We start from the raw sequence: 72089 nt of genomic DNA, 5'->3' as shown, positions 1-72089 counted from the left end.
GTCTATTTTGATGACATTCTCATATATAGCAAGACAAAAGATGAACACTTGAATCACCTTAGACAAGTTTGTCAATCACTTAGACAAGATAGCCTCTATGCTAATCGAAAGAAATGTGAATTCATGACACCTAGGATTATCTTTTTAGGATTTGTCGTGACCACTGAAGGAGTATCTGCCGATCCCGAAAAGGTCAAATCCATAGTTGAGTGGCCGGTACCTAAAAACATTCATGACGTTCGCAGCTTTCATGGTCTAGCCACATTCTACAGGAGATTCATTAGAGGATTCAGCACAATTGTCGCCCCCATTACTGATTGCCTTAAGAGAGGAAATTTTGAGTGGACCAAGGCAGCTGAGAAAGTCTTTAGAGAGATTAAAGACAAGATGACACAAGCACCTATATTGAGATTACCCGACTTTTCCAAAGTTTTTGAGGTTGCCTGTGACGCATCAGGAGTCGGGATTGGAGGCGTTCTAAGTCAGGAAAACCACCCAGTAGCATTCTTTAGTGAGAAATTAAACGACGCCAAGCTAAGATATTCTACCTACGATAGAGAGTTGTATGCAGTGGTCCAAGCCCTAAGGTACTGGAGACACTACCTTCTGCCACTAGAGTTTGTCCTATACTCCGATCATGAAGCCCTACGTTTCCTCAACTCTCAGAAAAAGTTGAACCCTAGACATGCGAAATGGGTAGAGTACATCCAGGCCTATACCTTCGTCCTGAAACATAAGGCTGGAAAAGAAAATCGTGTTGCCGACGCCCTTAGTAGACGATCTATGCTCCTCACTTCTGTTAGTACCGAAGTCATAGGTTTTGAAAGGCTCAAGGAGGAGTATGAACATTGCCCCGACTTTAAGGAAACCTACCAATCAATCCGTCAAGGACCCTCGAGCCAATTTTCCGATTTTACCATTCACGACGGATTCCTCTTCAAAGAAAATAAGTTGTGCATTCCCCGCACCTCCACCCGAGACTTTCTAGTTTGGGAAATCCACGCAGGAGGCCTAGCTGGTCATTTTGGTAGGAACAAAACCATCTTAGAAGTCGAAGACCAGTTCTTTTGGCCAGGTCTAAAGAAAAACGTTGCCCAAATAGTAGCCCGATGTCGAACCTGCACCACAGCAAACCAACAACGACAAAACACCGGTCTATACACTCCCCTACCAGTCCCCGAATGCCCTTGGCAAGATATTAGCATGGACTTTGTGTTAGGATTACCCAAAATCCTGAGAAAACATGATTCAGTATATGTCGTGGTAGACCGATTCTCCAACATGGCACACTTCATACCTTGTTCCCAAACTTATGATGCCTCAAAAATAGCTAAACTTTTTCTAAATGAAGTGGTTAGGCTACATGGTTTACCCAAGACCATCGTATCAGATAGAGACGTTAAGTTCACTAGCTATTTCTGGAAGACCCTTTGGCATATGCTAGGAACCAAACTCAAATTCTCCACTGCCTACCACCCTCAAACTGATGGTCAGACCGAAGTCGTTAATCGGAGTCTAGGGAACTTATTGAGATGCCTTGTCGGTGACAACCTAGGAAACTGGGATCTCCTATTATCACGCGCTGAATTCGCTTATAACAGCTCAGTCAATAGATCCACAGGAAAGAGTCCTTTTGAGATTGTCCATGGATATAAACCTAGAAAACCTGTAGATCTTATTCTATTACCATCACATGCACGAGTCTCAGAGACAGCAGAATCATATGCACCACATGTCAGGGATTTACATAAGGAAATCAGTAAAAAAATTGACATGAGTAACAAAGCTTATGCGCAAGCAGCTAATCGTCACAAACGGGCTAAGAAATTCATTGAAGGAGACTATGTAATGATTAGACTAAAACCTGAAAGGTTTTTCCTGGGAACTATGAAAAAATTGCATGCCCGCAGTGTAGGTCCATTTAGGATATTAAAGAAAATTGAACCTAATGCTTATGTGGTTAACTTACCCCTCGATTTTGGTATTAGCTCGACCTTCAACATCTCAGACCTTATAGAGTATAAGGGACCAACATTGATACCTAGTGAGCCTTTTGATCATGTTCCCATTGAGAGTGAACCCACACCTGAGTGCCCTCCAGCCACATTTCCAGAACCGAGAGATAGGGTTGAACATGTCTTGGATGATCAAGCTATCACCACCCGGAACAAAGGGTACCAACGCTATTTGGTTCACTGGGAGGGTCGACCAGAATCTGATGATTCATGGATTACTCGAGAGGACCTACAGAGACTCAACCCAGATCTACTAGAAAAGTACCACAGCCAAACCAACCCCTGTTCGACAGAGTCGAATTCTTCCCACCCCGGGAGAATTGGTGCGGGCACCAGAATCCGGAAAAGACTCCAATCAATTAACTCAAGGTCACTGTGGCTAATTTAAATTTGATCGAGTCCTATAAATAAAATCATTGAGTCAGAAAGCAAGCCAAGTCAGGTTTCTACCACCACCTTTGCACACCCTTGGAGCTCCACCTCGGCATCCACATCAACATCAGCTAGCCACCTCACCACTACTCCAACCAATGGAAGCACGCCAACCAGGATGAAGTCAAGCATAAGGAGCCGACCACATCATGCCATCTTATCAAAGGAACCAATGCAACGTCACGCCACCTCATCAGAAGAACCAATCCCTATGCAACATGCTATGTGCCACCTATTGGGACGCCACCTCATACAAGTTGACACGTCACCCAAATTTAAAGTCCAAGAGGTCGGCCACAATTCAAATGCAAGAAAATTTCAAATGGGAGTCAACAACTCTTCAAACCTTCCCTTTAAAGCTGGCCAACTTTTCTTCCTTTTCTCTAGCAATCAAGCCTTCAAATGTGAGGCGCCATTCATTATGTATTTAAATTTCAAATCATGAGGAAAGTCTATAAATACCTCCTCATGACATTTTGTAATGTCAATTGATGAATGAATAAAAAGTGCTTCTTTCTTCCTTAGCAATCTTGCTTCGTCACCTTGAGAGAAGGTTGGGCATGAGGCCCTTGTTCCAAGTTGGGCGTGAGGCCCTAAAGCCACTACCACATCCACCACTGCCCTACCTCCTCTCGCCTCCTTTTTCTTTTGTGATTTCCATTCCCCTCTTACGCCAAAATTCTAATCTCTGTTTCTTTGCAGGTCTTTAAAGTACTCCATGTCATTGAGTCAATTATCCTTCCAAACCAATAACAAAAGGGCTCTGTTGCAACGGAAGATGAAGCTTGGTCATCCAATCAGCAACCTTCGAGAGTGAGATCAAGGATCCTCCTCCAAAAAAAATTCCAGAAGTTCAATGTTTGGTAAACCTCAACTCTAGGTCTGATTTATTGAAGGAAGTGTCCTAATCAAGTGGTTTCTCAACTACAACGGTCCATTCTTCTAAGTCCTAAATGAATTAGTACATGCGGGTAACTAGTCTTGAAATTACTATGCTCATGTTAATGTTTGCTTATCCCATATGTGACTGAATTTTCTACTGCTATTAGGCTAGTTAATCAACATAACTTACTGATAATCCTTATGTTTAAATCCTCCGCATTCATCCCGCATCAAATTTGTCTTTATACTGCTTGATCTCTATCTTTTTTTTGGTATTTTTATGTATTTATACTTTTTGGAGATGGTTAGAATGCTTTCCAAGATGTTATATAGGTAATAGAGCTGTTATGAGATGAAAACAATTATTTTGATTTATAGAAAAATTAATTGTTACTGTTGTCAGACACATAAAGGGGTCCATTCACTATTTTCTAGGGTCGACTCGTCGTTATTGTGCTCTATCTTTTTATTGTGGCCATTGTGGAGTTAGCTCTCTCAGTTCAAAAGTTGACTCGTTGCTTTTGGGGGTCGACCCTTCAACGGGCTAGGTTTTACTATTTTTTGTCTTCTTATATGGCCATTCAGGGGTTGACTCATCTATTTTTGGGGTCGACTCTTATTTGTCTAGAGTCGGTACGTGATTTTCATCGGTTGACTCGCCAATGCAATGAATCTTCCAGCTTTTTGTCTTTCCTCTATGGCCATCTAGGAGTTGACTCACTTTTGTTTGGGGTTGACTGTTATACAATTAGAGTTGGCTCGTGTGCTTCATGAATCGACTCGCCACTTCATTAAATTTCATAACTTTCTATCTGTCTTTTGAGATTGATTTGGGGTCGACTCGTGATCTATTGGTGTCGGCTCGTGAAGGCATATTAGTGAGTGACAGTGTGCCAGGGTCGACTCATTACAAGCTTGGGGTCAACTCTTAAAGGAACTCAGGATGAATTTTTTATGCTTGTACGTGAGCTTCCAAAAAATATTTTTATGGCCTTTTGCAATTTAGCTTCTTGATGTGGAGCTTCAGATAGATCACCTTTATTTAAGAGTAACTAAAAGCTTTCTTTTGCTTTGTAAAATTTATCAAATAGACTCAAAGCAATAGATTAGACATCTTTTTACTCAGTTATTTTGTATCATTAAAATCAACTCTTTAAGGTCAACAAAGCCAAAATGTGTGTTAAATTTTTGAAGATCATAACTTATTTATATAACAGGAAATTAAGATTGTTTTTTTTTAAAAAAAAATGAGTAACTTTTGAGCTCTATTATATGGTGCTATCCCGTATAAGATGCATAGCATTATGCGATTAGGTCTAAATTTTATCTTTTGAGTTCCAAAATGGGCTAGCTAAATAAAAATTTTTCTTTTGGAAAAATTTTAAACAGAGATTTAGGCAGATGGTGGAAGAAAAAGCTGATGTAAAAGTCGAGAGTTATATTTTTCATAATTATTTCCACTAATCATATTTATTTTAACAAAATATTTCTTTTAATTAGAAGAGGAATCTGATGCAGATTGTGCAAGGCCAGACCTCACTTATATATTAGAAGCTATGTAGCTTAATTTATTGTTTATCAATGAAAAAAAAAAAAAGTGGTTCAACTTTTGTTATTTTTTCTATTTTTAAATTGGGCGGGCCGAGAAAAATATTTTTTATCACCGAGCGAAACACCTTGCATTGGGTGAGGCCTCTCGTTCTTTTTTTTTTTTTTTAAATTGCTGCTTGTAGTTGGAGCCCTTTGTTCGATTGTCTCAACGAAAACCCCAATAGAAGATACTGCGAACACATGCAATGGTACCATATCACCAACAAGAAAACAATGTGAACTTAAAAGAAAATGGAAAATTGGAATACTAAAACCATGCCTACTACAGATGCTCTCTTGGGACTCTAGCTCTTTGTGTGCTAAGTAAAGCAAAGAATGCATGCCTAGCAATACAAGGTGGCAAGGCTTTGAATGTGGCCGGGTAACATCCATGATTTTACCATCCTTCCTGTGATTCAAAAGAGTAAAGTTTTTTTTTTTTTTTTTGGCAAATAAAGAGTAAAGTTTTCGTCCCCTCATATTAGACTGCATTCCGAAAAAACTCACAACTTATATTAACTGATAACAGTATATCCAAATAATTGTTCTCTCTCTGTACATGAGACTACACAACAAATGCTAGCCTAATCAACCGCCATGCTCAATTCTGGTGGCGAGGCGTTGGAGCCCTCTTTCTGCTTTCTCCGGCGCACCCGGACCGGCAGCCCACCTCCTAGGGAAGCAGTGAGGCCAGGGGAAAATTTAGGCGGCCGGCTCCCGTCGACCATGTCGACATCAAATCCTTGGACCACCGCGACGATGACGTTCTTCATCTCCATCAGCGCCATCTCCTTCCCAAGGCACACGCGGAGGCCGCCTTGGAACACCGGGTACCTGAACGGGTTCTCGCATGTGAACATGCCGTTCCTCAGCCACCGCTCCGGCTGGAATTCCCGGCAGTCGCTCCCCCACAACTCCTCCATCCTCCCCATGGCATACGCGTGGTATGTCACCTTCGTCCCTCTGCTAACGAATGTCCCGTCCGGCAGAACGTCATCATCGACGCAGAATTTGGAGTCAAACTGCACCGGCGGGTAGAGCCGCATGCTCTCGTAGAGCGCCGCATGCACGTAATGCATCTCTTTCAATTGCTCGTAGCTCGCGACGGCCGAGCCGCTGCCGTCGCCGCCGCTCCTTGTGACCAGCTCGATCTCTCTACGAATGTTGGACAGGACTGCCGGGTGCCGCGACAGTAGCATGAAGAAGCTCGTCAAGGCAGAGGCCACCGTGTCGCGGCCGGCAAGCATGAAGCTGATGACAATGTCACGGAGGTAACAATCGTTGTCTATGGAGGCCATGAAACGGGAGAGGAGGTCATGGGAAGACGAGAAGCCGAGCTTCCTTCTCTGGCGGATGGCCTCCTCGGCTAGGAGGTTGACGAGCTGGATCGCTCGCCGGAGCTCCCGCTCCGATCCCCAGTTCAAAAACCGCTTGGCCTTCCATACCACAGGCGCTGCTGCGGCCGCCCGCAACGCCGACAGCCTCGAGGCCGTGTCGAAGGCTGCCGCGAACTCCGACATGGGCAGCGAGAGCTCGAGGCAGCCCGAGTCGAGCCCAAAGGAAATCTTGCATATGTTATCGAACGCGAACCGCCGGAACACGTCCTGGAAGTCGAAAGCCTGACCGGTGTTGGCGAGGGAATCGAGAAGAGGGAGGAGGCGGTGGCGGATCTCGGAGGAGACGATGCGGCAGGCAAAGGACCGGACGGATGTCGAGCCGAGCGCGATGGATGTGATCTTGCGCTGGAAACGCCACACGTCGCCGTCGACGTTGAAGATGCCGCGGCCGAGGAAGTCGCCGAGGATCAAAGAGAAGGGCTTCCCCTTGGGATAATTATCGAATCGGGTTTTAAGCATGTGCTCGACGTTATCGGGATTGGCCGTGATGGTATTACAGAGCACATGGATGTGAATAGTGCGTGTCGGCGATTGCTGGAGGAGGTGGGCATACCAGTCGCAGAGGTTATCGAAGTCGGCGGTCCACGACGACGTCACATACGCCTCGCAGACGGGGCAATTGCACCACCATGGCCGGGACCTTAAAACCTGAAGTAAAAGAGTAAGGACTAGAAACATAGAAGCGAAGGAAAAGAAGAGGAGGGAGAAATGGGACTGAAGAGTTTCTAAGTCCATATCCCCTTGAGTTTTGGTTTGGACAGTATGAAAGGAAGAAGCAAGGAAAGTGAGGGGAGGTGTTCTATATCTAGGATAAATCCTTATCTATGTAATTGATATAATAGTGACGCACTCGTTATTTATCTAATGTCAATCCAAAATGATTACTTCCAAGCATATGTTGGAGGCTAGCGACATAAATAAAAAGGGTGGGTCTAAGCGGTTTAACGCAATGAAAAGGAGTTGGAGACCGGCAGGAGAGAGGGCAGGAAAACCGAGCAATAAATAATGTGGGATGGAGATGATGAATGGGTGCAAGAGCGACGGAGAGAGAGAGAGAGAGAGAGAGCGCGTGCGTCAATGACTCAAGACGAGAATGCGTGTCAGAGTGTGTGCCACCTCGGACTCATTGGGTTCGCTTGAAAAAATCGAGAAAACAATGTCAATAAAAAACAAAAAAAATATTTTTTTATTTTTATTAAAATTTAAAATAAATAAATAAATAATAGTAGTTTATACAAATAAGATTTTTATATTTTATATAATTATGGAGCACATGGAAATACTATTTTCTATTGATTGAAAATTAATTTTTTTAACAAAATTATCTTTGAACTATTAAAAGGTCTTTTTCTCTATTAAAGACTATTTTTTTCTCAACCAAACATACCAAAACTATTTTTTTATGCATCATATTTTCAGAAATCATCTTCCTAGAAAAAACATTCCAATGTGATTTTTTTTTTTCTGTGAACCAAATAAGTCCTTAATTCATTCATGGACCGTATGACAATTCTGTCTTAGCTCATGTGTCCATTATTAAATTCTCCATCTTTTTCTTTTTTTTGTTTTTTTTTCTTTCACCAAATTTTAGTTTCGATGAATAAAGAGGTTCAGTTCCAAATTTTTTCATAAGATTCTCCAAATTGATATATAAATCAATACCTGATCGATATCCAGCATTATTAATCATGATCAAGATTGCTAATGAAGTTAGTGAATCTTTGCCAACAAAAATTCTCAACTACTTGCCCAAGAATAAAATGAAAAGTTATAATGGCCTCGTAGTATTTGAAGTCTGCATCACGGTGGTTGAAGGGTAACCTTATCTAGGAATTTTCTATGTATACGTGTTCTAAGTTTATATGTTGGGGCCAACTTAATAATGCAAGAGTGGAATTAGTCTGGTATCTGGTAGAATGTATAATTGGAGACTCGCATACACATTATGGATGAGTCAGTTCTCTGCAAAATATTAATATCCGTGGATGGTTCACATGAGAGTTGTTAAAATTTCATCGATTACTATGAAGGATGAAGTACACAATTGTTCAATAAGCCACAATGCGAAAAGAAATTACAGAGTTCTAGCAATGTCTTTGATATGTTCCCACTCACATTGTAATTGCTAAGCCAACTCATTAGCTTCAACCATCTTAGCTAAAAGGGTAAGGAATCACGACACGCAGTCTTTGAGCTATGCACATGCCTTGGCCAAAGCTTACAACTTCACTTTATGTGCTCTCTCCTCTTCAGCCATGTTTACTTTCAACTTTGTCAGCCTGATGTAATCATTCACGAACTAAGACTCCAGAGAAATGATCAATTGTTTAGTTGATGCAACTTCAGCTTGAAGATTGTCGCAAGAGCTCTTGCGAGGGATGGCTTCATCTTTAGCATGGCCACATCAAGCTCGATCTCTTCCTTTGGGGATGTCGCATGCTTAACCTCTTCAACCACCAAAGCAATAGCATGGTGGACTTAGGATAAGCTAGCTCTTCCAATCGCAAAGTTTGCCACCTGACTAATTGGCAAATTGGCAGCCTGCAGCAAACCATCGACTGCACCTCGAATCTTCGCCATCTTTCTTAGATTGGCCAAATCATCAAAGTCTTGTCCAGTGAGACATTGAATGACCTTTTTCTCCTTCAGAATGTCAGTTGAAGGACTTAACAGGATGTGGGTCGAGGATGTGATAGTGTGCGCGGCTAGTCTGGCTTTTATCTAGGAGGATGATCATCCACCAACTGAGCCTCCAAAGAAATGATCAACTATTTAGTTGACCCAACTTTATCCCGAAGATTGTCGTAAGAGCTCTTGCGAGGGATGGCTTCGTCTTCTAGCATGACCACATTAAGCTCGAACTCTTCCTTCGGGATGTCACATGTTCAACCTCTTTGGCTGCTAAAGCAATAGTATGGTGAATTCAAGATAAACTAGAAAAGTAGCTCTTCAAATCGGCTAAGTTTGCTACCTAACTGACAGGCAAATTGGCATCTTGCAGCAAACTATCAACTGCATCTCGAATCTCTACCATCTTTCTGAATGATATTCATTCAGACAAAAGGGACACAAACAAAGAATTGCTTGGGTGAGATTAAAATTGGTAGACAAAGAAGTTTAGGCAATACTGCTCAACCCTGCACTTATTATTATCCGAATGCTCAATGGTGGAGGCAATATGGATGTCTCTATGTAGGACGAAGTGTCTCCACTGGTAACCTATTGCTTCAACTTTTTGTTAAGCCATATCTACTCAAGACAAAAAAAAGTTAAAAAAGTCTCAGAGCATGAAGGAACGGATAGAGGAAAGAGTCGGTATGATGAGTTGAACATTCATAGAACTTCTTGAAGTGTTCGATAAAAGAAAGATTCAGCCCTATTAGTTGGGCGAAGTGAAAGCCAAGAAGAGAAACTTCGAAAATTATTTCCAAAGGACAAAACTTTGGGAAATAAGTATATAGCTAAATTGATGGATCCACAAAGGACCCGCACATCTCCATGTTTCTTAGTTCAAGTCCTTCAAGCATTGGTAGAGACAACCCAAAATTTAGGCCCTAAAAGATATAGGCTAATCTTCGACCAAGGTAATGACCAATTGGAGATGAGCCTTGACTATTTTCACCAACTGACAACAGACAAAAATATTATAGCTCCATATCAAAAAGAATGTTATGTATTCTATCATAGAGATATGTCTAATTTGACAGCAAAATTACTAAATATATGAAGTATAGTTAGCATTTTTCTAAAAATGAGGTCAAAATTATTAGGGAGGATTTTGACCGGATTACTCGCATTAAATACTCCCCGATAGGGCATATGTTGAAAAAACCCCCTAAATTTAAGATACTAAGGCATGACATATTAAAGTTGAAGAGAAAAGTGTTTGAAAGTGGGTGATTATAAATAGGCAGGCGCCATGATCAAGATGGATGGTTGTGTGAGGAGACTTCAAAAGGGATAAAGGGTCAAGGAGATCATTAGCTTCCTAAATAGTGGTCTTTTATTCGAAAACTCATTCATAACAAAGATTCTAGAGAAGAGTCTTAGTAGGCCACAGGTGGTGGTAGCTTGGATATTCCAGATCAAACTTTTCAGCCTGATCTTTCATACATGAAGACTTTGTAGGAAGAATAAGGAGGGAAAGAAGATAGGGCTCAAAGAACCCTAGAATGGAAAATTGGTCCAACAATGAAAAAAATTGGATTATTCTATGAGTACTTGGTTATTAACTCTCTTGAGAACACTAATGCATTCAAGGTCTATCTGGTGCTACTTAGCACTGGCATAAAATTTAGCATCCTATTCCATGGTATTCAAGCAAATGATGAAGATGAGTTGCAGAGAAAGGGGGAGAAACCGGATGAAGTTTGTAATAGAAAAGATAAAGATTAAAATAATATCCAATTTATAACATGATGGTGCCCCATACTAAGGCATGGCCCGAAGGAATTTTATAGTAATTACAGCATTTTCAGAAATCAAGTAGTAGTGGCCTTTCGAAACGTAGATTATAATATATCAGCACATGGTTACTATAAGGGGAGAGGAGGTGTTGCTGAACAATTCCCGTATTATGAAAAATTCAAATTTAAGAAGGATGAAAATCCCAATAGGTGCAATTATTTAAAAAAGTTGGATGCCAGCATTTTGATTTTGGTGCTTGGATGATAGATATTTTTCATTATCTTATCTGACCAACAAACAATGGGATGGGGGGGCATTGTTTACACCACATCCTTATTCAAAATGACATATGGAGACACGTAATTAATTAGCCATAAAATGAGGTAGAATGCAATAAATATAATAGGTTCAAGAGAAAATTCTAAATGCTTAGACCAAAAATGATGCCATATAGAAATGGACCGAGTCAACTGAAGGATATCATACTAGAGGCCGAATATGAAGAAATGATTGAGAGTTTACTAATATGAAGTAGGCCGAATAAACAAGAGTTTTGACCGTTAAAATATGATTATCAATTTGAATTCTAATGAACGTGATTAGTTAAAGGATAACTGACATCAGTTACCGGAACCATTAAAGAGAGTGGAGGCAACAAGTGGGTAGCAACGATCATTATAAGTGGGTAGTTAGCTATAATTTATCATTTAGTATATATAAGTGCAGTTGTACTTTATTTAGAAAAAAAAGCTTTGATATCTATATCAATAAATCTTATTTTATCTTAATTTTACTTTCTTTTGCAATTTATTTTCCAATACCTTAGGAGTAGTGTTAGTTTAAAATTCTTCTATTGTAGCCTAGACTACAGTTTACCCCGATCTGTCATTCTCGAACGGTGGTATAATAGTGGTGAAAGTTCTTGAAGGTCAAGGCATCTAAACTCACACTACACTCATATCATCCCTTTAATCATCTTCTTTCTAGTTGTATTAATGTTGGTGGCATACCCGTGCATCTATCTATCCGTCTTGCCATTGACTTATCAAACAAGCTTTTTGGCATGCCCATTCTTAGATAACATTGAAAGTTTAGTGCCAAGCAAGGGTATTCTTAGAATGACAACAAATCTAGTTAAACTAACGCAACCTCATGGAGCTCATGTAATATGTAAGAAGATTTGTAGTGGTGATATTATTATTAGTAATCATAACAATAGTAGTAGAAGCAAAAGCAACAGCAAAATGATAGGGTTTGTAGATTATAATAGAGTTTGTAGATTAGGTTCTAGAGAACCATGCGGTCATCAACATTTATAATACATTGTGATGCACTTCTTAGGAAAAGAAACAATACATGGTGCTACATTAATTAATAGTAGTAAAGTGACGATAAAATTTTATTCCGTACAAATTACTTAATACATCCAATTTCCATTAAAATCTAAGCTAATGGATCCTAGATCCACGACTGTACGCAAGGAATTTGGCCGGTAGTTGATAATTCACCATCTATTGATCCATGTAGGATTTTGTACAAGTTGATTGGTAACTTTTGGATGTGAATCTAGGTGTGCAAATGAGTGGCACGTATTCACTAAATTAAAACTTCAACTAGCATATATATGGGTCCTACCATGTTAGCCAAAAGGGTGTAGGTTGTTTAGTTGCTGCCAAAAGTAGTATTGTAAGTATTTGTTTGATACATTCAACATTAGATTAAATTAATAGTTCCGTTGGGTTCATCCATTATCTTTGCACGGGCATGACGGTTGGGTTTCAGGTTGGGTCCACCGTGCTCTTGTTCTCTTCCCGTGTCAATGGGCATATTGCATTTAAAGTATACTGTGGTATGGTGATGCTGACTTTGGTGGCATGTGTCACTCAGTTGGAGTTGGACATGTGCACAGCATGATTGGGTGAAGGGATAAGTTAGAGTGTTTTGTTATTTAGTATCTGAGACTCACGAGAGCACCTTTTGTAATTCCTATTATAGATATTTGTCAGATTTCTTTCTTGTCACGTGATTCACGATTTGTCGTTGCTACATGAAGCAGCCCGTGAACCTGCGCTGCAACACCACTCAAGAAGATGTGATGTATGAGCATGACGCCATTAATGGATGGATGTGACATAGTTCGAAGACAAGGGCAACATTAGATCCCAGACTTCCATAAAAATTTAAACGCACGCATGCGGAAGATAACATGGTCTGTCAGTAAAGGCCCTTTAAGTACAAGGGCTAAAAAGCTGCCCTGTTGTACCGATAGACATGGTATATATCGATCTAATGACCAACTGCATTGAAAACTTGATGGTTTTCTAACTCACGAACTTACAAGAATAACGAAGCATGTTGGTGAATAAAATTATTGTGTACTTGCTTCATCTAACAGAACAAAGACTGAAATTGCCATATTTCATTGTAGAGACCAACACATATAGAACATATGGCATAATGAGGATAGCCAGTATGAAGAAACCCTTGCTTAAATATGAAGGGAAAAAACTCAAAACTTTTGGATTAGATAATATGTGATGGAGTTCTATATCAGATATGGAAACCAAAAGAAGTTTACATGTTTGGAGGTGGACTATGGAGTCGATTAAACTTAGGTTTTCATGACATCTCATTTTTCAGTATGTATATCCTTGGTCCCACTAATTATGTATGTCATCCTCTAATGAATCCATGATGTCTTAAAACAGAGATCATTCTCACCTTCGCTTTTTGAAAAAGCAATGATCACCACGTTTTTGGAGGTACCCAAGAGATATATTTGGGTGCCATATTTCGGCTTCTCCTCTTGTACAAAGAAATTCTTTACGATAAAGCAGGTGCTAACTGCTAAGACCAAAGAAAAGTTACCATACCTAATGACTGACATGCAAGGAAGAATTTTATTATTAGATAAGACTCTCGTCCATCCAATATGGGCGACATACAAAGATGCGCTCTCTTTCTCTCTCCTCTCTCTGTGTCTGTGTGTGTGAGTGCATGTGTATGTATGTGGGGTGTCAAATTCCACTACTAGTGGGGTGAGTTGCCTCGACAAGGAGTGGTGCCTATTGTTAGATGCAAGCTGTTCCAGAGGACCATGCACTGATGCATATAATGATTTTCTATTTAAAACATGGCAAAAGTTACAAAGGACGCAGAACATTCATGATGATCTTGGTGATGATTATAGATTAGATACGGTTTTTTCTTTCTTTTTTTTTTTTGCTGTGCGGCCGTCCCGGTGCAAAAGTTTGAGTGAAGGCATCTAGCAGTCAATAAATAACATTTTTTAATATTAATTAATATAATTGCCATGGCTTTTGATAAATGCATATGTTAATCTACAAGCTAGAGTATGTACAAAGACAATTAAAAATCCAAATAATGCTCATTAAAATGGCAGCTATGGTAACCAAGAAAAGTAGCACCTCCTCCACCTAATTGTATAACAAATTCAGTTAATATTTACATCCAAACTGTTATATATAATGTTGTTGCTGGATACTAGCTCTACAAAAAAAGTGATCTTTTCCGACATTTTTTACATCATTTACCGACGCTTATAAGCATCGGTAAATACCCACCCGACGCTATGCAAAGCGTCGCCGAAGCGTCGGCGATACCTGAGTGGAAAAAATTTGCCCCGACGCTTCTGAAAAGCGTCGTAAAAGGTCGATTTTTAGCGATGCATCCTAGCGACGCTTTTAAGCATCGCTGAAAGCCCTCAAAGCCGACGCTTAAAAGCGTCAGCATTAGCCTTAAATTTTTTTTAAAAAATTATTTTTCCATAAAGAAAAAGAACATACTCGGCAATGGACTGGGAGAAGAAGTCGTAGGCGGGGGCCTACGGGAAGAGGAGCCAACGAGGGCTTCACCCAAGAGGCCAAGAACAGCTACTTCCACCTGCCGGCGCCAGAAGCGTTCTTCGTCGGTTCGTCCTCGCGAGTCGCGCCCCGGCCTCGAAGGGAGATGTCCTGCGGCTCCTGCCAAGAGAGGAGAGCATCTCCCAGAAATGAAAAGCCTCTCTCTCTCTCTCTCAGCTCTCTGGCTCCCCTTCTTTCTCTGGAGAGGACCCAACTCCCTCTCCTCTCTCACGATCTCCTTCTCCAGCTGCCTTTGAGCCACTTGATTAGTAACCAATTCCATCCTCAGCTGCTAATCCGAACATGATTAGTAACCAAAAAACAAAGAATCAGAGTCCCTACACAAAAAAAAACCTTATTTAACACTCTCTGTCCCCACAGAGGATTAGGGTTTGGGAAGCGGAGGTAAAAGTTGGCTAGCAAATTCCTGCAAAAAAACGAATATGAGAAATAGAGGAGGGGGAGATAGCGTGCCTTCTTGAGGGCTAGCGCGAGCCCTCACTCGCACGTTCTGCCACTGCTCCTGCGCATCATCCTCGCCGCCATCAACAACCCCATCCCTTTCCTCCTCCTTCTTCTCCCACCGCTGACGGTGGGGCGATGCTTCTCCTTGTCGGGCTTCGCTGGCTGCTGGCGGCGCTTCTCCGGCTCGCAGTCGGGCTTGAGCTTGGTGCGCTGGATGAGGGAGTTGAGGTAGCAACTTCGGCGCTCGAGCTCCTCCGAGGCGCCCTCCATCATCTTCCCCTCCTCTCTCGTCAGGAGCTGAGGTAGCGGCTTCAGTGCTCGAGCTCCTCCGAGGCGCCTTCCATCGTCTTCCGCTCCTCGGATGAGGGAGAGGAGAGGAGAGGAGAGATTTTTAAGGGATTATGTCGGCGCAGGATCAGCTAGGGCATCGATGGGAGGGAAGCGAGCGGTTTTGAAGGGATTTGGCCTTCGACGACGCTTAAAAGCGTCGTCTTAGGTCCAAACTTTTGTCGATGCTTCTTAAGCGTCGTCAATTCTCAAAATTTACCGACGCTTTTTAGAAGCATCGGCAAAGTCTGGCGCTGAACTAAAATTTTTCGATGCTTCTCCCTAGCATCGGAAAAAAAGCGTTAGGAAATCTTGCTTTTCCTGTAGTGTAGGATACTGATATACATCGCCTCCGTGGACCTGTAAGGTAACATACAAAGATCAAAGAGCTCGCCGGATTGGCTCTGGCTACGCTCTCTGATGCTTATGTCAGAGAGGGTTTCTTTGATTGGAAGCAAGAAAGAAGAACAAAAGGAATAATAATACCAGTAGTAAAGTGTAGTAAAGCATCACCTTCTATAAAGGGCCTTTTGGACCTTATTATAGCTAAGATTATGTATCTTCCACAAATCGTATGCCAACAAACTCAGAATCGTACTGTAACAAACTGCTGATATGGCATAACAACCTAGGGTTGTGCCCCAACTGCTTATGCATGATGTAATTACTAAGGCCAAGTGCGAACTTAGGTGAAGGAATTGGGTTGCCTTTGTCGTAAAGTAGTTCTCCTCGGCTTGGTTGATTGATGAGATATTTGCCAGGCTGAGCTGAGAAACTTCGGCTTAGCAGGTCGCTTGCTTTTGGTCTATTAGTCCCAGCTTTTAAGTCGGCTTTGGGAGGCCCGACCAGAATACCTTGGATAATTTCTGCAGGCACTCGAATCACCACATAGATGATGAGTTGGACAAATTTGGTCACACCACATCAACTCGATCATTTAGACCCCGTTTGAAGGAGCTGTTGGCAGTAGTACTTTTGAAAGTATAACTTTTGGAAGTAGAGCTTTCTAAAGTAGAGCTTTTATAAAAATTTATTTGTTGTTTGGTAACTACATTTCTAAAGTGCTATGGCATTTTAATATGTATTTGATAAATAAACTGAGAAAGTACTTTTGGTATAACAAAATAACCATAAAGGATATTGCATAGTATTATATAACAGAGCATAATAAAATATAATATGTATTAAAACATAAATATATGATATGATATAATATTATTATAATATAATATAATATTATATAATATTATTATAATATAATAATATAATATTATATACTATAGCATAATAATTTAATATAATTTTAAATTATTTAACATAACATATCAATGTATTATGATATAATGTAATATAATATTATATTTATAGTATAATACAATAATAAGGATATAAAATATTATAATTATTAGCACAAATGAATTTTTCATAATATAATAAATTTTTTAGCTAAGTGATAAAATTGGTTAAACAATTATTAAAAAAATATTTTGTGTAATTGTTATATTTTATCACAGGTATTTTGGTCAAAAAAATAGCTTTCTGACCGGGCCTAAATGTGCTTTTTTGGAAAGCTTCAAAATAGAGCTTCTCCTAAAAAACTGTTTTTAACTTTCTGAAAAAGCTAAAAAAACTTTCTAAATTTTTTACCAAACACTCCTATTTCATCTAAAAGTATTTTTTGGAGGATCAGAAAGTACTTTTTGGCCCTCCAAAAACTCTCCCAAATAGGACCTTATTGCCATAATACTAGCCCCCCACTTCCTAGTTCAAAGCTTTTTTTTGGTTCGGACAAAGAAAGTAACTATTTTATTAGACTCTATGCTATTTTAAAGAGGGTAATAACTTCTGGATGTAGTCCCCTGAAGGACGAGCCTTGACTCGATCTTCTGATGGGATGCTGACCATTAGGGATAAGAAGGACGTGATATGCATCCACTGATCCGACTGTATAGATTGGTCTAGGCTGCCCCATGCTCTATAAAAAGAGAGAGATTGCCTCTTGCGAATTCTCCATGTCTGGAGGGGTTCTAGATATCCTTTTTGTATCTCTAAAAGATTCCCATGAAGCTAACTTGCCGAATCATCCTTGACTGTCTCAATGTTGTAGTTTTATGGCCTTTTCTCCTTCTTCTCTCCGAGGAGGTCGATCCTTTCTGCTAATCTTTCTCTTTTTTTGTTACAGGATAACACCCTCACAGATCTTCCATGCAAAAGAGGTCTTCAACATCACATTGAGATGCTCCAAATGGCTTTGCAAAGGGCCATGGAGAAAGTGGTCAAGGTTGAGGCTGAGTTGGGATTCCTCCAGAGCAGGCTAGCAGTCGGGATGGCTCCCATGGATGTAGATTCCAAATAGAAGGTGGTTGAGGTGAAGGCCAAGCTGAGGATTGCTAAGGACAGGATGGAGGCGGCCGAACTCTCCTCTTCCATAATTGGATGGGAACTACAAGAAGCTAGGTGACAAATTGCCAAGGTTGAAATGAGGGTTCTTTGAGCAGTGGAGGAGTACAAATCTATGAGCGAGTTTCAGCAAAAGATCACTAAGTCCTTTCTAAATGGCTTCTAAAAGTTTCAGAAAGGAACAATGAAGCTCCAACCTGACCTTATCTATCTTGCCCAAAGTAGGAGCTATGCTAAGATAGGGCGAGATTCGATGACGAGCACCCTTCATTAAAGTAGGAGAGCAGACCTCCATATGTGTCTCCTCCTTGGGCTTCTTCATGCCATTGTGGAGGTGCGGGACAAGGTAGAGGATGGTAGCCTCCTAAGCATGGTAACTTTGTCGGGGATCGTAAACTACGTAGAGTCGGAATTTGGCCGATCTAAACCCCTTTTCTTGTAATGTATTAGTCTAGTCTAGTCTTGAACCTACAATGTAATTAAATATTGTCATTAAAACAAAATTATTTTCAAGCATACCTTTCGTTTTGCATGTTTCTTAGGTGTTTGCTCTAGGTCATATCTCAAAGATGTCGAGGCAAACCCAATTAGGCCAGAGATATAAGATTTTGAGGTTGGCTGAATAAAGTTAGAAAATTGAGAAAAGGATAAAGTTGAATGAATCCAAATATCCGAGATCAACCAAATGCTTTGAGACAAGGCCTTGACATCTTTGGGGGCCATCCGAGATTAAGATAAGATCATGAAATCATAGTGAGATGGGATAATAGCAAAATATGTTGAGCTGAAGTAGTGACTAGCCGAGATAACCATATGTGCTTTAGAAACATGATAATAACACCTCTTAGAGATAGGCTAAGATATGAGCAGAATCCATTGTGGTTGTAACATTGTGAGAATATATATATATATATATATATATATATATATATATATATATATATATATATATATATATATATATATATAGACATATATATATATATATATATATATATATAGACATGTATATATATATAGACATATATATATATATATAGACATATATATATATATAGACATATATATATATAGACATATATATATATATATAGACATATATATATATAGACATATATATATATAGACATATATATATATATATAGACATATATATATATATAGACATATATATATATAGACATATATATATATAGATGTCTATATATATATAGACATATATATATATATATAGACATATATATATAGACATATATATATATATATATAATATTAGAGATCTTATTGGAGTAGAATATAATCCTTCATGGGCCTTTTGGTAGGCGATGCAGGTGATCGAGCCATGTGTGCTTCCTCTTATTCGATCTTAGTTTATACTCAGACTTCTGATCGATTAGATCCTTTTGGTCAGCAATGCTTGAGTGTTCAATCCGAGTGTGCTTCCTTCTATCCGAGCTTAGTTTGTACTATGACTTCTAATTGGTTGGGTTCTTTTAGTCAGCGACGCTTGGATGATCAAATTGAATGTGCTTCCTCCCATCCAAGCCTACTTTGTTGTAGGACTTCTTGGACACCTGAGCCAATCCTGGGGTGTCTCCATAGGAGTACTGGAGTTTGGTCCTCTAGATTTAGATCCTTAGCCAGGCAGGCTCATGGAACGGAGGTCCAAAGAATTTATGGAGTGTCTCTATGGGAGTATCTAAAGTTCGGCATTCCAGATTTAGCCTCTTAGCCATGTAGGCTTATGGAATAGAGGTCCTAGGCACTTTTAGGGTGCCTCCACAGGAGTATCTAGAGTTCAGCTCTCTGGTTTAGTATTCAAGCCATGTAGTCTCATAGAACAAGGATCCCAAACACTTCTCGGGTGTCTTCATGGGTTAGTCATGCTAAAACTTTTCAAAATGCTACTTTGAAGAAGGGCTGAAACATATTTTCATTATTCATTAGTAACATAAGGCATAAACTTTAATTCAACAATTCTTTTTGTGACCATCCTTGAAAATGTCATAGCTTGATTGCTCGATGATCTCCTTATCTGATGGTCTTGATCTTTCTAGGATCTGGTCTTATTTCTTGGTCCTTTCGATCACGAGCTTACTCTTGTAAAAGTCCCTCCATGGATGAAGGTGATCATCCTCACTATTGGCTTGTCTAGGGTTCACCCATTTTGCTTAGTACTCTTCCGTCAATTGCTGACATAAAGGTGGATATTCCCCATCAAATGAGGGCTTCGATCTCATCCCTTAGTTGGAGGTCTTCAATGTCATGCCCATGGTCTTTATGGAACCAACACAATTTATTTGGGTCCCTCCTATTTGCAGGGGCCTTCATCTTCTGAAGCTAGCTGAGATATCCTAGTTCTGGACTTGCATCATGTTTGGGCCCTCGGAGTGTTTCGAACTTCCATGGTGGGCTCTGACGCTCCATAAAGACCCCTCCTTGTTGGTTATGCTTTCTCCTTGGCTTGTCCTACTCCTCACAGCCTAGGCTTGAATGTATTTGTTCTCTCAGGAGAGAAGTTCAAACAGATCCTTTAAAGGCCTCCTGCCCAATGAAAAGCTGAAGCACAAGGTCTTTAGCTTGTTCCTTGCTATGGCCACCATAATGGACTGGTCTAGCTTGAGCACTTTCAGGGTTTTAGCACTGAACTAATAGACAGAGCTTCAGAGGGACTCATCTTCCCTTTGCTTGATGGTAAACAAGTTGATGGAGGTCCTCCTCTACTTTTTCTTGTTGAGGAAGTGGCCAACGAACTGATGGATAAGTTGATCAAAAGTGACGACTCAAAAATTAGAGCCGAGCATCCTTTCTAAGAGTGGCCAAGAAAGCTCGGTACATCATAGTGTCATTGGCTCCCTAAAGCAATATGAGAGTTGTGAAGCTCCCTAGATGGTCCACCAAGTTTGTGGTGCCATCATAATACTCGAACTACAACATCTTGAATCTTTATGGTAGAGGCTCTTTCAGGAGCTCCCTAGTGAAGGGATGATCATTGATTGCCCCCAAGTCAACTTTTACTCCAACCCTTTGCTCTTGAAGGGCTTCGATCTGTTGGTGCATCTCCTCGATTTCACAATAGAGGCCGGCCTCCTGCTTATAAATTTCTTCCGACTAGTGTACAAAAGGGTCACCAAAGCCGGAACTTGTGCCAGAGAAAGCACAATCACTCCTCTGGTCCTACCCTATACATTTAGGATGGTGGTGGCTACTATCTTGTGCTGGGGCATCATGGTAGTTTAGCTGATTAGGTGGGTTTCAATTTACCATGCAAGTACTATGCTACCATTATTAGGGATTGCACTTTTTGGGAAAGCAAGTCGAAACATTTGGTATCGATAGTTCCCGAGGTTGGCTGGGAAGACTGAGATCTCAAGTGATTTGTATGAAGAATCATCTGGAGTTGATCGAACGAATGCTTGCTTGTCGCTCCTCCTGAGCCTCATGGCTTATCTTTCTTCTTTTCCCTAGATGGTGCTAATTTGTTGCTATCGGATCGCAAGACATTGATGTGGACCGCTACCATGGACCTACAAGGCAATAGTTAAGGTTTAGAGAGCTTGCCAGACTAGCTGCAACTGGGCCCTCTAATGTTTATGTCAAAAACAATTTCTTTGGTGGGAAGTAAGAAAGAAGAATAAAAGAAAAAATAATGTCAATACTAGAGAAAACTGAAGCGGTCACCTTCTATGGAGGGCTTTTTGGATCTTTTCACAGTTGGGATCTTGCATTTTCAATGAATTGTATCTCAAGAAACCCATACTCATGTTGTAACAAACTGTTGACATGGCATAACACATGATTGAATTGCCGAAGCTATATGTGCACCTAGTGAAGTGACAAGGTTGCCTCTGCTATGAAATAGTTATGCTCGACTCGAGTTGGTTGCCAAGGTTGCTGGGTTGAGCTAAGAGACTTCAGCTCTGCAGGTCAGTTGCTTCTATTTTACTTTTTCCAGCTTTTAGGTCGACTCAGGGGGGCCCGATCATAATAACTTAGAGAATTCCTACAGATGCTCGGATTGGCATACGAATGATGAGTTGGATGAATCGAGTCGCACCACAGCATCCTGGTCATTTATTTCTATAACATACAATATGACATAAAATAAACATAACTTCTAACATTAGGGAAAATAAAAAATTAAATAATTATAATAGGAGAATAGAAAGTCAAAAGCAAGATTCTAGAAAGGAAAAAAAAATCAATATGTACCAAATTAAATATCAAGATAAAAGACTCTTAAATTCAAAACCTCAATAGTGTATGTAACATGTCTCAATTACTTCTAATTTTTTTTTCTCTTCATATCTTGTTTGGTGTGTTTATCAAGCAAATCATGTTCTAATACTATGGGATTTCTATTTCATAATAATAAAGAATCTTTGTGTATAAGATACAATGCGTGTGAGAACCAGTGGGCCGGCTTGGTCAGTGACCGATCCAGTTGGATCGGCTCAGTCAAGCCAGTAGAAGGGGGCATCCCCTATTTTAGTGTGAGCACGAGCACCCCTTATTTCATATATGAACAGGGATATTGATGCCTCTATTGCAACACCCACTGATAGTCGCCCATATCTGGACTCACCAACTTGGCTACTACCCTAGCATGATTGACTGAAAGGTGGGCGAGGAAAATGCCCCCCTCTATTTCTTCCTCCTCTCTCTCCCAACCAACCCTCTCTCTCTTCTCCCTCCTCCTCTCTCTCCCTCTCTCTTTTCTCTCTATCTCATGCTCTATTCATATCGATCGTCTCTAGGGCTGTGGATGTTGTTGTTCGATCAATGGCCAAGCCAATCCCCAAACCTTCTCCTTCCTCCACTATTTTTTCTAACTCGTACCTTGTGACCAAAACCGCCATTTTCCTCACCACTTCTCTCTAACGCTAAGTCACCCGATGGATGGCGTAGTTTGCCCCTATTTTCTCCATACTGACCTCTTCGCCCTTCTCTCTCTTTATCTCTCCTCCCTCTCTCTCCCAACCAAACAGGTCCAAGGCCCTCCCATGCTCGTCTCTCTATCACATTCTCTCTTTCTCTCACACACTCTCTCTCTTTTTTATCTATCTCTCCTCTTTGTCTTTCCCTTTCTCTCCCTTGCATACATGCCCAATGCCCTTCCCGCTCTCCTCTCCCTCTTTCTCATTTTCTCTCTCCATTCTTTCTCGCTATCTCGTCTCTTTCTCTCTTTCTTTCCCTCTTTATCTCTTTATCTCTTTCCTTCTCTCTCTTTTCTCTCTCTTTTTCTCTCTTTCTCTTTCTTTTTCTCTTTCTCTCTTCCTCTTTCTCTATACTTGAGTCGAGCTGAATCTACTCACACACTCTTGTCACTCTCTCTCCCTTTACTTTCTCTCTCCTCTCTTTTAGTTTCACCTTGGTTCCCTCGCTGGCCTAACCCCTAAACCTTAGAGCAATAATTGCCACCTTGGATCTTTGACCAAGAACCCCAATACTCATTTTCATCTTAGATAGGTTGATTTAATTTTGAGTCATTAGATAGCAGTTACGACCTAGAGAGGGATACCACAGTGTCTTTTCCTTGACTAACTAATGAAGATAGAATTCCTTCTTTAATTTTTGTATTGTGGTTAGGGTGTGTATTTTTCCTGAACAAGATCATAGGCACTGCTAAAGTAGGTGCACGAGTATGCCATCGACATTGGATTAGCCAAAAATATAATGATCAAAAGAAGATAATAAAAGTAGCATGGATCTAGGTGCTTTGACCTTCAAAAACTTTTACTATCATTGCATCATCCATTTGAAAGAAGATAGCTAGGTTAGGATAGGGTGTAGCTGGGTCTATGATAGAAGTAATCTACTATTACTGATACTCTTAAGGATAGAGTCCTACTAGTAAATTGTGAGCAAGGTAAAGTACAGATAAAGTAAAGGTAATGCTAGATAAAGTGGATTCATTGATGTATCAAAGTTCCCTCTCAATTCAATGTACATCAACTTATTTATATACATAACAACAACTATAAAATAACTGTTGACTCTTGTAACCAATCATTTTGTCACGATCTTCAGCAGTTTTGAAAGTTTGGCCCCACAGTTCTACATGCTTTATATATGGTATAACTATAAGCTAATTTTTTTTCAAAACAAAACTAACATTTTTCAGCCTAGGCTTGCACGTGCCTTGGTCAGTAATGGTCAAATCTTGTTCCTTTAGCCTATCTTCCAATAATTAACTGGATCGTTATGGTTGAACCATCTTAAGTCCTGCAAGGTTCACGTGACTTCAATTCATTCTAATCCTTTAACCTTGTCCTCATGGTACTTGCTCATTTCCATTAGCTAAGTTGTTGAAATGGGGTATAAATAGTGTGAAAAACCTAGGGCTAGGGTTAGGGTTGAAAAATCAGATTTTGAAAAATTAGAAATTGAAAAATTAGCAATTAATTATTTATCTAAATTAGTAAGAAAGTTGAATTGAAGATTTTATTGGGTCAAATATTAATTTTAGGTTAACTGGATGCTTTAGGTGTGCTTGGGGCCTAGATTAGCATATTTTGGTTGGTCGCACTACTAGTACCTATATATATATATATATATATATATATATATATATATATATATATATATATATAAACATATCATGCGCTGATAGTTTATTTTAACTCCATATGAAACATATTTAATTATGCTTATGGTAATCATGTCAAGTGAAAATAATTTAAATAAATTCATAATTGTGGCATAGTTATAAGAATAGAGAAAGAGGGGCATCTGGACCAAGCGACCATATGTGAAACATGGTGCATATAGTGTGTCAGCTTTAGATTGAGATACAATATTGTATTTGGCTTGCCACTAGTGAGAGCGTGGATGTAACTAGTGTAATGCTGAAAGGTTAAATTATGATATTAAATTATGCTCAATTATAGTAGTTTGTCATATATAATAACTTATAAAAATTGGATTTTACATAATTATATGATATGGGAAAGGGTCCACTTGGACTAATCAGCCACATGTGAGACTTGATACGTGTGGTGTGTCATCCTCGGGCGGAGGTGTGGTATTATGATTGTCGACCACAAATGGAAGAGTACATTTGTTTTGGACTACCATGGGTTGTCTTGTCCAATGCTAGAAAGTTAACATTATCGGATCTGACTTATGCTAATCAGCTAGTGATAAATAATTTAACTAAAATTACTACTGAATGGAGCCATTGATTTGGTAATATGTGATATGTATATAGGAATTGCTATTCTGGTGTTACGTTTATGCATGGGAGTCGCTATATTGGTACTACATGATATGCTTGTTGGGATTAGTATTTAATTTAATTAAAAAAAATATATACTTCATCTATTAAATAAATAATAAAATCACTAAATTGTTGGCTTACAAATTTTACCTATAGTAGTATTTTAATATTATTTTAGCAGTTATGTATTTTCTAAAAGTTATTATCTTATTCATGTTGATGTGAATGCATGAGGAATTCTTACTTAACTATTGGCTCATGTTGCTATTATCACTCTCCTTTAGCGCCTTAGGATGCCTAGCTTCACAAGTTTGATCTAGGACATTTAGTGAGAGAGTGTTAGTTGGATTTTTATATCCGGTACTAGATATAAGACTGTAATTGAACATCTTTATCCTAGCTATAAATGGAATGTTTTATTAATCCCAATTTCTTATTTCATGTTATTAAGTAATCTGGTTTCTCCTAATCATCAGACCTCGCATACTCTCTAAGATCTTACCCAGGGGAGCATTGTCAGCCATTTCTAGATGGTAGTTTACCTAGGACCCTCCCAAAAATCATGCCCAACCCTACTTGTCAAGAGGCTTTGACCTCGCTAGCTAGTCGATGAAATTGGCACCACACTATCTTGATCAACGGAACGCCCTCCCCTTTCTTTAGGTCTACGATGGGGCTTAGACAGGGATGTCCGTTATCCCCATATTTGTTTATCATCTGTTCAGATGTCCTGTCTCGGGCTCTGCGGGGTGCATGTGCTAACCGGGAGCTGGAGGCGTTTGTTCCCGCCCCAGGGTCTCGGTCTATATCGCACTTACTATTCGCAGACGACTGCCTACTCCTGGCCAGGGCGCAGGTAGAGGATGCACATGTACTCAGGAGAGTATTAGCGGAGTACTGTGCTATGTCGGGTCAGAAGGTAAATCTTCAGAAGTCATCAATCTCCTTCAGCCCTAGCACTGAGCATAGGGTCAGACAGGAGATTCGGGGGTTACTTGGGATGCCGGCTCAGGACGGGACCTGAGTTTACCTAGGAGTACCCATCACGGGTCAGAGGTTACGGGTGGCGGAGTGCTCTGGTCTGGTGCAGAGGATTCAGAGCAGACTGGAGGGTTGGAGGGCATCTTCACTTTCCATGATGGGTAGATTGACGCTGATTAGGTCAGTGCTAGCTTCCATGCCTGTCCACCTCATGGCCAACACAGTAGTTCCGAAAACAGTGCTAATGAGGATTGAGCGGCTACTTCGGAGCTTCCTGTGGGGGTCGTATGGAGGGGGTCACGGGATGCATCTAGTGGCATGGGAGAGTGTCTGCCTACCAGTGAGTGAGGGTGGCCTCGGGGTCTCGTCTCTGGTGGAGCGACGTGAGGCGCTGATTGCCCGACATGCAGCTCGATTCACACTGGAGCCACAGGGTTTCTGGAGTCAGACCATGGCTTCCAGATATGGCCGGACTGGCACTGCAGGGGCGATTCGCAGTGGGCGTCGCTGTTCATTCATGTGGCGAGAGATTGCCAGATATCTTCCCATGGTTGAGGAGAACACTAGATGGTTGATAGGTAATGGGCAGAGTATTGATGTGGTTGGTGACCCATGGGTGGGTGCCCTACCCTTGAGACGTTGGCCGACTATGGTTGACATTGAGGCAGTGGAGGGACTGCGGGTCTGTGACCTCCTTGTCCCGGGCAGGGTTGCCTGGGATGAGGATAGGTTGGGTTACATGTTTGGGGCACACTTGGCTGAGAGGATTAGGTCCCTTCCGATCCCGGGGCATGTGGTTCCGGATTCCCGGGTGTGGAGCACGTCGTGCAGGTCCGGAGTGAGGGTGGGGGACCTCTCCCGTGTGCTCCGGCCAGAGCATGAGCCGGGGCCGGATTGTGCCTGGGTCTGGCGCCTAGGCCTCCATCCGAGGGTCGCACTGTTCTTATGGAAGGTCGCTTGGGTTCGGCTTCCGACAAGAGCAGTATTGAGCGAACGGGGTTTGAGGTTGCCCCCAGAGTGCGGGGCATGCGGAGCGGATGAGTCGGTGGACCATGTACTGTTTCAGTGCATATGGGCGAGGGCGGCGTGGTGTGCGGCGGGGCTGCCATGGGATTGTTGGACCCATGGGGACCAGTTCTTACGAACCATCCGCTGGTGGTCGGGTAACCCATTGACTCGCCAAGAGGCGATTAGAGCGACCTGCACAGCATACCAGATATGGCTGGTCAGGAATGCTCGAACTTTTGGTGAGCAGAGCAAGTCGCCAAGGCTCGTGGCGGAGAGCGCCCGGGCGCAGGCGGCAGAGTTTAGTCATGCTTTCTCTTCAGATGGACTTTTGATAGCTCGGGATATCTGGGGTTCCCCTTCTGCCTCGGCAGCTTCTCACACGGTGTTTTTCACTTGGGAGCCCCCACCCCCAAGCTTCCTCAAAGTCAATTTTGATGGGTCCGTGCTGGATGGTGGCACGATAGGTGGAGCGGGTTTTGTTATTCGGGACCCGACCTCCAGGGTAGTGGCAGCAGGAGGCTGTCAGATATTTGACTGTACGGTCCCTGGAGCGGAGCTGAGAGCTACCTGGGCGGGTCTTCGACACGCTCAGCATGTGCTCTCAGCTAGATCAGTCATCTTGGAGGGTGACTCGGCTACGGTCATTAGTTGGATCCAGGGGGTCTGAGAGCCGGTGTTGCCGACCATCCCTTGGTCCGCGATATCGGGTTGATGATGAGGGACGGAGGGGAGGTCCAGGCGAAGCATGTGTTTCGAGAAGCCAACGGGGCCGCGGATTGGGTGGCCACGTATGTGGCTAACCATGCCGGGAGCACCTTATGGGCTGGGGACGGGGAGCTGCCTCGGGAGCTCCGGGATGTTTTGTTTTCCGATTTTATTGGGTGTATCCGTACACGTGTTGTATAGATCGCCCGGTTTAGCAAAAAAAAAAAAAAAAAAAATGGCACCACACTACTGCCAATTGGTCCCCTCCCACCTAGCGAGTTGCCACTAAGTCGACTCGGCCAACTCGGCTGAGTCAAGGTTGAGTTAGGCCGAGTTAGGGGCTAAGCTAGGGGTTGGGTACTATATCCTAGCTCTTTTAAAGAAAATTTCTTCCTCAAAATTTAGAACACACCTGGGCCTTCGAAATGATAAGGATGTAGTCAGCCCAAAACTCATTACATTCTTAGTAAATGCTTAAGAACTACAAAGTCTCCCACTTGGAGATTTTTGTTCTCACCTTTCTTTGATCATATGATCAAACTTACTGTGATGACTAGATTAGGATCAATTTATATATGGAAAACAAACTAGCCGTAAATTAAGATTCAAGTCAACTTGATTATTATTAAGTACATGATTGACTAAGAATTTGGTATATTGAAGTTTTGATCCAAATTTTAATGCATGTTTAATCAAGATATATATATATATATGTGTGTGTGTGTGTGTGTGTGTGTGTGTGTGTGTGTGTGTGTGTGTGTGTGTCTACCTATATATACACATATATGTATATATACACATATATGTGTATATATATATATATATATATATATATATATATATATATATTTGGCTGAATTAACTTGCCATCATAATCTGCTTGACCAAACAAAGCAGACAAATTTCCGATCCCAGAGTGAAGTTTACACTTCAATCATATTCAGTTCTTGTTCCTACATTCCACTATCTGCATGTCAAATATCACCTTCAGGTTATATCAAATTTTCTTGAATGAAATGAAATTACCACCTTCAAATTTTCTTGCATTGAATTATTCTATATTGTTTCATTTATGGTTCACAATATAAACCATGAAATGGGACTTAAACAGAAGCAAAATATTTCATTCGGTGACCTATTTAGCCTTTGCAGCAAGGGGAAGAAGTAATCAATGTACACTGAAATAACATAAAATGGTGACCTTGACAAAATGATTCCTGCTCCATTCAACGCTACTGCGTGTAGTTGGCTCTGCTACCAAAGTAATATTAACAACCGGAGAATGACATGGATACTCCCACATCCCGTCTTACAGAAGATGCCAAAGGCTTTTGCGGCCTTCTCAAACCTGTTCTGGCCAATGCAATCAGAACGACAGAACCACAATATGCGTACCAGACAAAACTCTAGTTGAGAGGCATGAATAGATGATAGGGAACCAATAGCAAGATACAAACTAAAAAGCCAACCCAGTGTTTATTTGTGCCGACCACTAGACCCACACTGAACCATATAGTGACTGTCATGGCTTAGACCAACCTGGCAATTAAAGAAAGAACCATGATCGTGTGATCTCAGCTATACCGGGCGGTTCCCGTTTGCAACGCTCCTCGGTACTTTGGAACGCTTGGGGCGGGCTTTGGGCGGATGCCCCGTCGGGGTGGTAGGGAGGGGGGGCTGGCGCCGCCGCGGCGGGCCTTCCGCCCCCCTCCGCACAAGTCCGTTGCCTCGCGGCGGTCGTGCCCGGCACCGTTCGTCCCCGACGGAGCCGTCGCGCGCCCGACGACTTTCCGGCGCACGGGCGCCGCCGCCGGCCGTCCGTGCGCGGCGGCCGTGCGCCACTTCGGCTTCGTCCGTCGGCCCTCCCGGGACGCGCGACCCGTGCGACCGGGACGCGCATCCCGTGCGACCGGGTCGCGTGTCCGGGCCGTTCCCGTTTGCAACGCTCCTCGGTACTTTGGAACGCTTGGGGTGGGCTTTGGGCGGATGCCCCGCCGGGGTGGTAGGGAGGGGGGGTCTGCTGCCGCCGCGGCCGGCCTTCCGCTCCACTCCGCACAGGACCGTTGCCTCGCGGCGGGCTTGCCCGGCACATCTCGTCCCCGACGGAGCCGGCACGCGCCTGCCGACTTCCCGGCGCACGGGCGCTGCCTTCGGCCGTCCGTGCCCGGCGGCCGTGCGCCACTTCGGCTCCCTCCATCGGCCCTCCCGGGAAGCGCGTCCCGGACGTTCGGGATGCGCACCCCGTGCGACCGGGACTCGCGTCCGGGCCGTTTCCGTGTGCAATGCTCCTCGATTCGCTGGAGCCCTTGGGGTGGGCCTTCGGAGGATGCCCCGCTGGGGAGGTAAGGGGGTGTGTCCTGCCTGGGGGTGTGTCATGGGCCCACTGCTCAGAAAGCTTAAACTATCGAATGAATGACCAATCGAAGCTTATAAACCCATATAGCATCTCCTTATTAACTAATGAAGAACTATGACAACCAACCAACCTAGTGACGCTCTTGTCATGGATTTGCTTCTACTCGAGAGGGCATCCACTGATGGCTCGAGTCCTATACAATCCTAGTACCTCTAGGGGGACCTACGTGATTGATAAGGTTGTGACTGTAATACTATCTCACAGTCCAAATAGTTTAGACTACTTGATGGAGGACCAATCCAGGCTTGTACATCCATGCGACATTCCTTCATTAGGCGTTGTGGGACTATGAACATAGCTCTGTATAGATAAAGAGCATAAATAGGAATAACCCATTAGATCATTGCTTAGTTTGTAAGAGTGATATGCCAGTTGCAGATTAGAGCGGTACATGGACGAGGCCATGGCGTCAGTCAACTTCTTTAGCATTTTTTTTACACAAAAAATCAGCTAGAAAAATACGAACTGATATTCATCTGGCTTTTGAAACATTGGATGTGGCCACAGGCCACTTGGGAACGTCCGACAAGTGACCAATTGGGTAATATCCCTATCCCTAAGATTACTGGCTTTAAGCATGCAAATAGATAAAAAACCCAACTTGTCAAAGATGCGACAACTTTCTGCAAATGGGAGATCATCTGTATATCAGTAATCTAATTGAGGGCTTCATTGCGGCCGAAACCCCACCCAGTTTATTATAATCAAGACCAATCATTAGAAATTTGCTTCATTTGAATCGCCTTCAATTATTGGTTTCTCCCACCACATATGGTGTCCCATTTATGGTAGGAGTTCTAACTCAACTTACAACCAGACCATTAATTTTCCACAACAGTCCCATTTATGGTAGGAGTTCTAACTCAACTTACAACCAGACCATTAATTTTCCACAACAAAAAACAGCAAGCTTTGTCCTAATGGTTCAGGTTCGCCCTTGGAAATCTTACTGACCAGTTATTTCAGTTATGGCAACAAATAGATCTTCAAAAGCCACGTATACCTCGTATATCATCGGCATATATATATACCTTTTCCATGTTGATATATTAGTAGTCTTTCTCTCTCTCCAATTAATAGCTAACATTCTACCAAAGAAAAAAATAGTAATAGCTAACAAAACATATGTTCTTAACCATGTCATGGTGGGTAATTTTCTTAGCAAAAAAAAGCACCCTATTTCCAAGCAAAAAAAGGGTTCATGCATCTATTCTATATTTACAAGTGCACTAGCACTCAGACCTTTTAAGAGAGACAAAAAGATCAGGTCTGTATCTGTTTGAGGCTGCTGAATTACAATGTCATCCAATATAAACGGGGTCACAATCCACTGTGCATTTTTGCCTGCATGATAGAAAAGCATGTCACAACATCACAATTGGGCAGAACGGATTGGATTGTTCAGCGGATTATTTTATATAAACAATACGGGAAAAGAAATATTAGAGTAGAAAAACATATCAGTAAGGAAGGGACAGGAATCTCCTACCCAGAAACATAATAGAAGAATACAACAAAATTTCCAGTTTGAAGTCACCAGATTTCAGACTAAAAAATTAAGCCAGGAACAGTTCAAAAACTGACAAATTGACAAACTGCATCTCAACTACTAACCAGCAAGCATGCAATAAAAGACAATTAGCAATAGACGCAAGCATTGTTTGAGAGCATGCTCCCAGTAGGAAGCAATTGCGACTGATTAAACTTTTTTATATATTTCTTTTTCCTTTGGTGGGAAGGTGGGTATTTCTTTATGCCATGGCTAATGGTAGCACGCGTGATAATTTGTCCACTCAGCTGCACGACGACAGGATCTTAGGAACGTGGGGCTGCTATAGAAAAACGTAGCTCAACGTCTGCATATTGGTTCCGATGAATTTTAAATTAAATCACATGCTCTAGTTCTTCATGGATTCAGGACCTAGTATGTATATGTTTAGTCTTATATAAGTAGATCTTGAATAGTTTTACAGAGCCAAGTAATTCAAATAATATCTTTCAGCTATCCTTTTAAGGTAAAGTCCTAGGTTATTACAAATAATATCAGAGCGAACTCGTTCCATGACCTATGTGGACTAAGGAATAATGGAGCATGAGCCTATTTGGCCTAATCCCAGGGTGATCATACTGTTTGTGATTGAATTTGAATGAATTTGGACTCTTAGCATGGCGAGAATGTCAACATTTAAACAAAGAGAGTATTTGAGGATTCATGTGAACGTGCGTTTAGTCTTACATTGGCTATATATTGAATAAATCTTAGAAACTTACGCATGGCCCAAGAATTCAAATAATATTTTATGGCTAGTCTTTTTTTATGCGGTTCTGGATTGTTACACTTATGAAATAATTGGACAATATTTAATTTATTAGCTACAAAAGTTTATATCTAATTTTTATGCTAAGAATCTGTGAGAATTGGCCCAATTGGGCCCATCTCAGATTGAAGTCGGCAATGCTCACCGACTTCAATTGAAAAAATTCAAAAAAAAAAAAATGGGATCAGAATTGAGGAGGACATGTTCCTCTACTCGATCTCCTGGCTATGGGATAAAGCCATAGCAACCATCGTCGGTGACAACTTTGCCTGGTCGGTGTGAATGGCCGGCGACCATTTGGGGCTGCTGCAACTGGTGAATGGCTGGCTCGATTCGAGCTTATCTCTTCTCCCCAAAACCACTATAAATACTTCGATTCTTCTCCACTTGATCCACCACCAAGCTCTCTCCTCCTTCCTCATTCTTCTCCAGTGGTTAGCATGCCACCCCAGTCGAGTGTCGTTGTCTGAAACCACCTCTTCCTCATCTTTAAACCCCATTCCCTTCTTTTTACAGACCGAGCGATGCCGCTCATGTTTTGCTGGAAATCACCACCATTGACCGAGGTTCATCATCGTCGCCGCTCGCCGGTGAGCTCCCTTCCTTCCTCCTCCTTTCCTTCCTCAACTGAGCTTCTAACTTCAGATTTTAATCGAGACCCTATTCATTCAGCCTTATTCTGAGTTCCCAGTTGTTTCAGCTGTTGCCATGATCCTAGTCGTCACTGCGGTCATCGAGGCCGCCTGTACCACTAGCTCCACCATGCTTGGCCGGTGAATCCCTGGCACCCACCCCTCAGTTCCTCCTCTCTTTTCCTTCTTCCCTCTCTTCATCTTCCTTCTTCGTTTCCTTCTTCTTCTTTTAAATTATTCCCCTTCTTCCCATATTTTTCTTATTCATTATTTACCAAAAAAAAGAAGAGGAAGGCGTCCATTTTCTAATTAGGTCCACAATCTGCCTATATTTATACCTCCCTCCTTGATGGTTGACCTGGACCACATAGGCTCTAACCTTGACCTAGACCGAGTTTCTCTCTCTTAATTGAACTTTAACAGTATTAATCATTTTGATCAGGGTGAATTTTGGATTTGATCTACTTAGGATGAGGTCAAAATGATTAATATTGTTAGCTTTAAATTAAAAGAGAGAAAAGATAGAAGAGAGAGAAACTAGATCTAGGTCGAGGTCAGAGCTCGATCAAGGGTCCGGTCTATGTAGTCCGAGTCAACCATCAAAGGGGGAGGTCAAAATCTAGGCAGACTGTGGACCTAATCAAAAAATGGGTGCCCTCCTCTTCTTTTTTTTGTGGTAAATCATGAAGAAGGAAAAAATGGGCAGAAAGGGAAGACTTTAAAAGAAGAAGAAAACGAAGAAAGAAGAGGAAAAGAGGGAAAAAGGAAAAGAGAAAGGAGGGACTAGGGGGGAGGGGGGTTCCAATGATTGGGTGGCGAAGCATAGTAGATCCAGTGGGGAAGGCAGGCTCAGCGACAGCCAAGATCACGGTAGCAGCCGGAACGACTGGGGTATGAGAACATGGCCGAATGAATAGGGTCTCGATTACAATTTAAAGTTAAAAGCTCAGTTTACGAAGGAAAGGAGGAGAAGGAAGGAAGGGAGCTCACTGGCGAGCGGAGGCAATGATGAACATAGACCAACAATGGCGATAGCTGGTGAAGCACAAGCGACAATGCTCGGCCTGTGAAAATAGGGGAATGGGGTTTAAAGAAAAGAAAAAGGTGGTTTCGGATGGTGGCGCTCGACTGGGGTGGCATGCCGGTGATCCGATCGGAAAGTAGAAATAGTTTCTTCAACCTGCTCAACTCTAATCTCTTAGAAGATAACTAGAAGATAAAAAAATTTTAAAAGTAGGGCTTTAAGTCTACTTTTCTTTTATTAATGATTAAAAAAATGAGCTACATAGCCTCTATTTATAATGCGAGGTTTATTACAACATAATTTGGGTCGGATTCTTCTTCCTAAACCTAATAGGACTCTCTTTTCTAAAATAAACATTACTAGTAGAAATCTTCTAGTAAAAGCTAAAAATTTTAAGGAGGTAGATCTCGACTTCTACAACAACTCTGTCTTCTATTACTTTACATGATTCTTCGTGAATAGAGAGCTACATCCGGTCAAATTTTTATCCAAAAAAGAAACTTTCGATTTGACCGGCCCATTTCAAGCCCCAAAAGATAAAATTTGAGCTTGAATGCTAGGGGGAGTCGCCCCCTAAAGGGCAAGGCGTCATGTCGTAGATCTCCAAAAACTAACCGATTTAAAAAAAAAGGGGATCATCTTAATCGGATATCGTATGACCAAGTTATGGCCTCTAAAAGTTTGGTTTGTGATTCGCCTCTCCGATGTCATGGATCTTGCTCATGGTCCCTATCCAACCCTACTCGTAGTAGCCAAAGTGGTGCACATCAATTTGGCGATCCTCAAGGATCAGTCGGCCACCGGAGAAAAAAGAGGAAAGAGGAGAGAGCTTGGTGGTGGATCGAATGAAGGAGAATCAAGGTATTTATAGAGGGTTTTGGGGACAGAAGATAAGCTCGGATTGGGCTAGCTATTTGCTGATTGCAGCGGCCCTTCGACTGTTCGCACCAACCCGGCAAAGTTGTCACCGGCCATGGTTGTTGTGGCCTTATCCAATAGTTAGGATCGGGGAGAGGAACACGTCCTCCTCTATTTGAATCCTTTTTTTTTTTGAATTTTTCTATTGAAGCCGGTGGGCATTGCTGACTTCAATCTGGAACAGGCCCAATTAGGCCGATTCTCAAGAATCAGAAAACAACACTCTTTATCTCATGAATTAATCTTCTTAGACACAAATAACATGCTCCAGGGTCAAAATTCTGTTTTGGGAGTAGTTTAAGATCACCAAAGTCATGTATGGAAAACTTAAAAATAGCAGCCGCAAGACAACGGGCATGTGATAAAATTGAAAGGATGCCAGGGCATATGCTACTTTTGGATGCTAATTAAGGAGAGAAAAGTATATCTAGATGCAAGTAAAAAGAAGGTAAAAACTATTGAGGATGAGATTTCAAAATTGTTAGAACTTGACAATAAAAAATATGATGCATCAGCACCAAACTTTACTTTCTTGGAGAGGCTAAAGAAGAAAAACCTGAGAGAATAAGAGCGTGGTGGATGAAGTGGAAGCGTGCCTTTAGAATGTTATGTGGTGATATGGACATTATTTGTGTGGATCAAATGCAGTGGCAATTAGAGGGTCAGAATCAGCATATGAGCATCACTAAGTCACAAAAAAGAAAATGGAGTTTAACAGTGAGTATGCTATCGCACAAAAAAATAAGGATATTAGAGAATTCATTAAAAAATATTGATTACAGATGTGGTTTAGGGTAGACAAAAATGAGATAACCATTACAATCAAAGATCTAATGGGCTACAATAATTAAGGTTCAGGTTTGTATGGCAAAACATTTCGTTTCCAAACCCAAGGGAAAAATAATTGCAGCGAATTATCCTATTGTCCAAAGTGTAAGCATTGAAAACGGAACACTGGATTTGCCAACATCCAACAAAGGAACTTTTTAAGAAACATTGCTCATTAGGACAGATTGGGAATATAAACTTCTACCAATGAGAGAAAACAATCTTCTAACCTTGCTTTTGATCACAGAGCATTCGGAAACATAAAGGACTGAAATGAAAGCATTTGACGGCACATTGCACATGTAACATTTCATAGCTACATAATGAACTATACAGAAGAGATTTAAAGGAGTATTTATCAGTGGGATTTTCTTTGTCAAAGCATAATATTATAATATCCCGCCCAAAATGGACTGATTGGATTTTGGGTAGATTGGGCCGAAGCCGGCAAGCCCCACCGGCTTTAGCCCATGGTCGAAATGAGACCGAGACAGGGGATCTCGATCACGATACACTAGTATTCTTCCTCGGGGTAACGGAGGCGTTATGAGAGTGGAGACGCCGCGGATCTCGCACAACCGCCACCAGCATTGCGGCGGTGAGCGAGCCACGATCACCACCACGTTTCCATTTCTTCCTTCTTCTCGAAGAGGGCTATAAAAAGCCCACAGATCACTTACATAGGGACTCCATCGCTCTCTCCTCCTTCGGTGCAAAGGAACTGGACCGGGAGCGACGCCATTGGAGTAGGAGGTCTCGAGCAGCCGGAGGAGCAACCGAACTACCAGAAGAGGCTTCTCGGCTCCTCCTCGGAGCTAGGTAGACCCTTAACCTCTCTCTCCCTTCATAAATTACGCCCTGTTAAGCTTAGATCTAGTCAAGCTATGAGAAAATAATAATAATAATAAATAAATAATAAAAATAAAGAAAGAGAGATGAAGAGGGGGAGGTCGGCCCGCGGCCGCCGTAGGCGCAGCCAGCGCCCCGGCCTCAGGTCAGCCCTCTCCCGAGCCCCGATAAGGGGTTGTCCCTTGCTCTAATCATGGGAGAAGAAGGGAAGGGAAAAGAGAGGGAAAAGGAGAAGAGAAGAACAAAAGGAAGAAAAGAAGGGAAGAAGAAGGAGGAGGAGGGAAAAGCCACTTAGCGGTGGATCTTTGACTGCAGTGCCGCCGGCCTTGAGGTCGGCCCCTCCCGAGAACTCCATCGCCCTCCCTTGATTGCGGGAGAAGATGGGGAAGGGAAAGCTTCGGGAAGGAGATGAAAAGAAGAGAAGAAGAATAAGGGAGAAGAGAAGAGGAGGAGAAGAAAAAGAAAGAACAGAGAAGGAGAAGAAGTTTCGGGAAGGCAAAAAAAAAAAAAAAAGAAGAAGAAGAGAAGGAAAAGAACATGGGAGAAAAGAAAAAGAAAAGAAAAAAAAAAAAGAAGAAGAAAGAAAAAGAAAAAAAAAAAGAAAAGACCCTAATAGATCTGGCCTAACGAGTCGGATCTGGGTTCGGATCCGAAACCAGTTAAGCCCAATAAAATGAAGTGGGTTTAAGCCAAATTTGACTAAACCCGAACCCAATTAAACTAGGCTAAGTCTGGGCGAGCTCAAACTGTAAATTGGGTCAAATCCGAACCAAATTTAAGCCGAAATTGATTTGAGTCCGAACCCAATTAAGCTGGGTTAGTTCCAACCGACCCAATTGAATATGAATCAGGCCCAATTCAAGTCCAATTCAACTAATTTGAGACCAAATTGGCCTCAGGCTGATCCTGACTCAAGCCTAATCCTATAATTAAAAGCCCAATTGACATACGTGAATCCAATTTGGTTCTAAATCGAGCCCAAGGGCTTTAAATTAGGTAAATTGGACTTGAGATCCAAGCAAGTAAATTCATATTATGATAAATTAGAAAATTATGAAATAAATAGGGATTAATATGACCCTTATGTGATTAATTTAGGTGATCAAGGATTTGTCACCCAGACGTAAGAAATTGGAAAGCAAATTGCGGTAAGTAACCCTGGTACCATCTTATTGATTTCCAATTTACTGTTTAATTGTAAGTACGAAATTATGAAATTGTATTTGATATGCTATATTTTCTCAAAATTAGGATCAAGTATATGATTGCATATGATTCATGAATTTGATTAAAGAGCATCCTTCATGAATATTTAATATTGTATGAGTTATGAAATTATGATTATGTTAGACTGCATAAAAAATGATATTTGAGGCATGTTTATGCATTTTAAATTATATGATGCCATTTATCATTTTCCAACCTATTTATGATAATTATGATTTATGAAAGAAAAAGAATAATGATTTATGTACTCTCAGATTGCTATGTACGGCCCTCGCCAGCGGGTTATAATAGCTCGGCAGATGGCCCTCGCTAGCGGGTTATAATAGCTCCGCATACGGCCCTCGCCAGCGGGTTACAGTAGCTTGGTGTAGACCCTGCCAACGGGAAATAATTGTTGGTAAAGATTATGGCCCTCGCCAACGGGTTATAGTAGCTCGGCATACGGCCCTCGCCAGCGGGTTATAATTGCTTGGCTTAGACCCTGCCAACGGGGAATAATAGTTGGTAAAGATTATGGCCCTGTCACGGGTAATAATAGTGACCATAGCTGCACTATTATCTGAGAGCACGAATTTCAAAGCATGAATTATGACAAGTACGGATTTCAAAGCATAAATTATGATAAGTACGGATTTCAAAGCATGAATTATGATAAGTACGGATTTCAAAGCATGAATTATGACAAGTACGGATTTCAAAGCATGGGATAATGACAAAAATTTTATATGATGCATATTCATATTTATGAACTTTCATTCACTACAGTAAAAGTGTGAAAAGCCGACGCTTAAATGCCGACGCTAAGGGAAAGCGTCGGCATTTCCTGCTCCCGCGCCAACCTTTCCCGACGCCAACGGCCACGTTCCAGAAGGCCTACCTCCTCTCCGGCGTCGACCGACCGACCCCAACGCGCGCTCCGCCCGAGGTAGTTTCTCCTACTCCATTCTCTCCCTCCGTCTCGCTTGTTCTCCTCCTTCTCCTCCTTCCTCAACACGCTTCTTCTCCTCTTCTTTTGTATAAGCCTTGATCGAGCTTCGTCCTCGAGAATCACACCAACTATGGCAAAAATATGTTTTAAGGGGATCGGAGCAGCTCAAACTAGGTTAGTGCCTCCTTTGTAATGGAGATGAGCAACATTTGATATTAGAGACATCAATATGTGCTGTAAACGATAAGCCACCTACTAAATTTTTTCTCTGCGGAGAAGATGGATTAGGATCGACAAGATCGTGCCTACTGTCTAGACTCTTTTCAGCACTTCTGGGTTACTAATAGATTTTTGCAGTAATTTTTGCATACTCAAATTTCTGGGCTACATAATTTGGTGCATTTTGAAGAAGTAATTCTCATATTTAGTTAATCTTGTGGAATTATGCCTGACTTAAAATATGTTATTAAAATGCACTTTCAGAAATTTAGAGCCTCCATTAATTCAAATTTCTTAAAAAAAAATGTGTATATGATACAGTGTATACATATAAATATATATACATACTTACATTGTTCATACATAGATACTTATATGTGTGTATATATTCATGCATATGATGTATATTCATTGATATGCATGTATTAATAGTTTATGTAAATGCATATGCACATGCATAGATTCATGCATATGTTCAGTGAGATGTATAATATTTGTAACATATGTGCGCATGTACATGTATACATGGACTTATTTAAGTGTTCATATTATTTGCACAGACTATTTTAGGTATGAATGTTTGCATTTATGTATTGTTTTGGTCAAGAGCGAACTATGTAGGACAAAAATGATTGCTAGCTTATTAATTGGCAATTTCAGCATGAGCTTTTGTCCCTTGTTATGACTTGCATTAATGTGAAGATATCATTTAAGTCTATTTTGTATCATGGATGAAACATATTGACAGCTTTGAGTTGCTCTATATTGCCCAGATAGACAACCCAAGAGGGGGGGTGAATTGGATTTTAAAATAATTTAGATAATTTAAAACGTTATGGATGATTAATTAAAAACTATTGCAAGTTATTTAATTAATTACTATGTGCTGTGAGTAATATGAAATGAGAAGAAGGAGAGACAATCAATCACAAACACAAGTTTTATAGTGGTTCGGAGCTAACCCTTGCTCCTACGTCCACTCCCCAAGTCTCACTTGGGAATTCACTATAATCCCCTTGGATTACAGCCGGTTGTTTTCCAAGCTCACAACCAAACTTGTTGTTTTACGAGCTCACAATGAACTCGGTCGGTTTTCCCAGGCTCACCGACTAGAACCACCCCCGATTGTTTTTCCGGGATCACAATCGAATCCTTACACACGTTGGTTTTAACTTGGCTCACCAACCAACCTCAATCCCCTTGATTCAATCCCCGATTGAACCAAGTAAATACAAGTTGTAAAAAGAAAACAGAAAATGAGCTTCTCAAAAAGCAGATGAAAACAATATGAACAATAAATGAAGTTAAGAAGCCTCAAACGCTTTTAGATTGGAGATGAGGAATGGCTTCTTAAACTTCTGGTCTCCTCTTGAAAGAGTAGTCGACTTGAATGCAGGAGAAGGAGGCTTTAATTGCTGGGAAGATGTAGTTGGAAGCAGTAAATGCAGATCTTCCTCTTTTTCGTTGAAGAGCACGTTGCGGAGCTTGAATGCTTGATTAGTTGGAGTGAAATAGTTGTTCTCTCCCTTGCTACAGTCCTTTGTGGCTATTTAAGCCAACCCCCATGGAAACTAGCCGTTAGAGTGCTTTTTCTGCCCGTTCTGAACACTCTGCGCAGCCTGACAATATGACCGTTGGTGGGTTGGAGTCGACTCGCGCGATCAGGAGTCGACTCGGCTGTAGCGGGAGTCGACTCAAGCTTTTCCGGAGTCGACTCGGCAACTGTTCCAAATTTGAATTAAAGTTGCCTTCACGACTGGGAGTCGACTCGTCTTGACCTGGAGTCGACTCGTCAACTTCTGGAGCTGACTTGGCAATTTTGGAGTCGGCTCATCCACTGAAGTCCGTGGATCCAATTTTGAATTTTGTCCACTCGAGTCGACTCGACTGTCCTGGGAGTCGACTCGAATCTCAGAGCCCGAACTCCCGATCCTCTGTCTTTTGGCTCGTCCAGTCTTGGAGTCGACTCGAACTTCCTTGGAGTCGACTCGGCTCTCAGTTTCCGAAAGATGGTCTTCTGCCTTTTGACGTGAAGCTGTCTTGGAGTCGACTCGAGCTGTCTGGGAGTCGACTCGAATCTCAGAGGCAGTAACTTGGTTTTCTGTCTGTCTTGGGGTCGCGGTGTCTTGGAGTCGACTCGCGTATTGCGGGAGTCGACTCGAATCTCAGAGTCCATAAAATGGTCTCTGACTTTCTTTGTGTACCGCTGAAAGTCGACTCTTGCTTTCTTTGGAGTCGACCTGTCAACCATCGGAGTCGACTCGAATCTCAGACCCGAAAACTGCTCTCTGACTTTTCTGCCTGTGACTGCTTGGAGTCGACTCTTACTTCCCTGGAGTCGACTTGGTGAACATTGGAGTCGACTCGCTCACTTCAGGAGTCGACTCGTTGACAGGTTCTGAGTTGATCCTTTCTGTTCTTCTGTCTGTTCTCAGTCGGAGTCGACTCGTACTCATCTGGAGTCGACTCGAGCTCGTGCCAGTGAACTTGATACGCTTGGAGTCGACTCGTGATACTCGGGAGTCGACTCGAGTCTCAGACATTGGTTCAAACAGACTCCTTAACTTATCCAACAATTATGAACCAAGTCTTGGGACACTTAGACAGGATTTTCACTGAAACACTCAATTGAATTCATTAGTAATTAAAAGATATACTCAAATGCTTTGAGCTCATCAAAATCAAATGGGGTTTTAATCAATCACTCCACAATCTCCCCCTTTTTGATGATGACAAAACATTGAGTATATGTAAAATGAATTGCTCAATAAATAATGAAATAAAATCCATAAATGAATTCAAATGTTTGGTAATTCAATTTATCCAAGCTTGAAAGGAGTGAAACATTAAATTTCGGAGTTAAAGCTCCCCCTTTCATTTGGAATTATATAAGCCTTCATATTATGCAATCAATTGTTTGGCTTATATGTCATTAATGATTTAGTTTGATTAAAATTCAGATTCTCCCCCTCAACATATGCATTCAACTATGTTTTGATTCTCTGAATTTCCTTTTAATGCTTTGAAGTTTTTGAACTGAATTTTTTGGTTTTTAGAGGAAAAAATCTGTCAATTTGTTCATGAGTAAGATTCAGCTAATCTCCGAATATTCCTTGAATAGATTCTGGAGATTACTCCATTAGGAGCCCCAAAAGAGAGATAATGAGCCTCGAGGTACCGAATCCACTTAGAACAAATTTGTGTGTGTTTTTAAGAGTTTATCTTTTTATTGATTTCTTTTACATATTTTATCCATGTTTCTCCCCTTTTACATATTTTATACATATTTCTCCCCCTTTTTGTCATCATATCAAAAAGGAGGTAATCACACACAATCAATGGCACAAATGGCACAACCAATCATCAAATGGCACAGAAATGAAGATAAGACGTCTACTCATTGTATTGATATGAATGTGAATACATTTGAGCATACAATAAGTAAAGCAAAACAATACAAAACAAAACAAAAAGAACATCTATGGTCTCCTCGAGGATGAAGATCCCCCTCGAGGATGTATCTCCCCCTCTCGATGAGGTGGCTCCTCCTCTCGAGGATGTGGCTCCTCCTCTCGAGGATGGTGCTCCTCCTCTCAATCGGCTCTGCTCCATGAGGAGGGTGACTGCATCTGTAACATGTCCGAGCTGCGTGATAATAGACGTAGTGGCTCTGCTATGTGTAGTGGAGAGCTCAGTCACCGACGTCTGAAGCCCAGTCACTGACGTCTGAAGTGCGTCCAGCTTGTCGATGAGTACATTCGACAAGCGCTCGGCCCCCTCGGTGGTGGTGTGCATGTCACGACCTATGTCCTCTCGCATCTGTCGAGTGGTGCTCGTGACCTCACTCATGCTCTGGAACTGGGCCTGGACCAAACTCCGGACATTGTAGATCTCTTCCCGTACATGAGCCGTCATGTCAGTCACGGCTGTCAAGGAAGGGACCAACTGAGAAGATACGGGTGCAGGAGTGGGAGCAGGCACCGCACCTCGGAGCTCCCGAAGCAGCTCATCCCTCACCTCTCTGACTATCTCCTGTCGCAGCTCCCGGAGCTGCTCAGGATCAATCCGGACCGCCATAGAGGGTGGTGCCGAGGAGGAAGGTCCGGCGGAGGTGGTAGGAGCAGGAGGAGTGGATGGAAGGTCTGGATGGTCTGGAAGGTCTGGGTAGTCTGAATCGGGCTCAGGACTGGGTGAAGGTCTGGTGGTCTGAGCGGTGAGGGTAGACTTCCTAACCCATACCCCCTCTCTCTTCCGAAACCCCATCCTGTGTAGGGTCCCCGCACGCGTGCGATCAGTCCATCGCAAAGCGCGAAAGGGCTCCCCCTCAGGAATGAGAACCTCGTACTCCCTAAACAGAAGGGTGAATATCATGCCATATGGGAGGGTGAGCCTAGGTCTATCTAGGGGCTCACACATGTATCGATATATGAGTTTAGGGAAGTTGATTGGGGTGTCGTGAAGCATATAGAACATAAGAGCTAGGTCCCTCTCATTTACAAAATCAAATCTCCCTGTCTTAGGGAAGATGGACCTAGACAGTATACTCAAGAGGATCCGCATCTCAATCGGTAGTGAGCTGGCGGATACCTCGTCTACGGGTGACTGGGGTGGATGCCCGAGAACGGCCGTAAGGGCCTCAACTCTGTCCTCGGGATGTGTGGGAGCCACCCCTACTAGTGGAAGGTGGAGGATGTGGCCAATAAGATCCTCCGTGACAAACACAGGGACACCGGCTACTGTGCCCTCGATACCCCCATCTCCCCGATGGACGGTACCGTAAAACTCTCTAACGAGCCCTGGATATGTGGGGAGGTCCAATGTAAGGAAGAACTCTAAGCCCTGGACCCTAAGTCTTTCACTTATGGTGAAACCTTCCCGGGAGAGGAAGTCGAAATCGACATACCTCCCGGTGGAGACGACCTTCCCGGCCAATGGCCTCGCGGGAACCGCCCTAGGCGGGGAACGAGCCGGAGGTGGTTGCCTCGCGGGATCGTGCCGCGCCTTGGAGCGCCGCTCGGGACCGGCCTCGGGACGGGACCTCTTCCTAACCACGGTCTTACGTGGCATTTTGACCTAAAATGGAATGAAGAACCTAAAGGACGGAGAAGGGTCGACGGAGGAAGCTTGGGACGGACCGGAGACGACCTAGGAACGGACGAAAACCCTAAGAACCGGTGAAAAATCGACGGAAAAAGGGTTGGAGACGATCGGGGACGACCTAGGAGTCGGCTCTAGGGCTTTTTGAACAGTGGCGGCTTGAGAGAAAAGTGTTTTCGAAACGACAAATCTAGGGTTAAAAAGTCGGATCCCGACTGCGAGTCGACTCCACTGAGTCGCGAGTCGACTCGACCTCGAGTCGACTCCAGAATATGCGCGAGTCGACTCTCCTTATGCGCCTGTAGGCCTCGAGTCGACTCCCGACAAAATGCGAGTCGACTCCCCCTCTGCTGCCATCTTTGCGAGTCGACTCCCGCCAATGCGCGAGTCGACTCCCCCTTAGGAGCCGGCTCTGTAACTTACTCGAGTCGTCTCTAACCTTGGCACGCACCTAAAAATCATGCTATAATCGTGCCAAATGAGGGAAAATCACCTAATTAAGATCTGATTTGATGATCATTGAAAAGGAACTCTATTTTAACCATATTGTAATCATCAAAATCAATGAATCTAGTGGAAACTACCACTAGGATGGATCAATCACTCCTAATCCCCTCCTAAGCACACTAAACCTCTCTTCACTTAGGAGTTTTGTAAAAATATCTGCTAATTGATTATCAGTACAAACAAATTGGAGTGTCACATCACCATTCAATACATGATCTCTTATGAAGTGATGTCTTATCTCAATGTGTTTAGTTCTTGAATGTTGAATTGGATTTTTAGTTAGATTTATGGCACTTGTATTATCACAATTAATGGGAATTTTATCTTGTTTAATGCCATAATCTTCTAACTGTTGTTTAATCCATAAGATTTGAGCACAACAACTCCCGGCTGCAACATATTCAGCTTCTGCAGTGGATAATGCAACCGAGTTTTGTTTCTTGCTAAACCATGAGATAAGGTTTTCTCCTAGAAATTGACACGACCCGCTGGTACTTTTTCTATCAAGCTTACATCCAGCGAAGTCTGAATCTGTGTATCCTATTAAGTTTAGGCTAGATTCTTTAGAGTACCATAGCCCTATGTTCTTAGTTCCTATTAAGTATTTAAAAATTCTCTTAACTGCAGCTAGGTGTGTTTCTTTAGGATTAGCCTGATATCTAGCACACATGCACACACTAAACATAATATCAGGTCTACTTGCAGTAAGATACAGTAAAGATCCTATCATACCTCTATAAAGTTTTTGATCTACAGATTTACCTGATTCATCTTGGTCTAATTTGCATGATGAGCTCATGGGGGTGCTGATTGATTTGTTTCCCTCCATATCAAACTTCTTGAGCATCTCCTTGATATATTTAGCTTGATTGTTGAAGGTGCCTCCTTCAGACTGTTTGATTTGAAGCCCGAGGAAGTAGTTCAGCTCTCCCATCATGCTCATCTCAAACTCACTCTGCATCAAATCAGCAAACTCTTCGCAGAGGCGATTGTTAGTAGCACCGAAAATGATATCATCAACATAAATCTGTACTAATAACATATCCTTATTTTGCTTTTTCAGAAATAATGTTGTATCTACATTTCCCCTAGAGAATTCATGTTCTAATAGGAATTTGCTAAGCCTCTCATACCATGCTCTAGGTGCTTGTTTTAAACCATAAAGTGCTTTGTTTAGTTTATATGCATGATTGGGATATTGATGATTTTCAAAACCAGGAGGTTGTTCTACATATACCTCCTCATTAATATACCCATTTAAAAAAGCACTTTTTACATCCATTTGATATAGTTTGAAGTCTTTAGAGCATGCATATGCTAATAATAATCTAATAGCCTCAAGTCTAGCTACGGGAGCAAAGGTTTCATCAAAATCTATGCCTTCTTCTTGATTATAACCCTTTGCTACTAGTCTAGCCTTATTCCTTATAACAATTCCATTTTCATCTAGCTTATTTTTATATATCCATTTAGTACCTATAATTGGATATTCAGAAGGTCTCTCTACTAGATTCCATACTTTGTTTCTAGTAAATTGGTTTAGTTCTTCTTGCATTGCATTTATCCAATTTACATCATTTTCGGCTTCTTCTATATGTTTGGGCTCAAAGTGTGAAACAAAAGCTAGATGGTTATTCAAATTCCTAAGGGATGCTCTAGTCCTAACGGGTTGAGATGGATCATCTAGAATTAGTTCCTTAGGATGCCCATGAGCATACCTCCAAGCTTTAGTTAGCCCATGATCCACAATACCCTCTTGGCTTGATGATTCTCCTTCAATCAACTTTTGATTATTATCTTGAAATCCCATCTCATCTATCTTTTCTTCAAGTATTTCAACATCATCATCAAAATTAATCTTCTTACTAGACGAGATGTCACTAGAGTCATCAAAAACAACATGTATAGATTCTTCTATAACTAAGGTTCTTTTATTAAAGACTCTATAGGCTTTACTAGTTGTAGAATAACCTAAGAATATTCCTTCATCCGATTTAGAGTCAAATTTACCTAGATTATCTTTCCCATTATTATGAACAAAACACCTACATCCAAAAACATGAAAGTAATTAACTTTTGGTTTTCTGTTTTTCCAAAGTTCATAAGGTGTTTTCTTTATAATGGGTCTTAACAAAACTCTATTTAATATATGGCAAGAAGTATTAATGGCTTCTCCCCAAAAGTACTTAGGGAGGTTACTTTCACATAACATAGTTCTAGCCATTTCTTCTAGTGTTCTATTTTTCCTTTCCACAACTCCATTTTGTTGTGGTGTCCTAGGTGCTGAAAAATTATGGGTTATCCCCTTTTTACTACAAAACTCCTCAAATGACTGATTTTTGAATTCGGTACCATGGTCACTTCTAATAGCTATTACTGAGTTATCTCTAGCATTGGTTACTTCTTTATGGAATTTCTTAAAGACAGAAAATGCTTGATCCTTATGTGCTAGGAACATGACCCATGTGTACCTAGAATAATCATCTACAATGACTAGACCATATTTATTTCCACCTAGACTTGTTGTTCTAGTTGGACCGAATAGATCCATGTGTAATAATTCTAGAGGTCTAGAAGTAGAGACACATTTTATGGATTTAAATGAGTTCCTAGATTATTTGCCAAATTGACATGCTTCACATATTTTGTTCTTTTCAAATTTTAATTTTGGCAAACCTATCACGGAGTCTCTTTTAACTAGTTTAGTTATTGTGTCCATGCTTGCATGACCTAACTTACGGTGCCATAACCAACTAGCATCATTTTCTTTAGTTTCATTAACAACTAAACATTGGTTATGTTTTGCAAGATCTTCTAGGTCTACAACATATACATTTCCACGCCTAATCCCTTTAAAAACTAAACTATTATCATTAGGATTTGTTATAATGCATAGTGATGGTTTAAACATAACATCATATCCTTTATCACATAATTGACTAATGCTTAACAAGTTATGCTTAAGACCATCAACATATCTAACATTATCTATAAAAGTAGAAGGGGTGATTTGAACTTTACCAATACCAATGATGTGACCTTGGTTGTTGTCTCCAAAAGTCACAGCACCTCCCTTCTTAGCTTCGAGGGTGAAGAATTGATCTTTATCACCCGTCATGTGCCTTGAGCAGCCACTATCCAAATACCAGCAGTTTTTGTTGACCTTGGCTGCAAGACACTCCTACACAAGCAAATCATGTCATCTTAGGTACCCAAGTTTTCTTGGGTCCTTCATGGTTAGTCAAGTTGGTTCCTTTTGGAACCCATACCCTTTTTATTTTCCTTTTTGTTTTACTTTTCCTATAGTCACATACATTTACCTTATGTCCGATAGTTCCACAACAAAAGCAGGTTATTTTCTTAGTTTTAGTTTCCCCAGCTTTAACAAAGAAGTTACTAAGAAGTTTTTGTTTATTTCTTGGTTTATATCCTAACCCCGCTTTATTAAATACGCCTCGTTGACTATTAAGTATCATGTTTAACTTTTCAGAACTATAGGTAAATTTTTCAACTAAGGGTTTGTATTTGTTAAGTTCTTTAGTTAGTGTTTAATTTTCTGCTTTTAGATCATTAAGTTCTTTTGTGAGATCCTTGTTTAGGATTTGTTTATGATTTTTGGGTTCTAATATTTCTTTATTTAGCCTTTCATTTTCCTTTAGTTAAGGTATTAGTCTTTTGAGTTAAAAGTTTATTGCTTGTCTTAAGTTCCATATTTTCTTTGGTGATTAAGTCCTTATCCTTAACTAATTTATCGTACTTAAGTATGTATGATTGATTAGCTATTTTTAGTTCTTTATTCTTCAGATTTATTGCCTTATATTCTATCATTAATTCATTAAAAGCATCATAAAGCTCATCAAAAGTAAAATCTAAAGGTGATTCGGATGTTACCTCACTTTCATTGGCCATGAAGCAGAGATTGGCCTTTTCCTCTTGTTCCTCATCCGATGAAGAGGATGATGAGTCGGAGTCGGATAGAGTCGTGACAAGAGCCTTCTTTTTGTACTTGCTCCCCTTTTTCAGTAAAGGGCATTCAGCTCTTATGTGACCCGGCTTCTTGCACTCGTAACACCCAATCCCCTCGTTTTCCCTTTTCTTACCTTTGTCCTTGCGGTAGAAATTTGAGGGGCCTCTCCTTTGATGATAGGACTTCTTGTGGTTGATGAATCTCTTGAACTTGCGCACAAGAAGAGCCTCACAATCATCTTCCTCATCCTCTTCTTCGTCACTGCTGCTACTGCAAGATAAGTCCTTGTTAGATGAAGTAGATTTTAGAGCTATTACCTTTTTCTTATGGGAGGACTCTTCCTCGTTGTGTTGCTTCATGGTTAGCTCGTGCGTCATTAGGGATCCAAGAAGCTCCTCTAGTGGTAACTTGTTCAAGTCCTTGGCTTCTTGGATTGCCGTCACTTTAGCTTCCCACGACCTAGGTAGACACCGAAGGATTTTCCTGACAAGATCACTGTTAGTATAGCTCTTGCCAAGGCTTTTAGGCCATTGACAATGTCTGTAAACCTAGTGAACATGCTAGTGATTGTCTCATTAGAATCCATTCTAAATAGTTCATACTTATGAACCAGTATATTTATTTTGGATTCTTTAACTTGATTTGTGCCCTCATGGGTCACTTCAAGTCTATCCCAAATCTCTTTTGCAGAGTTGCAAGTAGAGACCCTATTGAATTCATTTCTATCTAAGGCACAATAAAACATATTCATAGCTTTAGAGTTTAGTTGTGCCTTCCTCATGTCATGTTCATCCCAATCCGTTTCTAGTTTGGGTACCTTGACACCATCTACATATATGGATGGGATGTATGGCCCATTTACTACAATAGTCCACATCTCATAGTCTTGGGCTTGGATGAATATTCTCATCCTAGCCTTCCAATATGAGTAGTCAGACCCATTAAAGAATGGGGGTCTTTGGGTGGACTGACCCTCAATGTGGGAAGATCCAAATGGGATTGTCATTTCGATTTTTTACTCTTGGGTGGAAGAGTTTAGGCTCTGATACCACTTGTTGCCCAGATAGACACCCCAAGAGGGGGGGTGAATTGGGTTTTAAAATAATTTAGATAATTTAAAACGTTATGGATGATTAATTAAAAACTATTGCAAGTTATTTAATTAATTACTATGTGCTGTGAGTAATATGAAATGAGAAGAAGGAGAGACAATCAATCACAAACACAAGTTTTATAGTGGTTCGGAGCTAACCCTTGCTCCTACGTCCACTCCCCAAGTCTCACTTGGGAATTCACTATAATCCCCTTGGATTACAGCCGGTTGTTTTCCAAGCTCACAACCAAACTTGTTGTTTTACGAGCTCACAACGAACTCGGTCGGTTTTCCCAGGCTCACCGACTAGAACCACCCCCGATTGTTTTCCCGGGATCACAATCGAACCCTTACGCACGTTGGTTTTAACTCGGCTCACCAACCAACCTCAATCCCCTTGATTCAATCCCCGATTGAACCAAGTAAATACAAGTTGTAAAAAGAAAACAGAAAATGAGCTTCTCAAAAAGCAGATGAAAACAATATGAACAATAAATGAAGTTAAGAAGCCTCAAACGCTTTTAGATTGGAGATGAGGAATGGCTTCTTAAACTTCTGGTCTCCTCTTGAAAGAGTAGTCGACTTGAATGCAGGAGAAGGAGGCTTTAATTGCTGGGAAGATGTAGTTGGAAGCAGTAAATGCAGATCTTCCTCTTTTTCGTTGAAGAGCACGTTGCGGAGCTTGAATGCTTGATTAGTTGGAGTGAAATAGTTGTTCTCTCCCTTGCTACAGTCCTCTGTGGCTATTTAAGCCAACCCCCACGGAAACTAGCCGTTAGAGTGCTTTTTCTGCCCGTTCTGAACACTCTGCGCAGCCTGACAATATGACCGTTGGTGGGTTGGAGTCGACTCGCGCGATCAGGAGTCGACTCGGCTGTAGCGGGAGTCGACTCAAGCTTTTCCGGAGTCGACTCGGCAACTGTTCCAAATTTGAATTAAAGTTGCCTTCACGACTGGGAGTCGACTCGTCTTGACCTGGAGTCGACTCGTCAACTTCTGGAGCTGACTTGGCAATTTTGGAGTCGGCTCATCCACTGAAGTCCGTGGATCCAATTTTGAATTTTGTCCACTCGAGTCGACTCGACTGTCCTGGGAGTCGACTCGAATCTCAGAGCCCGAACTCCCGATCCTCTGTCTTTTGGCTCGTCCAGTCTTGGAGTCGACTCGAACTTCCTTGGAGTCGACTCGGCTCTCAGTTTCCGAAAGATGGTCTTCTGCCTTTTGACGTGAAGCTGTCTTGGAGTCGACTCGAGCTGTCTGGGAGTCGACTCGAATCTCAGAGGCAGTAACTTGGTTTTCTGTCTGTCTTGGGGTCGCGGTGTCTTGGAGTCGACTCGCGTATTGCGGGAGTCGACTCGAATCTCAGAGTCCATAAAATGGTCTCTGACTTTCTTTGTGTACCGCTGAGAGTCGACTCTTGCTTTCTTTGGAGTCGACCTGTCAACCATCGGAGTCGACTCGCGTTTCACTGGAGTCGACTCGAATCTCAGACCCGAAAACTGCTCTCTGACTTTTCTGCCTGTGACTGCTTGGAGTCGACTCTTACTTCCCTGGAGTCGACTTGGTGAACATTGGAGTCGACTCGCTCACTTCAGGAGTCGACTCGTTGACAGGTTCTGAGTTGATCCTTTCTGTTCTTCTGTCTGTTCTCAGTCGGAGTCGACTCGTACTCATCTGGAGTCGACTCGAGCTCGTGCCAGTGAACTTGATACGCTTGGAGTCGACTCGTGATACTCGGGAGTCGACTCGAGTCTCAGACATTGGTTCAAACAGACTCCTTAACTTATCCAACAATTATGAACCAAGTCTTGGGACACTTAGACAGGATTTTCACTGAAACACTCAATTGAATTCATTAGTAATTAAAAGATATACTCAAATGCTTTGAGCTCATCAAAATCAAATGGGGTTTTAATCAATCACTCCACACTCTATGTACCTTAAAATTTGTTTGGCGTCACTCCTGTATAATGCTTTTTCTTCTACTGTTGCTGGCTCCAAGAACCTTCTTAGTCTATGATATAGTCAATTTAGACAGTAATATCTTATTGTTACATGGATATGTTTGGCAGACCCTGCCAATCTAGATTGCACTGAAGGGTATACACCTATAAGATAATCATAATAATTAAGATGATTTAATATTTATAAATGCATGTAATATGTCCGTATAATGTTATAGGTTTATGTGTGGTTTATCACTTTGATCACCAGAATATGACAACAGAACAGTTCTATCGTTAACTCAAGCAATATACAAAAGGGAAACTAGTTAAATTCTGAAATATGTGCATTTCCAATTTGATGCAATGTACAGACTATTGCATGACTTTATGTGTTCCTGTTTTGTCTAGTTTGGTCACCCATCAAGCAATGGGAAAAGTAAGAATAGTAAAAGAATTTCTTGTTCAATCTTTATTAGAATGTTGATTTAATTGTTCATATGACAACTAACGAAATTCTTTTTGTTACGAACAATAGAAGGTTTAGGTGAAGACTTGTTGCCTATATGAGATAATTGGAGATAGTTTTTTATACAAGGAATTTGTTGTAAGTGATAATGATGGCCTTTATGTTGATTCAACATGTGCTTGGAAAAAAAGAGACATTGATGTTCATCCTGAGGTTTATTACTTTGTGGATACCTTTGCTCAAAATGGCTTCCAGTAATGGACTCATATAAGATTGAAAAGGATAAATTTTTCTACTGTAGAGTCTGGCCCGAGCCGGCCCGGGTTTTGATAAGCTCTCTAGACTTTCTCGAGAAGAGTAGAGAAATCCTGCGGTCCACTGAAATGACAGAAGGATATTAGGTAAGGACTTTCTTGGAAGGCGAAGATTTAACACAAGATGACTGATTTGGCCTTGAGATTTTAACATACTTCGATATATGGTGGACAATTGCCTGTAGTCCTGCCTGCAGTATCAATGACTTAGCAGCGAGGAAATTGATGTTCAATGGAGAATGCTGCTGTTGGATTACTAAGATTTACCGTCTGTAGTTTTCTATAATTGTGGGTAAAACCATCAATTACTGAGTTTCTGATGACACTTGAATCCTGTAACCAGTCCACGTCCTCAGGTAGATATCGGAAGCCATTGATACTGTTCCTCTCATTTGAACAACTGACCCCTTTTTTTTTGGCTTGAGCAAAATACAAGCGACCCTTCTATGTTGCAGGTTCCTCTGGAAATTTCCTAGCAACCATGCCAAGATTCCAAACTGATGCGCCCCTTCAGCTATTAAAAAATATCCTAAATTTCTAGTACTGCCTTGTGTTTTATGCTAGGTAATTACGGTCAAAGAGATGCATAATTCTTTAAATTCTGGCATAGCTTCTGCTGAAGCCTGAAGGGAAGAGCTAATAAACTGTATGTGCTAATGCTTCTTTTCTATATGAAAAGAGATCGGGAGACATGAGAGAACAAGCTCTCTCATCTATGCTTTTCGGATGGGAAGCAATGTGTTTTAATAATCTAGGTTGCAGAGGCGAAACCACCACAACCACATCGACAGATCCAAAATATCATATACTGTCGGCATTGTTATTTGTTTTATGTGACCGAAGTTTCTACCTACGAGCATCATTTAGCCCTGCACTTTGGGAAAAACAATCCCCTCGTGTCGTTGAATTGTCCATGAACTTGGATCCTTTTCTATAAAATTTTGCAGCTTTCAAAGGAATCTTCGGCTTTGTTTAATTTTACTGGAAGAATGCGTCATGTGATGTCTACTAGATCGGCAACATAGGCTTTCACGAATCTCAAGGAAAGGCCGTTTCTGCTTCAATTAACCTGCTTGCCTTTTTGTATCTCTCTGCATGGTCATTGTTATTCTAATCGACAGTCGTGTGGTTGAAGATAATAGAGCTATGACAAATAGAGCTACGAGTTTTTCCTAGCTATGAGTTTTTTTTAAGAGCTACGACATTGGCATCTCAAATAGAGCATCATGAAATACGAAAATACATGCTCTTCTGAGAAGCATTATCTTCATTCCAGACAACATATTCGGACATTTAAACATATCAACAACTTGCAAGGATAAGAAATCAAACAGTAGGTGAGTTGATGTTTCTCGAACTGGTTGTTGTTGACATTCTTAAATAAATTTCATGTGTTCATGCTTGTGTTGGTACATCCACAGGGATTGTAGGTGAAGAGCCCTCTCTTTCACCCCTTTCACCGACACTGTTATCTGCAAACTTTAAGCTTGCTGAGTGGTAACCTTTCTCTTTCTCATTCTCATTCCATTCAGCTGCATAATATACTTCTTCTGTTGCATTTGGTTTCGTGCCTTAATTACATGTGGACCTTTAATTACAAGTGGACCCCATTGTGGGAAATAAATCCGCACGATGGGTAGGGTGCAGCACATGAACATTAATTACATTAATTACTTTGCATTTTACTTAATTTTGTTTATCTTTTTTTTAAAAACTGCAGTTCAATCGGTATTCTAATAGAATGGACAAAAGTTGGATAAATAAGTTAAGATCTAGTGCTGAATATTTGGATGGAGTTCAGAATTTCATTAAGTTTGCTTTTGAGAAATCTAATATGAACGGAAAAATTTTATGTCCATGTCAAAAATGTGTAAACGGTTCTGCTCTTGATCCAAAAATTGTTGAAGAACATTTGGTATGGAATGGTTTTCTAAAGGGTTATACTGAATGGGTACTCCATGGAGAGTTCATACCTTCATGTAACCAACCCTCCGATCTAGAAGACACCTTCAATTTGGGATGTAGTGACACGGAACAAAATTCTGTAGAAGAAGATGATATAAGGGGCCTACTTAGAGATGCTCTTGGACATAATATCAGAATTGTAGGAGAAGATGAGCGTGCAGTTATTGATCAGTCCATGCATGTTGAGGAATCTATACGTGCTGATGACACAGCTCATTATGATAACTTGGTGAAAGATTGTGATCAAGAACTGTATCCGGGTTGTAAGAATTTTACGAAGATTTCTTTTCTTCTGCATTTATTATATGGGCCATCGTCGATGGTTAGAACCAAACCATCCATTTCGATTTCAGAATGATCTGTTTGATAGTACCACAGAGTTGCGTTCTGCCCCTATTCCACCAACTGGTACCGAAGTTCTTAGACAAATGCATGGCACAAATTACATACCTGGTAAGGTCTCCAAATGTTTAAAGAAGAGGGGAAGGGAGGATGTTGGTAGCTCATTAAATGAAGGGTTAATATCAGAGATTTTAGAGGATGCTAACTTTTTTGAGAATGATGACAATGCATATGGACAGGAAAATGATGATGACACATTGGTTGCTTCTACACATAAACAGTTATGGAAAAAAAGGAGTATTTTTTTTGATTTACCTTATTGGGAGTATAATCTTCTTCGACATAATCTTGATGTCATGCACATAGAAAAGAATGTTTGTGATAACTTGATTGGAACATTGTTAAATCTTGATGGAAAGACTAAAGACAACTTGAAAGCGCGTCTTGATTTGAAAGATATGGGCATACGACAAGAGCTTCATCCGACAGAGCTTGCCAATGATAAATTTTATATACCTCCTGCATGTTATACAATGTCTACTCAAGAGAAAGATCTTTTTCTAACAGTTCTGAAAAATTTGAAGGTTCCTGATGGGTACTCATCGAATATTTCACGATGCGTAAATCTCAAAGAGCGAAAATTTTCAAATCTTAAAAGTCACGATTGTCACATTTTGATGCAAGATATCTTTCCATTGGCTTTAAGATCGTCAACACCGAAACAAGTTTTTGCAATTGTTTCTCAATTATCATCATTCTTTAAGGCATTATGTTCCAAAGTTCTTGATCCTAAGGAGCTTGATCAATTGGAGTCTAATATTGCACTTACACTATGCAATATGGAAAAGATCTTTCCTCCTGGATTTTTTACTATTATGGTTCATCTACTCATTCACTTAGCGGCGGAAGCTAAACTTGGTGGCCCGGTTTACTACCGATGGATGTATCCTATTGAGAGGTGATTTTTCTAAACTCGAATATAATTATTTAATAATCAGTTTGATTTTGATATTTATTTTAAAAATTTATTGTTGAAGGTTTCTTATGCGCTTAAAAGATTATGTACGCAATCGAGCCTATCCCGAGGGCTCGATTGCTGAAGGATATATTGCTGAGGAGTGTTTGACATTTTGTTCGAGATATCTTGAAGGTGTTGAAACGGTTTTCAATCGACCTCAAAGGAATTGTGATATCATAGAGAATGCAGATGTTTACAAGTTCTCATCTGGCGGAAGAGTTTTGGGAAAAGTTGAAAGTGTTGTTCTTGACCAGAAATCGTTGGCACAGGCACATCGCTATGTCTTACTTCATAGTGATATAATATCCGAGTCTCGCAGGTTAGTACGGTTAATTGAAATCTAAATTTACTGTCATGTCAGGAGAATGTAATATTGGTATTTAATTAAAGATAACCTTGATCGTGCAGAGAATTTTTAATAGCTCAGCGAAGTCTCAACCATAACATTCGTCCTACACCAAGGATTGAGCAACGATGGTTGGTTGAGTTATTTCCAGAATGGCTTTTCAAACAGGTTAGATGTCTAATATATTAAGCTTTTTTTTTAATTTTATAGAGAGAAATTAATCATTACTTCTATAATTCTTTTTAGGTGCCAATGATGATGGAGAGGAATTGTTCCGAGGAGTTAATAGTCATTGCTCGAGGTCCGAATAATATTGTCAACAGATATGGTGGGTTCATTAAAAATGGTTTTAAATTTCATCCTAAAGAGCGTGAGAAATTTAGAAAAACCCAAAATAGTGGGGTTATGGTTGAGGCGGATGGAAAAAATTATTATGGTGCTCTAACAGATATTTATGAGCTGGATTATTATGGAAATTTTAAGGTAGTATTATTTCGATGTGATTGGGTGGATATAAACTCACCTAGAGGTTTGAGGCAAGACATAAATGGATTCACACTTGTAAATTTTTCAAGGTTGATACATACTGGTGTGTTATTGAAAGATGATCCATTTGTTTTTTCATCTCAAGCTCGACAAGTATTTTTTGTGCAAGACTCAAAAGATAAAAATTGGTCTTTCGTTATTAAGACGAAACCTAGGGACTTGTATGATATGGGAAAAAGGTTGGAAGAGGAGGACGATGATACTTATACTCAGTGTATGCCTTATAATGTTGTGCCAACTGATGAAGTAAATGCGCCAATGAGTTTGATCAGGATGGATGTTGAATGAGAATGTAGTTTCATAATGGTGAGTACAATTTATGAAGCATACGTTGAATGAGTTATTATATTCTTTTTTATTAGTCCTTTATTTAGTATAAATTTATCATTTAAACAAATATTGATTCTTTTTTGTGCATACCAGGTAACAATATGCCCCGAGGGAGACTTCAGTTGTTTTTTCTCAAATGTTTTGATGCTCCAGAAACCAGAAATATTTACACAATATTTTGCAGTGGAAGTCCTGCAGAACTTGTATGACGATTATCTAGCTTATTGTTTTCTTTGTATTGAGACAGGGGATGTAACTTGTTTAGCCACTGTTCCGGTGGACATGAAAGCAGAAGCCCACTTCATTGCAAAGGAGGATGGGGTCATTGCTGGAATTTCTTTTGCAGAGATGATTTTTAATGAGGTTGATCCATCATTAAAGGTATAACTCCTTGCTATAAATTCTCCAAGATTCAATATAATGCTCGCTAGTTTCATTCAGCAGAATTTTTCTGGATAATTTGATAGGTTGAATGGTCTCAGAAAGATGGAAACTATGTTCACAAAGGCATGCAGTTTGACCAGGTTTCCATCAATTGAGGTCACGCCTTTCATATCTAATGTGTTCAGATTTATGGCATCATTCTCATTTTTATAATTGTTATGATGTATTTTCTGGATGCAAGGCTAATGCTGGGAAGATTTTGCTGTTTGGTAATTCTCACATGACTGCAATCGAGTGATTAACATTTTATTTCAGGACTGTCTTCATGTATTCTTCTTGGGCACTTGTTCTTATTAGACTGCCATTATCTTTAGCTTCCTTGTTAAAGCTTGTTCTTGTCTGGCTGCATTGGAGCAAGGAAGGCAAATCCATGCAATTCCATAAAGTTGGAATGTGTGTCAAATGCTTTTGTGGGGATTTCAGTTATGGATTTGTATGCAAGATGCAGAAATTTAGAGGATTCATACAATCTATTCAAGAGGACGGATGTAAAGTATATGGCCTCTTGGAATGCCCAGCACAGAAAACAAACAAAAGCTCTAGAGTCTGGACCTTTTCAAAAAGATGATGTTGGAGGGCATACAACCTGTTAAGATCACCTTTATTGGTGATCTTTCGGCCTTTAGCCATTCAGGGTTAATTTCTGAAACTTATGGCTATTTTGACTCTATGCGTACAGATTATGACATTGAGCTTGATATAGAGCACCATTATTGCCTGCTTACATTCTTGGCGGGTGCAGGGCTTCTTCCTGAGGAAGAAAAAGTATTGGCACGATCACTTTTAATCCTTCAGCATCCATTTGTCGGGTATTGCTTGGTGCATGTAGAATTCAGGGAAACATAAAAATTGGACAACATATGGCAACTAGGCTTCTGGATATGGAGCCACTTGACTCTTCAGTATTTGTTCTACTCTTGAATATGTATACTGCTGCCAACCAATGGGATGACTCTTCACAGGCTTCATAATTGAACAGTAAGATGGTCATCCTTTCTTGTGCATGATTCACTGGCAACATGCAAATATTTGCTGGGTAAACTTTGATTTCATTCTCTGAAACTTTAGATAATGGGAACAATTTGTATTGGGTAATCCTACTGTTTGCTCGGCCGGAAGGATTGCTCATAAACCCTGTGCTTCTTCAGATCGGGATACCTCCACAGGTAATTCTCTTTTCCCTTATGTTACTCAAATTCATTACCTGTGCTTGTAAATCTATTCTTCTCCTAGTCACGATTTAACCTAATAATTGGCCAGAGGATATATAATTATCCAATCCCAAGCTTGGTTTGCTCTTATACTCGCTATCGAACATATTTCAAGTCCAATAATCCTTTTGTGATCTCTACAAGCAAAAACAGTCAGCTACAACTTTAATGATATTTTTCTTCTTTCATCGCTTGATTCATAATCAGCTACAAATACCATGGAGCTTTAGCATAAATTATGTTTAAAAGAACAAAACATTTAGCCTCAACAGCAGGCCAGAGTTGCTATGAATTTAGAATATTAGGCTACTTTTAAACTCTCAGAATCATGGACTGCTCATCGTATCAACTTATCGAGCTTTTGCATATATTTATAACACTTTCAACTTCCTGAGCGATTAAATTTGACTCTATTATAGCAAAGTCTTGTTGCATTTGACTTCCATCTATAGTGTATCTTGCGTTATTAATACGTTTGCTTTGACTCTTGATTTGCAGATTACTACAGCAACAACCACTTTCATTGTTCTTGGTTTGCAGATTATATTTATAACTTTTGTCTTTCTTATTGACTCTATGTGAGCCATGTATAATTGTTTCTCTAAGCTGCTGTTGGGAAATAAAAATGTCTTTCTTATTGTTTCTTATTGCAGCTGTTGTACCCAAAAAAAAAAAAAAAAAAAAGCAGCCCAGAACTTTATTTACTGCTAGACAGGTACCTTGTGCTTTGGTTGTAGTTAATTGTTGTATTAATTCTTTATTGTTGGTCAAACAGGGTGGTACAGTGCAAGTTAGGTATTTATTGTGCTCATGTATTAATTTTAGACTCAGTCAATGAGATGAGTCAGCATCCAGTGAACATATATTAGTTAATGACTTTGAACTAACCAGCAAGAGATAAAGCCCGTAAAGCATGCATGACGCAATGCCCTCATCTTTTCAACGTTATATTCTTACAATGCCGGCGCCAAGGTTGCATCTCCCTGATTCTGTTTTATTTTTTTTCCAGCATTTTGCCTGTCCATAGAGGGGATTGTGGTCCGGAGATTCTTGATATTATCTTGAACAAGGTACCCGTCTACTTCAAAATCATGTAACAGATATTTTAGTCTTAATTTATTAGTTTTCGTATCCAACTTTTTTAAAGTTTGGTCCTTCTCAGGATGATCCTGATGGTGATTCAGACATGAACAACCAAGCAGGCTTCTTCTGTGGCTCGCCGCCTGCGCGCACTAACAACCCAGTAGTCCAAGATGCGAAGTTCGCTAAACAAACTCGAGAGTTGGCTTCTCATTTAGGAAACTTGATACATATTGTAGATTGTGTACTTAGGAATTTGCCTTGTATGTTTTTAGAATGTTTTTGAAGCACAATGTAATTAAATATGATAATATGAATGTAATCAAAGTTCTTGTTTGTGACTTATATTTTGTTATATATGTGATTCAGTGTATTTGTTTCTATTGTTTTGTAAGAATTTAATGTACACAGAGTATTTAAAAATTACTGTTACAAAATTTTTTTTAAAAAAAAAATTTAATGCCGACGCTTATAAGCGTCGGGAAATGCAACAGGAAAAGCTAATGGCACGCCTTTAACGACGCTTTTAAGCGTCGGCCTAAACCCGTTGTAACCAACCCTTCTCCCCGACGCTTATAAGCGTCGGAGTATGATTGAAGAAACGACGCTTAAAAGCGTCAGGAAATGCAAGCCTTTAACGACGCTTTTAAGCGTCGGCCTAAACCCGTAGTAACCAACCCTTCTCCCCGGAGTCTGATAGAAGAAACGACGCTTAAAAGCGTCGGGAAAAGCAAGCATTTCACGACGCTTTTAAGCGTCGGAGTATGATAAACGGAACGACGCTTAAAAGCGTCGGCATAGACCAACGACGCTTTTTAAACGCGTCGGGTTAAATCCGACCCACGCCCACCTGCCCGACGTCTGAGCCACGCTTTGCGAAGCGTGGGCTGGGAATTCGCCGACGCTTATAAGCGTCGGTAGAGACAAAAAAAAGCGCCGGGAGTTATTCCTTCTTTTGTAGTGATTGATAGAACATGCATTGCTTTATGATCTGATTTGTGTATATCATCTATAAAATGCTTTATTTTGCCATAACTGTTAGCTTCTTAAACACTGCATTGGCATAATTATGCTCGATCTAATAAGATAGTACTTGGTTATTTACTGAGCTGTGTAGCTCATATCTTTTTATCTACTTTTTCTACAGAGGAATAAGACTACTAGGAGCAGGGAGCTTGGTGTTATTCAGGGTTGGGGTAACTGAAAATGATATGTAATAATCAAATTTTAGAAGCTCTGTACTGTTCCAACTTCATGAATAATGTTATGACATTAGTAAATGAAACTATTTATTTTTATTATGAAATTTTAAGTGGCTTCGTGTTATTGTGTGCATAAGATTGCAATATCACGGCCGTGTCATGATCCGGATTTGGGGCGTGACATTTAGTGGTATCAGAGCAATAGGTTTAATAAAGAGTAAAAAAAAAAGAAAAAAAAATTTAGTAAGGAAAATGGGTAGTTAAGTCTCGTTCAATTAAATTCGGCATATTCAAATTAAAGAAAATTATTTAATTGAATTATGCTAATATTTTGATAGGTGAAAATGAGGAACAGAGAGAATGAAGTCTTGGCAAATATTGCAGCTCGAAGAAGAGGAGCAAGAGGGAGAGGAGTTGCCAGGCAGCCAGCCGAGCAAACTCCTAACCCAGCTGCCACCCAGGTCGATTTTGCCGGAGCAAGTCAGGTGATGACTCAGCTCCTTCAGATGCAGCAACAAATGCAGCAACAGATGCAGCAGCAGATGCAGTAGCAGGTGCAGCAGCAGGTGCAGGCCACTGTCCGACCTGCACTGTCCATTGAGTCCTACTATGAGCGATTCCGTAGGCTCAACCCGCCTATGTTTGATGGTGGAGCTGACCCTCTGGTTGCTGAGACCTGGATTCGGGAGGTAGAGAAGATGTTCAAAGCCTTGCAATATCCCGAAGAAGTGAAGGTCAGATTGGCTATCCCTATGCTGAAGGGGAATGCAGAGTTCTGGTGGACAGCCATCGAAGCTGCACTCGAGGGTGAGGATGAGCTACCGACATGGGAGGAATTCAAGAAGATATTTTATGACCAGTATTTTCCTGAGTCAATCAGAATATCTAAAGAAAATGAATTTTTATCTCTGAGGCAAACAAATGATATGACTGTGCTAGAATGTGCTAACAAATTTACTGAGCTGGGTCGATTCTGTCCTCAGATGATAGAGGTTGAGAGAAGCAAGGCTAACAGATTTGAGCAGGGCTTGAGGGACAAAATTCGATCCCGGTTGTCAGTTCTGATTTTTACCAGCTACGGAGAGGCCCTGGAGAGAGCACTGAAGGTAGAAGCGGATCTAAAGAGGTCAGAGAAGGAAAGAGATGATCCAAAGAGATCCAGAATGATTGAAAATCATAATGTCAGGCCAGGGGACACTGAGGGTAATGCAAATAAGAAGAAGAGATTTGAGGCCTGTACCTACTGCAGCAAGCCTCATGGGGGGCCTTGTCTTAAGAAGATGGGAGTTTGTTTCACTTGTGGTCAGCATGGACATTTGGCACGGGACTGCCCAAATAAAAAGAAGAAGGACTCGGAACCTGTTGAATCTGGTGCTCGGCTTTTGCATTGATTCAGCAGAATGCTAGTGCAAGTGCCCAAGTAGTGACAGGTAATCATTCTAAAACAACTCTATACATGATTATGCTTAATTGATTCCTCTACTCCTATGTAACCATTAAGTTTCTACCTCTTTAGAATGCATATACGAAGAATCAAATCAGTCTTTAAATGTAAACATCTATCTTAAAAAGTTGATCTTATTGATGCTACGAAACTAGGACTAATAATTGATATTAAGGTTTGAGCCTCCAAAGAGTTGACTAGATCAGAGTGCGCAGCGAAAATATGGTAGAATGTTAAATAAAAGACTAAGTATCTTCATTTGTTTAAGAATTAAGAAACGTCAAATTTCGAGGACGAAATTTTTTTTTTAAGAAGGGGAGAATATAATATCCCGCCCAAAATGGACTGATTGGATTTTGGGTAGATTGGGCCGAAGCCGGCAAGCCCCACCGGCTTTAGCCCATGGTCGAAATGAGACCGAGACAGGGGATCTCGATCACGATACACTAGTATTCTTCCTCGGGGTAACGGAGGCGTTATGAGAGTGGAGACGCCGCGGATCTCGCACAACCGCCACCAGCATTGCGGCGGTGAGCGAGCCACGATCACCACCACGTTTCCATTTCTCCCTTCTTCTCGAAGAGGGCTATAAAAAGCCCACAAATCACTTACATAGGGACTCCATCGCTCTCTCCTCCTTCGGTGCAAAGGAACTGGACCGGGAGCGACGCCATTGGAGTAGGAGGTCTCGAGCAGCCGGAGGAGCGACCGAACTACCAGAAGAGGCTTCTCGGCTCCTCCTCGGAGCTAGGTAGACCCTTAACCTCTCTCTCCCTTCATAAATTACGCCCTGTTAAGCTTAGATCTAGTCAAGCTATGAGAAAATAATAATAATAATAAATAAATAATAAAAATAAAGAAAGAGAGATGAAGAGGGGGAGGTCGGCCCGCGGCCGCCGTAGGCGCAGCCAGCGCCCCGGCCTCAGGTCAGCCCTCTCCCGAGCCCCGATAAGGGGTTGTCCCTTGCTCTAATCATGGGAGAAGAAGGGAAGGGAAAAGAGAGGGAAAAGGAGAAGAGAAGAACAAAAGGAAGAAAAGAAGGGAAGAAGAAGGAGGAGGAGGGAAAAGCCACTTAGCGGTGGATCTTTGACTGCAGTGCCGCCGGCCTTGAGGTCGGCCCCTCCCGAGAACTCCATCGCCCTCCCTTGATTGCGGGAGAAGATGGGGAAGGGAAAGCTTCGGGAAGGAGATGAAAAGAAGAGAAGAAGAATAAGGGAGAAGAGAAGAGGAGGAGAAGAAAAAGAAAGAACAGAGAAGGAGACGAAGTTTCGGGAAGGCAAAAAAAAAAAAAAGAAGAAGAAGAGAAGGAAAAGAAACATGGGAGAAAAGAAAAAGAAAAGAAAAAAAAAAGAAAAAAAAAGAAAAAGAAAAAGAAAAAGAAAAGATCCTAATAGATCTGGCCTAACGAGTCGGATCTGGGTTCGGATCCGAAACCAGTTAAGCCCAATAAAATGAAGTGGGTTTAAGCCAAATTTGACTAAACCCGAACCCAATTAAACTAGGCTAAGTCTGGGCGAGCTCAAACTGTAAATTGGGTCAAATCCGAACCAAATTTAAGCCGAAATTGATTTGAGTCCGAACCCAATTAAGCTGGGTTAGTTCCAACAGACCCAATTGAATATGAATCAGGCCCAATTCAAGTCCAATTCAACTAATTTGAGACCAAATTGGCCTCAGGCTGATCCTGACTCAAGCCTAATCCTATAATTAAAAGCCCAATTGACATACGTGAATCCAATTTGGTTCTAAATCGAGCCCAAGGGCTTTAAATTAGGTAAATTGGACTTGAGATCCAAGCAAGTAAATTCATGTTATGATAAATTAGAAAATTATGAAATAAATAGGGATTAATATGACCCTTATGTGATTAATTTAGGTGATCAAGGATTTGTCACCCAGACGTAAGAAATTGGAAAGCAAATTGCGGTAAGTAACCCTGGTACCATCTTATTGATTTCCAATTTACTGTTTAATTGTAAGTACGAAATTATGAAATTGTATTTGATATGCTATGTTTTCTCAAAATTAGGATCAAGTATATGATTGCATATGATTCATGAATTTGATTAAAGAGCATCCTTCATGAATATTTAATATTGTATGAGTTATGAAATTATGATTATGTTAGACTGCATAAAAAATGATATTTGAGGCATGTTTATGCATTTTAAATTATATGATGCCATTTATCATTTTCCAACCTATTTATGATAATTATGATTTATGAAAGAAAAAGAATAATGATTTATGAACTCTCAGATTGCTATGTACGGCCCTCGCCAGCGGGTTATAATAGCTCGGCAGACGGCCCTCGTTAGCGGGTTATAATAGCTCCGCATACGGCCCTCGCCAGCGGGTTATAGTAGCTTGGTGTAGACCCTGCCAACGGAAAATAATTGTTGGTAAAGATTATGGCCCTCGCCAGCGGGTTATAGTAGCTCGGCATACGGCCCCCGCCAGCGGGTTATAATTGCTTGGCTTAGACCCTGCCAACGGGGAATAATAGTTGGTAAAGATTATGGCCCTGTCACGGGTAATAATAGTGACCATAGCTGCACTATTATCTGAGAGCACGAATTTCAAAGCATGAATTATGACAAGTACCGATTTCAAAGCATGAATTATGATAAGTACGGATTTCAAAGCATGAATTATGATAAGTACGGATTTCAAAGCATGAATTATGACAAGTACGGATTTCAAAGCATGGGATAATGACAAAAATTTTATATGATGCATATTCATATTTATGAACTTAATTTCATTGATAGAACATGCATTGCTTTATGATCTGATTTGTGTATATCATCTATAAAATGCTTTATTTTGCCATAACTGTTAGCTTCTTAAACACTGCATTGGCATAATTATGCTTGATCTAATAAGATAGTACTTGGTTATTTACTGAGCTGTGTAGCTCATATCTTTTTATCTACTTTTTCTACAGAGGAATAAGACTACTAGGAGCAGGGAGCTTGGTGTTATTCAGGGTTGGGTAACTGAAAATGATATGTAATAATCAAATTTTAGAAGCTCTGTACTGTTCCAACTTCATGAATAATGTTATGACATTAGTAAATGAAACTATTTATTTTTATTATGAAATTTTAAGTGGCTTCGTGTTATTGTGTGCATAAGATTGCAATATCACGGCTGTGTCATGATCCGGATTTGGGGCGTGACAAATATCATGATGTACTACAACTTCAATGAAGGGATTTGGAAAAGCTTAGGGTTACATAATATTTTAGAAACAATACTTACTGGGTTTTATAGCATACTACGTGATCAGTGTCAATAGAGAGCTGCGGAAAGAGGCATGCAGATATGCATATTATGCAAAATTATGACTTCGAACGCTTATTTTAGTCCTAACAAATTCCTCTGTTACGAGCGTTTGAGCTATGCATCAAAACCTTTCCATCAATAATATTCAACACGATATAATAATAACTGAGCAGCAAAACCTTTTCATATACAATCAAAAAAATTAAAAAGTTGCAGAGGAAAAATAAAATTTCTTCTATTTTAACAGAAACAAAATAGCAATAACCAACCTGATAAATGTAGTTTATCGGACATTGCTTCAAAAAACTACATGTAAAGTCTAAAGCTCAATGATTGGCATGAAAGTAATTCATGGTTTTTGGCTCGAAACCTCTTTTGTTTACAAATAGTTCACACTTTTAACTAACAATTAGACGCAAAAGCTTCAGGTGATAGGGAATGATAATTATATCAGGCTTGATACCTGTACTATGTATGGCCCAAACCATGCACTTGGAAGGATAACTAAATCAAAGACAGACAAATATTAGGATAACAGATAAGTCATGACCTCCAATACTCCTAATCTCTGATACCATGTATCCAATCATGAGACCATGAAGCCTAAACAAATAGGATGTATGTCAACACGTATATCAGGCTTAATACAACCATCCACTTTTCATCTAGGCATAGGGTCGGCATTAGCTACAGCTAACAACAACATATTTTTTCTTAGAAAACCAGAAAAATATTAAAAATAATAAGCATTAGAATTATATCTATAGAAACCCAACTGAAATTGATCATGCGTTCAATAACTTCCAGCCCGCGCTCGCATTGAATGACCCGAGTATTAAAATTATGGTTTCCATTACAGGAAAACAAGCATGGACATAAAGTATCTAGTGCCAAAACCAAGATAGTCACAGACTAGCATCATAGGGTGTAGTACCATCATGTCCTGTTAGTCAAGAAAACAAGAGTATTTTCAAGTCCATATTGATTCACGCTGGATCATGTGCATCAACACATCACATCAGCACGAATAATTACTAATCAACACTCATATTACAGCAAATCAACCTCTCATACAAAGTATGCACATGCAGGATGAATCAGTGCACACCAGCGCATAAAATGTTTGGAAAAGAAGGATGTGTAATCCATTTTCAGGCAATATTTTTGCTTGCATTACAGAGAAATAGGCCGGAGCCGAGCTACTCGGGCTCGGCTCGGGCTCGGCCCGTTAAAAGCCCGGCTCGAGCTCGGCTCGTTAGTCAAACGAGCCCGAGCCCGAGCCTAAAATGAGGCTCGTTTAAATTTGAGCTCGAGCCCGAGCACGAGCCCGAGCAGCTCACGAGCCCAAACAGGCTCGCGATTTAATGCTGTCTGCTATCAAGCACGGAGCACGCCGGGCTCCGTGCTTTGGATTTGCTTCAATCTTATTATTTTTTTTTTATTCCCTCTTCCCTCCCCTCACCCGCACTTGCCAGCTTTTAAAAGCCCACACCCCATTGCCATACAGAATATCGTACAGGACCAGTTTTCCTCCTCCCTCAAGCAAAAAATCAGCCACTGTTACTCAGCCGCAGCAATTAAACCCCCTTGAAAAGACGTCACCGCCCCCTTAACAGCGTCACAGCTGTAGCACTGCACCATCCCATCTCCCGCACCCCCAGCAAGCCAACCTAACCCCGTAACTCGTGCCCTTTTTTCTGCAAAGGACAAGGGCTAACAGTAATTATCCCTCGGTCAGTATTAGGCTCCTCCTATTGGGTCGCGACACATGGCCAATAATACTATAAAAATCCTAATATATATTCTTTTAGTTTGAATGAACCACCCTGTTTCCAGATCTGACTGTAATCATCACCATCTACAGAATGTAACGTTTCGTAAAAGGTCTCACTATTGTGGTATTTAATATGGATTTTTGTTATGGGGCTCGGGCCCAAGCTCGAAACGAGCTTTACGAGCCCAAGCCCGAGCTTTTCTTTTACCAAACAAGCCCGAGCTCGAGCTCAATACAGAGCTCGGTACCGAGCCCGAGTTCTGTGAAACGAGCCGAGTCTGAGCCTTCCCACGCTCGGGCTCGGCTCGGCTCGTTAACAGGCCTACAGAGAAAGCAGAGAACTTGCTATGCATAAGAAGTCTCTCGATATAGGAACATAAGACAACTAGCACTTCAATTATTGGTCAAAAATAGTTAAGTGGCAATGGGAAATGTTCTTTAGGTCAGAGATTTGTGGAATGAGATGCGGACTTGGGTTTAACAGAAGAGATTTTTGTTTTTCAAATGCAAAAAAAGTAAAGTGCGTTCTACGTACCAAAATTTCTTCTTAAAATTCCTAATGTATAGCTAGCCCAAGATTCTAAAGTTTGTCACGAATGTCATATATTGGATTTCTATAGTGCTCAATAAATAAACAAATGGAGAAATAATATTTCAATTGCAAGAGCTATTCATGAACTGAATCCTATTTGCTGTAAAGGCAGTAGTACACTGCATTGTAAAGGGATCTACCTACTGCTACCACAAGCTTGCATTTGAGGCCCTAGGTAATTAAAACTTTGTTGAACTTAAAATTTGCAAATATTGGTATATGAATACAAAAACTGAATTAGGACATCCAAAGACTATGTTTAGTTTAAATATATAACATAGCCTATATCTAATTACCTTCACTTGAGACAGTGCAGTGGCCATTCTTATCGAAACTGTCAACTCCCCTTTATTTTAAAATCACGAGCTTCATATAATTTTATATATTTATAATATCGTTTTTAAGTTAGTGATATTTGGGGTGCTTACGTTGCTCATGTCTCAAGTCCAAGTTGTTTTGAGCATGTTGAATATTGTTGATGTAGACTAGATGATGCGAGAAATTTGCACAAAGAAAAATGGACGAGCATGGATGGTTAGTCGATCGCATGCCCTATATAAAATAACAACAATTTCTGAATTGAAAATATAATATCAAAACTTTTAAGACTTCATGGTACTGGCAAAAAAGTGACATATAAAGAGATATATCCATCTGTATCATAGTTTGGTGATCATAAAAAAATGGATATATTAAAATATTTTGCAAAAAATATGATATTTAAAAATTAAAAAAGGTATATCCTGCAAATATGCTCATTACATATATTTATCCTTTTGGTATTTGCACATATACCCCTCATTTTATAATGTTTTTGCATATGTACCCTACTCATTAAATTTTTGACTTGGAGCCAGTTAAAGTACAAAATGACTCTATTACTCATTTTCATTTATTCTCCTAAAAAAATCAACTTTTAGTTTGTATTTTTAGAAAGTGTATTTTTTATGTTCCTTTTTCATAAGTTTTTTGGTTTATTGACGCAAAAAGGTTTATAAAATCATTTATATTTTAACATAGACATTTTAAATATCAACTGTTAACCAGAAGAACAATGGTAAAAAGAGAAAATTGAGGGAAACAAATACAAATAGTGATTTTAAAGGATAAACTACAAAATTAAATACATTGCTGGGGTGTATATGCAAAAAATATATATATATATATATTTGAATTTTTATTTAATATTTTCTAGTTATAATCTTTTTATTAATTTCTACTACTAGGTTCACATATTTGGAAATATATTCTATTACAAGAAGTATGCAAGACAAAACTAATTAAGGTAAGGCTTGTGGTCAAACTACAAGCTCATGTGATAATCTAATAGCTAATTTAGAGAGAGTTTATAGAGTAGACAAACCATGTGTTAGCATTAGAGTCTTAGAAGATAATTATGAAAAATAAATGGTCTTGTATTATAACAATATATAATAAAGCTTGAGATGAATTTTTGTTAATCTGCATCTAACTTGCCAAATTTCCAAACTTAATAGCCTACTTTTGCATTGGCAGGGAAAAAATGTAATAAAAAGTGTTGCTTTAGATTTTAGGGGTGATGGGCTGACCCAAGCTCATGATAGTTGTTGATCCAATAGATTGATTTTGATAAGTATAATACTGATAATTTTGTGCTCTTGGAGAAGTTAAATTTATTTTATAGGGAGCTTAATGAGGTTGAAAGGTTAGAGAACCATAGAGAAGTTTTTTGAAGAGTTTTGGAAGGTTTTGTAATGGACGAGTCGACCCCATGCTTTCTCGAGTCAACTCCTAAAGATCACGAGTCGACCCCTAAATGGCCACAAGCAGAAAATAAAAAGCAGTCAAAAATAGCTCTTTTACGAGTCGACTCTTGAAGATCATAAGTCAACCTTTGAGATAACAAGTCGACACCTGAAGAATTCGAGTCGGCCTGTTTGTGCCTGAAAATAATAACGACTAGTTTTTCTATAAAACTAGAATGGCCATATTCACTCCCAACAGCTAGTTTCTCTTCTCCAACCGCTAGAAATGACTCTTCAATAACTTTTCAAATTATACATGCTTCCAAATTGAATTGGAGAAGTGGAGGGATTAAGAAGATTGAGTAGATGAGGTAAAGAAAAAGGAATACAAGTGAACACTACTTTTTGAGCTTCAATTTGAGGATCAATATGAGAAGTGATTATTTAAAGCCTCCTCCTACTTCAAAGTGAGCTTCCAAACATCCATAGAGAGAGCTTCAAGTGCCAATAATTGAATTCCATCACAAGATCAAGAGTAAGCAAAAAAAAAAGAAAAGAAGAAAAAGAGCTGAACTTTACTTACCGAGATCCCAACTTTTAGAGCAATCAGACTTGAGCTTCAACCGCACCAATCCAACCTTTGTAGAGGTTATTGTGTATGTATTTTTCTATCCATGTTTAGCATACGAGATTAGAAAATTCCATGTGAAATTTTTGGTGTGGCTAACACCGTAAAAATTAACTAGCTTGTAAGATTTTGTTGTACTCGTAAAATAGCTAGGTTGGGGTTGATTGCCGTGAAAAAATTGACTAGGTTGATTGTGAGCCTGAGTAATACAATCAGTGTAGGTTTGATTGAATTTTTGGAAAATTTAACTACTATAAAACAATCGGACTGTAATTCGAAAAAAGTTATAATAAAATTTTCAAGAAGAAAATCTTGGAGAGTGGATGTAGGTCCAGGATTGGTACCGAACTACTATAAATCTTCTATCAAGCACTTAATTTCATTATATTTACTTAAAGTTTTCAAAAAATCCAATTCACCCTCCTCTTGGCCAGCATAGCTGGGCAACAAGTGATATCAAAGTCCGATAATCGAGCCTCTCATTAACCTAACTGTCAATGAGTCAAAGATTCATATGGCAACCCTTGGAATGTCTTTGTTGAAGGACACTATTTTGTTAGGCCTTCTCTTTTTAGCAGATTTAATTATACTTATTAGAAGGCTAAAATAAAAATTTTTATTCAAGCACAAAACTATGATTTATGAAATATCATAGTATATAACCTCCACACACCCACTAAAATCATAAATGGAATTCATATTTCCAAACACGAAAGTGAATGAGATAATAATGAAAAGAAATTAGCTCGACTAAATGCCAAAGCAATGAATATACTTTATTGTGCTCTAAATGAAAATAAATTTAATAAATTTTGCACACGTTCTTCTGCTAAGAAAATTTGAAATAAATTAGAAATAATTTATGAAGGCACTAGTAAAGTGAAAGAATCAAAAGTTAATAGAAAAGTGCAAATTATGAAATATTTAAAATGGAATCATATGAGTCTATTTCTTAAATATTTTTAAGATTTTTAAATATTCTTAATGATTTAAAAACATTAAGAAAATCATATACCAATGCTAATAAAAAAAAGTGAGCCAAGGTCTTACATATCCTCCCTTTAAAATGGTTTATATTATCTCTTTGCCTAGGTCTTGGGAAACAAAGGTGATAGCTATTCAAGAGGCAAAGAATGTAAACCAGCTACACTTGGAGAAGCTCTTGTATTCCTTCATGACCCATGAGCTGGCCATGATGAACCAAGAAGAGGACAACAATGAAGAAAAGTGAATTTTAGCATTTCGATTCTCAAATCAGAAAGTTGGCCCAGAAATTTAGAAATTTGGTGAAGAAAGGAAGAAAGAGATAAAAGGAAAGAAACTTTGGCAAAGGGGGAGCCAAGCAAGAAAAAGAAAAAAAAAGATTTTTTGCATGAATACCCTCCTAAATATTGAATTTTGCATGAATATGCTCCCAAAATTAATATTTGCATGTATACCCTCGTAACATATTTGTTTTGCTATTCTACCCTTTTTTATCCTTGTTTTTGCATATGTACCCATGCCATCTAATGACATTAAAAATTTAACAGTTTTAAATTAAAATGACTAAAATATCCTTAATGGATGGATGTACAAAAAGAAGCATTTATAAGGCGATCACGAGGGAAGACAAAAAAGTAATTTCTAATTTTTAATTCATTATGAATTAAAATAAATATGATTCTTATTAATGGTGTTAGAAGAATCGTTATATTAGGGCATTTGTGCAAAAA

The 72089-nt window shown here is 40.4% G+C and overlaps 1 protein-coding gene, 2 long non-coding RNA genes and 1 pseudogene across 19 annotated transcripts; 2 read left to right on the top strand and 2 right to left on the bottom strand.

Annotated features, from left to right (window-relative positions):
• Window positions 1-5434: 5434 nt before the first annotated feature.
• Window positions 5435-7159, bottom strand: LOC103696734 (cytochrome P450 94C1 pseudogene; annotated as a pseudogene). The gene has a single exon (XR_015971152.1). The product of XR_015971152.1 is annotated as a cytochrome P450 94C1 pseudogene (transcript).
• A 28937-nt stretch (window positions 7160-36096) lies between these two features.
• On the bottom strand, window positions 36097-37381 carry LOC120105943 (uncharacterized). Its single transcript, XR_005508189.3, has 2 exons — window positions 36968-37381; window positions 36097-36685 (listed from the first exon to the last, which is right to left on the bottom strand). It is a non-coding gene; the product is annotated as an uncharacterized LOC120105943 (long non-coding RNA).
• LOC120105942 (uncharacterized) lies at window positions 36363-60077 on the top strand. 16 transcript variants are annotated; one of them, XM_089926047.1, is made up of 16 exons: window positions 36363-36646; window positions 37775-37824; window positions 53717-53777; window positions 53862-53937; window positions 54161-55705; window positions 55785-56084; window positions 56174-56279; window positions 56358-56963; window positions 57081-57368; window positions 57687-58066; window positions 58174-58409; window positions 58500-58597; window positions 59141-59174; window positions 59296-59357; window positions 59652-59712; window positions 59805-60077. In XM_089926047.1, exons 5-8 carry the CDS (start codon window positions 54711-54713, stop codon window positions 56943-56945), a joined length of 1989 nt encoding a protein of 662 aa, XP_089782173.1. In that variant the 5' UTR covers window positions 36363-36646; window positions 37775-37824; window positions 53717-53777; window positions 53862-53937; window positions 54161-54710; the 3' UTR covers window positions 56946-56963; window positions 57081-57368; window positions 57687-58066; window positions 58174-58409; window positions 58500-58597; window positions 59141-59174; window positions 59296-59357; window positions 59652-59712; window positions 59805-60077. The 16 variants fall into 16 exon arrangements, 11 of the variants coding, with proteins under 11 accessions (XP_089782173.1, XP_089782180.1, XP_089782177.1 ...); XM_089926054.1 differs by lacking the exons at window positions 36363-36646; window positions 37775-37824; window positions 53717-53777; window positions 53862-53937 and having other exon boundaries at window positions 54631-55705; window positions 57081-57190; window positions 57280-57368; window positions 57455-58409; window positions 58500-59357; XM_089926051.1 differs by lacking the exons at window positions 36363-36646; window positions 37775-37824; window positions 53717-53777; window positions 53862-53937 and adding an exon at window positions 57455-57527 and having other exon boundaries at window positions 54631-55705; window positions 57687-58409; window positions 58500-59357.
• Window positions 60078-60744: 667 nt separating this feature from the next.
• On the top strand, window positions 60745-65473 carry LOC148700653 (uncharacterized). The gene is made up of 3 exons (XR_015971151.2): window positions 60745-63119; window positions 64245-64294; window positions 65316-65473. It is a non-coding gene; the product is annotated as an uncharacterized LOC148700653 (long non-coding RNA).
• The last annotated feature ends 6616 nt before the right edge of the window (window positions 65474-72089 follow it).

This window comes from Phoenix dactylifera, chromosome 11 (genome assembly GCF_051530095.1).
Source record: "Phoenix dactylifera cultivar Ajwa chromosome 11, Ajwa_hap1_PhDact_Kaust_v1.1, whole genome shotgun sequence".
NCBI lineage: Eukaryota > Viridiplantae > Streptophyta > Magnoliopsida > Arecales > Arecaceae > Phoenix > Phoenix dactylifera.
This window is presented reverse-complemented; position numbering and strand designations above follow the sequence as displayed.

Coding starts and splice junctions, on each gene's coding strand:
- LOC120105942 (XM_089926047.1), top strand. CDS start 54,711: ATGGGCCATCGTCGATGGTTAGAACCAAACCATCCATTTCGATTTCAG. Junction 55,706..55,784: donor TGGATGTATCCTATTGAGAG/GTGATTTTTCTA, acceptor TTATTGTTGAAG/GTTTCTTATGCGCTTAAAAG. Junction 56,280..56,357: donor CAGAATGGCTTTTCAAACAG/GTTAGATGTCTA, acceptor AATTCTTTTTAG/GTGCCAATGATGATGGAGAG.